General features: G+C 37.7%; 5 protein-coding genes across 10 annotated transcripts; 2 read left to right on the top strand and 3 right to left on the bottom strand.

Annotated features, from left to right (window-relative positions):
• Positions 1-11,916: 11,916 nt before the first annotated feature.
• Positions 11,917-17,683, bottom strand: LOC137959844 (lipase-like). 4 transcript variants are annotated; one of them, XM_068807232.1, is made up of 11 exons: positions 17,401-17,683; positions 17,222-17,303; positions 16,098-16,177; positions 15,585-15,650; positions 15,373-15,420; positions 14,963-15,030; positions 14,185-14,257; positions 13,933-14,094; positions 13,381-13,575; positions 12,457-12,545; positions 11,917-12,367 (listed from the first exon to the last, which is right to left on the bottom strand). In XM_068807232.1, exons 2-11 carry the CDS (start codon positions 17,286-17,288, stop codon positions 12,157-12,159), a joined length of 1,059 nt encoding a protein of 352 aa, XP_068663333.1. In that variant the 5' UTR covers positions 17,289-17,303; positions 17,401-17,683; the 3' UTR covers positions 11,917-12,156. The 4 variants fall into 4 exon arrangements, with proteins under 4 accessions (XP_068663333.1, XP_068663330.1, XP_068663331.1 ...); XM_068807229.1 differs by having other exon boundaries at positions 17,417-17,683; XM_068807230.1 differs by having other exon boundaries at positions 17,222-17,297; positions 17,417-17,683.
• Positions 17,684-23,359: 5,676 nt separating this feature from the next.
• Positions 23,360-32,505, top strand: LOC137958534 (ISWI chromatin-remodeling complex ATPase CHR11-like). Of its 3 annotated transcripts, XR_011113994.1 has the most exons (26): positions 23,360-23,697; positions 24,824-24,955; positions 25,062-25,168; positions 25,553-25,656; positions 26,011-26,108; positions 26,227-26,407; positions 26,511-26,731; positions 26,874-27,008; positions 27,096-27,378; positions 27,469-27,542; positions 27,655-27,875; positions 27,979-28,066; positions 28,311-28,404; positions 28,499-28,687; positions 28,839-28,873; positions 29,448-29,512; positions 29,589-29,678; positions 29,774-29,843; positions 30,002-30,059; positions 30,145-30,203; positions 30,278-30,443; positions 30,579-30,757; positions 30,871-31,086; positions 31,268-31,381; positions 31,705-31,774; positions 32,139-32,505. XR_011113994.1 is itself a non-coding variant. In XM_068805596.1 (25 exons), the coding sequence occupies exons 1-25, from the start codon at positions 23,461-23,463 to the stop codon at positions 32,148-32,150; spliced, it is 3,228 nt and encodes a 1,075-aa protein (XP_068661697.1). In that variant the 5' UTR covers positions 23,360-23,460; the 3' UTR covers positions 32,151-32,505. The 3 variants fall into 3 exon arrangements, 2 of the variants coding, with proteins under 2 accessions (XP_068661697.1, XP_068661696.1); XM_068805596.1 differs by lacking the exon at positions 31,705-31,774; XM_068805595.1 differs by having other exon boundaries at positions 31,705-32,505.
• Positions 32,457-33,605, bottom strand: LOC137958535 (uncharacterized). Its single transcript, XM_068805597.1, has 2 exons — positions 32,943-33,605; positions 32,457-32,872 (listed from the first exon to the last, which is right to left on the bottom strand). The coding sequence occupies exons 1-2, from the start codon at positions 33,535-33,537 to the stop codon at positions 32,688-32,690; spliced, it is 780 nt and encodes a 259-aa protein (XP_068661698.1). The 5' UTR covers positions 33,538-33,605; the 3' UTR covers positions 32,457-32,687.
• A 7,421-nt stretch (positions 33,606-41,026) lies between these two features.
• Positions 41,027-46,065, top strand: LOC137958746 (E3 ubiquitin-protein ligase MIEL1-like). The gene is made up of 12 exons (XM_068805848.1): positions 41,027-41,375; positions 41,506-41,593; positions 41,684-41,740; positions 41,828-41,860; positions 41,945-42,022; positions 42,123-42,166; positions 42,285-42,325; positions 43,338-43,420; positions 43,509-43,600; positions 43,706-43,775; positions 45,073-45,114; positions 45,543-46,065. Exons 1-12 carry the CDS (start codon positions 41,326-41,328, stop codon positions 45,657-45,659), a joined length of 795 nt encoding a protein of 264 aa, XP_068661949.1. The 5' UTR covers positions 41,027-41,325; the 3' UTR covers positions 45,660-46,065.
• A 13,187-nt stretch (positions 46,066-59,252) lies between these two features.
• LOC137959595 (uncharacterized) lies at positions 59,253-60,917 on the bottom strand. Its single transcript, XM_068806954.1, has one exon. The coding sequence runs from the start codon at positions 60,915-60,917 to the stop codon at positions 59,253-59,255; it is 1,665 nt and encodes a 554-aa protein (XP_068663055.1).
• Between the last annotated feature and the right edge of the window lie 10,262 nt (positions 60,918-71,179).

Here is a 71,179-nt window from a genome sequence, read left to right as displayed (position 1 = left end):
AAAAGTGGAAACTGAGAAGAGAAACACTCCTTAGCATTATCGAACCTAAAAATCTGAATTTTCTTGATAAATTGATTTTAAACCACAACAAAAAAGGATTCAAAGGTGGAAAAACTTCTGATCTATCCCTCATTAAATACAGCCAAGTCACTCTAAAATAGTCATCCACAAATATCACAAAATACATAGATAGAAAAATATTTGATACATTAACTGGTTCCCAAACATCATAATGAACTAAAGAAATGAACTAGATGTTACTCTGTCTTGTTTGGGAAGAAACACAGGCTTGTGATGCTTTCAAAGATCATAAAACTCACAACTTAACTAAGTAAGAGATTTAAGTGATGGAACTAATATCTATAAATTAGCCAACGACGGATGACCAAGCCTATTATGCACTATTTTGCAAATGGATTTGTTGTTACTACGACAGTCATAATTGAAGTCGAAGAAGCAAAGACCTCCTCTCTAAAAGGCTCCACCAATCACCTATTTCATCTTGATGTCCTAAAAAAATGGGAAGGAAAGAATGTAACAAAATAGTTAAATTTTTTGGTCAATTGACTAACTAACATGAGGCTCAATGGAAACTATGAAACAAATAAAACATTGTTTAGTGATAAAGAAGAGGGTGCATGAGAAATACTAATACCCTATATTCTGGTTTAGGACTCATCTATAATAGATACAAATCAATCTGTAGTACAAGGAGATAATGAATTTAAGTTGTCGAGTTTACAATTAAGTGTTCATCTCGAGAATCAATGATCCAAGGTGATGGACTAGAAGATTAAACAGAATACATACCATTGGTAGAAATAGTGGTTGTAGGTGCACCTGAAGGTGAAGCCATTAGTATCTTGTTTTTCTATTAGAAACCATAGTCCTCTGTGATGGTTACCTTTCTTTTAGGGGGGTCTCAAGTGACCTTTTTACTGGTTTTTGTGGCAAATATTGATATATGATTTGCCTTGTAACAATTTGGTTTTCCATGTAAATTCCTGCACTTCTCAATCACATGATTATTGAGGTTACAAGCACTTTCTATTCTGGCCAGAATTTTAGGTACAAGTGAAGTCACTACTTCCTCCTTGGCCTCTACCTCCTCTTCCTCTACTATATTTTCCACTCTCCCCTCGGGAGAATATGGTTAAGTTTTCCAATTACTCTAGCCGAGATTTGGTTTCTTTCTCTAGAATCCTGAGCACAAACATCATCAAAAGAATGTCCAACAGAAAAGCTAACTACTTGAGATTTTGAAACATCGAGATAGGGCTTTAAATTGGCAAGGCATATGGCAAAGACAGGTGGTTTTCTTTGTCTCTCTTGAGTTGCAATTTCAGTAGAATATGATTTTTCATTTTTCCACTCTTGTAGAAGACCTCGAAATTTGTAAAGTACTCATGTAGATTGTCACCTTACTTCGTCATATACTATTAAGTTGTGGAGCCTAATCAACACCCTACATTGAGCCGATAGGCAAATCTGGTCATGATATATTAATTGTTATTTCATTAAGGACAATTTGAGAATTTTACTCTTATATCACGATTGCCCTAATTTTCTCTTTATAATTGAGGGGCACCGTTATTAGGGTTTAATCATCATCATCGAGAAGGAGTTGGAGTTGTAGCCTGAGAGAGGTTTGAGAAAACACTTTTAAGTGTGTGCTATTTCTCTTGTAAATTATTTCATCTTCATAGTAGATTACTACAGCGACGAAAGACAGGACGTAGTCTCACCTTGAGGCGAACCTATATAAATCTTGTGGTGTTATTTTCGTTGTTTGCTTTTTCCTTCTTCTACGTTTATTATTATTGTTCTCATTAGTTTGGAATTAGGGCATCTAATTCCTAACAAGTCGTATTAGAGCTTTGGTACGTGATTAAGAGCAACGGCTGGTAGAGAAGGATTGGCACTTGGAATCAATAACTTTGATGGCATGGATTTTTTTGTTCTGGAGGATGCAGATCAAAGATTATTTGTACAGTAAAAAGTTGCACGCACCACTTCTGGATATAAAACCAAGAGGTATCAAAGATGATGAGTGAAATTTCCTCGATAGACAGGTGTTGGGAGTAGTCCGGTTAACACTATCGAAGGACGTTGCTCACAACGTGGCATCGGAGAAAACCACAGCGGGGATGATGAAGATTCTGTCTGATATGTATGAGAAACTTTTCGCAAATAATAAGGTACATCTCATAAAAAAACTCTTTAATTTAAAGATGACAGAAAATACATGAGTGACATCGCATTTGAATGAATTTAGCACGATTGTCAATCAATGGACCTCCGTTCAAATAAAATTTGATGATGAGGCTCATGCTTTAATTCTTTTAGCGTCTCCGCCACATTGTTGGGAGCCTATGAGAGTTGCAGTCACCAACTCTGTAGGCAATGGGAAGTTGATTTTTAATGATGTTCAGGATACCATTCTTGTGAGGAAGTTCGTAGAAAGGACTCTAGAGAATTGTTGATGTCTAATTCTTCCCTAAGTATCTATACTAGGGGTAGGAACTTTGAGAGGAATTCCAACAAGGGCAACGGTAGAGGGAAGTCAAGGAATGGAAGAAGCACTTCCAAATTCGGAAGGAATGTGGAGTGTTGGAGCTATGGCAAGTTTGGTCACATAAATAAGAACTGCAGAGCACCGAAGAAAGATGAAAATAAAAACGATGCTGCAAATGCGATGACTAAAGAAGTACAAGATGTTTTACTCTTGTCGGTTAATATCCCTATTAACCCATGGGTGTTAGATTCAGGAACTCCTTTTCACACCACTGCACATCATGAGATCATGGAGAATTATATTGTAGGAGATCACGGGAAGGTGTATAATGCTGATGGAGAACCTATGGATATTGTCGATATTGGTAATGTCAGTTTGAGGATGTCAAACAGATCAGTGTGGAAAATTCACAAGGTGAGACATGCACCAAAACTGATGCGTAATCTGATTTCAATAGAACAGCTTGATGATGAATGTTACAATTTGACTTTTAATGGTGTTGCCTGGAAAGTCACTAGGGAAGTCATGGTTGTTGCACGAGGAGTTAAAACTGAAACTCTTTACATCACTTCCAATTGCAGAGACACGGTTGCAATTGCTTATGCTGTTACTGATTATGACTTGTGACATTATAGGTTCGGTCAGATAAGTGAAAAGGGAATGAAAGTGCTTCAATCCAAAGGGAAGCTATCAGGGTTGAAAACTATAAACAACAGTTTGTGTATAAGTTTTATTTTCGTTAAGCATAAAAGGGTTAGCTTTTATAAGGCTGGAAAGGAGTAAAAGATAACAAAATTGGAGTTGGTTCACACAAATGTGTGGGGGCCTTCAACTATTACTTCCCTTGGTGGTTCTAACTACTATGTGGCATTTATTGATGATGTAAGTAGAAAGATGTGGGTTTATTTCCTGAAAAAGAAATTTGATGTCTTTGATACCTTCAAGAGATCAAGAGCAATGGTTGAGAATGAGACATATTTGAAGGTGAAGTGTCTATAGTTAAATAATTGAGGAGAATACATAAATGATGATTTCAAGTGGTACTGTGTTGATAATGGAATCGAGATGAAGAAGACCAATCCTAGAAAACCTCAACAAAATAGTGTGGCTGAGAGGATGAACAAAACTTTGAACGAGAGTGCTAGGAGCATGAGATTACATCCGGGATCACCAAAGATGTTCTATTCTGAGGCTATTAGCACCGTTGCCTATTTGATCAATATAGGTCCCTCAACACCATTGGATTGTAAAAAACTAGAAGAGGTCTAGAGTGGCAAAGAGGTAAATCTTTCTTTCTTGAAAGTTTTTGGTTATGTTTCTTATATTCATATTGATTCTGCTATTAGAAATAAACTTGATGCAAAATCTAAGATATGTTTCTTTACTAGTTATGGTGGTACCGAGTTTGGTTATTGCTTCTGGGATAACCAAAGTCGTAAGGTTATCGGGAGCAAGGACGTGATCTTCAATGAAGGTGTCATGTATAAAGATAGGTTGAGAACAGAGTCTGAGAGCACAAGTGTTGAAGTCAAGAAGTTCGAAGTGATTCAACTGAGAGATATTCCAATTATTGAAATGGAGAATATCGCTCAAGAAGACCAGGAAAACATACCCCCATAAGTAAATCAGGACATTCTTGTGATTGAACTCAAGAGATCTGCCAGAACTAGGAAACCACCATAGAGGTACTCCCCTGCACTGAATTATATTTTATTGACTGATAAAGGTGAACCAAAGAGTTATGAGGAAGTCGTGCATGTTGATGAATCAACCAAGTTGGAGTTGGCCATGAAGGACAAGATGGATTCACTGTTATCCAATCAAACATGGCAACTGACCGAGTTAACAAAAGGGAAGAAGGCCTTGCAGAATAAATGGGTGTACCAAATAAAAGACAAACATGATGGCAACAAGCATTACAAGGCAAGACTAGTGGTAAAAGGCTTTCAACAAAAAGAAGGCATTGACTACACTGAGACAACCTGTCTTCGTGGTGATTTGGAGGAAGAAATTTACATGATGCTGCCATAGGGTTTCAAAGCACAAGAAATGGAGAAAATGGTGTGCAAACTTCAAAAGAACTTGTATGGTCTTAAACAAACTCCAAGACAATGGTATAAGAATTTTGACACCTATATGAGTAGTAATGGTTTCTTGAGGTACCAGGCAGATCATTGATGTTATGTGAAGAAACTTGATGACTCCTATATCATTCTACTGCTATATGTTTATGACATGTTGATAGTAGGTGCTTGCAAACAGGAAATAAAGTTGAAAAGGGAGTTGTCCAAAAAGTTTACAATAAAGAATTTGGGTGCTACAAAACAAATCCTTGGGATAAGGATTACTAGGGACATTGATATCTTGAAACTGTCACAAGAAGAATATGTGAAGAAGGTGTTTAGCAGATTCAAAATGAATGATGCAAAACTACAAAGTACTCTTTTGGCTAGTCACTTTAGGCTATCTCAGAACCAGTCACGTTCTACAGAGCAGGAGCGAGCCAATGTGGCTTATGTTTCTGCTATTGGCATCATGTATGTCATGGTGTGCACTAGACCAAACATAGCTCATGCAGTGAGAGTTGTGAGCAGATCAATGAGTAATCCAGGTAAGCAACATTGGGAAGCAGTGAAGTAGATTCTTAGGTGTTTACGAGGCACTGTAGGCTCAGCCTTATGTTTCAGAAAGTCAGACTTGGGATTATAAGGTTATGTATATGCTGACATGGCTGGAAACATTGATGGTGGGAAGAGTACCACTGGATATGTATACATATCTGGTGGTGCAGCAATTAGTTTGGTTTCTAAGTTGTAGAAAAAAGTTGTTCTCTACACTACTGAGGCAAAATATGTTGTTGTGACCGAAGCTAGCAAAGATATGGTATGGTTGTAGGAAGAATTAGGTCTCAAGCATGAAAAAAATGTGTTGTATTATGACAGTCAAAGTGTTATTCATTTATCAAAGAATCTTGTTTATCATACTAGAACAAAGCACTTATAGGTGCGTTATCACTTCATCAGATCAACTCTGGAGGATGGAGTCTTAGCACTTGACAAGATTCAAGGAAGTCAGAATCCAGCTGATATGTTGACAAAGACTGTTATGATTGAGAAATTGAAGTTGTGTTCAACTTCAGTTGGACTTCTCTCTGAGGATTGAGAAGTTGTTGCCATTGCAGAGGAAATATTGATGAAGGATTAGTCTCCAAGTGGGAGATTGTTAAGTTGTGGAGCTTAATCAACGCCTTTCACTGAGTCGTTACGTAGATTGATCTTCACGATAAGGTTGTCGAGGGGGGCAGAAATCCCCCCTCCTGGGGGTGTGGGGACAGAGCCCCCACCCTGTCCACGATATATTAACTGTTATTTCATTAAGGGTAGTTTTGGAAATTTACTCTTGTATCGTGATTGCCCTAATTTTCTCTTTATAATTGAGGGGTACCGCTATTAGGGTTTAATCATCATCACCGAGAAGGAGCAGGAGTTGTAGCCCGAGAGAGGTTAAAGAAAACACCTGTAAGTGTGTGCAATCTTTCTTGTAAACTATTTCATCTTCATAGTGGATTACTGCAGCAGCAGAAGACAGGACGTAGTCTCACCTTGATGTGAACCCGTATAAATCTTATTGTGTTATTTTTGTTGTTTGTTTTTCTTTCTTCCGTGAGTATTATTATTTTTCTCGTTAGTTCGAAATTATGGCATTTAATTCCTAACATATACATCTCTTGGAAAATATAATAAATCTTCTAAAGGTTGTCAAGAGTGGAATATAATTTACCAGAAGTTTCCCAAAAATCTCTGTTTGCATCCCAGCGCACAAATTAGTTAGCAACCAATTCATGTATGTTATTTATCAACCAGCTTATAACCAAAGTGGCTTCCTCCGCTTACTTATGATAGGAAGTGTCATCTTTTCAACAGGTGGTTGTGTCAAGTGTCTAACAAGATCTCTTGTAAAAACAAATCGTTTGATAGATTGGGACCATAATGAATAATTACTTAGGCCCTTGAGTGGAATGGTAGTGATTTAAAAAAAAAAGCATGCTTGCTGAAGTCACCATAGGAAGAGGCAACTTTATATGAACTTTCAGCCATTTTAGACCAGCCACAAATAAAGAACATTTCAAGTGTTTAAGAGGAAGAAAAATAACCCAACTCGATATTAGTATTGTAGAAAAAAAAAAGTTCAACAAGAGAAACCACAAGTGCTAAAAGTAACTAAATGTATGGGATTCCAGCACTAAGACAAAAACTCATGTGCATGCCTTATGTGAATTATAAGATAAAAACACCAGGACTGAAGCAAACAAACCACTAGATTATCCCTTTAATGCCCACAAAAAGATTAAAGCATTTAATAGGGCTCAAACACTCAAAACAAATAATTTCTCATTCAGCCTTTAGATTCAAACCCTAAGTTAGTGTTTAATGATTTTGAGAAGACTTCAAAGCTAACAACTTTGAATCAGAAATCAAATAGGACTTCTTGAAATTTATAGAGTGATTTTATGGTGGCAATAAAACTGGTTTTTTACAGCAAATAGCCATCAAACAAAACAAACTCACTTCCAGCCCTCTTCTATGCATCAAAAACGAATTCTTATGAGGGATTTCAATACTTGACTTGATAAGCAGCAAAGGAGATGAGATTTGATGATTTAGGAAAACATAAGTACATAAAAATGACAACTTAAGAAACTGATTTGACAAAAAAAAAAACATGCTGGAAATTTTCAACACTCGTTTGCTTCAATATTTGATAGAAAACGCTCCCCCTTTCAATGGTCCTTTGCTTAACTTTAGAGCAGCTTAACAAAACCCAAGAATCCATACTCTAATACCATGTTAGATTCTAGGGTTTCATGCCTAAAGAGTTAAGAGTTGAGGTGAAGAAGAGAGTCGAAAGAGAAGAAGAGAGGAAGCAGAGAAGAGCTTAGAAGATAAGGGAGAAGAAGAGCAAGAGTTGTGAGAAGCTACAGTTTCTCAAAGAGACCTCGTCAACGAGCTCTCTCTCTCTATTAGATCTTATTTATAATGAAAGGTAGACATGATAAAGAGTAAAAAGAACTTCAAACATTTAGTAATTACAAGGTATGTCACTAAACCTCTGAATTACAAGATATGACATTAATGCTTCTTCAACGAGGATTAGTTAGATGCTAGGGCACCCATTCAATGTCATGGTTTCAAAAAAATAAAAATAAAAAATAGAAACCCCCACACAACAAAAACAAACGAATTTATTCAACTAGTATATAGGTAAATCTTCTAAACGATTAAATTTCAATCAAAACATTCAACGTGCACCATGCCTGCTCCATTTGGTCACAAGAAACAACAATAAACTTTGGCTGCCCATCAATTTGTTGTCACATGTCCCACAAGCCAAACATACAAGCGAGCTATATTGGTACCGGTTCAACCATTATTGTCAATAAAAAAAGATTCCAATTGTCTTAGCCTCTTTCTCCATTTCTAAATCAAAAGAAAATTCACAATGGTTTCTAGATACAGGTGCCACCGCTAACATGACCAGCAACCCAGGTATGTTCTCTCACTTTTCTTCTTATAAAGGAACAAAGAGATGAAAATATACTTTCTATTGCAGCCAAAGGACAAAAGTTACCCTCTCCTATAGGTATTTTCTATCTTAACAATGCTTTATTAGTTCCTCAAATCAAAAAGAACCTCCTTTTGGTCTCATGGTTCATAAAAGATAATAATTGTTTTATGGCAATTTAATAAAAAAAATCTTGTGAAGGAAACAAGGTTATCTAATGGTTTATATCTTTTCCCACAAGATGAAGAAGCATTTACTATCCCAAAACAGTCTTTTCACACCGACGGTTTGGTGACCCATCCTCTTCCGCACTCTCTACTCTATTTCATCATAGTTGACTTCAAATTTTAAGATTCCATGTCTAGACACTTGTATTAGTTGTCTTATGGCAAAACAATCTTAACTTCCTTTTGATCCGGTTGTTAATAAGGCATCTAGCCCAAAAGAAATTACACACACTGATTTATGGGGGAAAACTCCTTTAGTTTTTAAACTTAGATTTTGATATTATTTCATTTTGTGGATAGTTCTAGTATATTTATTTGGATCTATCTTTTAAAATCTGAAAATGAGTGTTTTGGTGTATTTGTCAAATTTTGGAGCATGGTTGAGCCTTAATTTTTCTTTAGGATAAAAATATTTCATTATGATGGCAAAGGTGAGTATAGTCTTTGTTGTTTCACGATTACTTAGAACAACATGATGTAGTTTGTCATATATCTTGACCACATACTATGGACCAAAATGGCATTGTCGAGAGAAAGCAGGAACATATCATCGGACCAGGCTTAGCAATTCTATATGAAAGTAGAGTCCCTGTAATTTTATGGATTGAAGTGTCTACAACAAATATTTATCTTATAAATCGTCTTCCTTCCAAATTACTACAAGGTAACTCACTTTTTAAAACCATAGAATTCACTGCCAAGTTATTCTCATATATGGGCTTTTATATCTCTTTGCTTTATATGTTTACATCCTTGTAACAAAAATAAGTTTTCTCCTAGAACAAAACTTTATTACCTAACTTGTGTATTTTGATGAATCTTCCCTTCCTTACACTACTACTAAAAAAATTAGTGTAGCTGCCTTAGCCACAATAAGTGAATTTCTCATAAAATGTGTTGAAAACATCCCTCCACCACCCACACACTCACCTACTCCATCCACTCAACATGATGTTGATATACCTAAAGTCCACCGTTTCCATCCTCTTCTCATTAAATCCCTCAACCAAACTACTTCCAATACCTCCTCTATAGCAATTATGTCTCCCCCTTCGAGACTAATAGAAATTGTTTTACCTATTCATTCTCTATCACCCACACTAGTTTTAAGTTTTATCTGCACCTACTTCATCTAACACCCATTCCATGATGATTAGAAAAAAGAGTAAGACTAGTGCCTCTACTCTTCAAGCTCACATGGTCACACATTTATCTGAACCCACTTCATATAAACAAGCTCTCACAACTCCTCGTTGGCATTCCACTATGCAATAAAATGATACTTGGGAACTCATTTTAAACGACCTCGTAGGCATATAGTCAGTTCTAGGTGGGTATTCAAAATCAAATACTATATGAATGACACAATTTAAAGATATAAAGCTTGCTTGGTAACTCAAGGACACCGTCAACTCCTAGGAATTGACTATGACGAAACTTTTAGTCCTCTAGTTAGGCCATAAACAATTCGAGTGGTTCTTACTCTAGCTATGTTTATAATTGGCCATTGCATGAAATTCAATGTTAACAATGCCTTCTTACATGGCTCCTTACAAGAAGAGGTCTATATCCATCAACCTGTGAGGTTCAAGCATCATGTACATCTAAATCATGTATGTCATCTTAAAAAAGAAAGTCGTTTGTGGCATCAAACAAGACACTCAGGCATGGTATTTTGATTTAGTATTTTTTTATTCATTTTAGTTTAATACCTAGCAAAATTGAATATTTGCATGACATTTGCATAGAGTTGACATGGAATCATGTACACCAATTTCCGCCCCTCTTACTCCTATCAACAAAATTGATTTTCAAAGTCACCTTACCTCGACCTTACTAAATATCGGAGTCTCACAGGTGCCCTTCAATATCTCATCCTAACACAACCCAATATTTCTTATTCCATTAACTTAGTTGCACAATATATGCATTCTCCCAATGACTTTCATTTCCCTCTTGTTAAAAGAGTTCTACTCTATTTAAAAGGCACTAATAATCGTGACTTATTTTTATTAAACCAGACTATCTCGATTTACTTGCTTATTCTAATACTGATAGGGAGGATGCCCTTAACAAGGTGATCAACAACATGATATGCAATTTTTCTGTGTATCAATCTTATATCATGGTCTTCAACAAAAAAAAAAAATCCATGGTCTCTCGGTCTACTTTGAAGCCAAATATAGGGTCATGGCTTCCACATGTGTTAAAGCTACTGGTTCAAGTATTACTTAAAGATCTCCATTTTTTTATCTTTTCCATCCTCCTACTTTACTATGTTATAATTTAAGTGCTCCATATTTATCTCACAATCTTGTTTTTCAATCTCACAATAAAACACATAGTAATTAATTATCACTTTATTCGTGAAAAATGTCACCACAGGATACCTACAAGTTTGCCATATGCCTACCACTGATCAGCTAACAGACGTATTTACTAAGCCACTTCCTCACAACCGGCTTCAACTCGTTAGCAACAAGCTAATATTTGTCCAATTCTTCGATTCACCTTGAGGGGGGATTTGAAGACACCTACTACCATATATGAAGAGAAGATCACTTCCATGCAAAAGACACATATCACTCCCATGCCATCTACATGCAAGGAGAATTCATGGAACAAAACCTAGAACCTCTCACTCATGGGATCCATGGGACTAACATCATGAAGGAATTATTCTACTTGTTACAACTCACCCAAGATTATCTCCTATAATCAATCACTTCAAGTCACACAATCAAGATCTTACAAATCAGACTAAAAAGAAGCAAGTACAATTCAAATTCAAATCCTTCCATAACTGCTCTAGAAACAAGAAGAAGGTCAATTTTGCCTATTTTATATATATAAATGTTATAAAGAACTGTGTATATTACACATAGTGTAATCAATCAGGACAACTTATCAAGTTTTATACAAAGAATGATTTCCTAAATTTTGATTTAATCTCATATATGGCACATACTATAATACAAAATATATTTTTTGTAAATAACATAAAATTATTATTTACAGAGAGAGAGAGAGAGAGAGAGAGAGAGACAGCTTTATTTGAGTAGGGTATCTGCATCTATCACCTAATACCTACCTAAACAACTCTCCTTAAAAAATACCTTGTATACGGAAGACATTTCCATATGAAAATCTCTTTCTAAGAAATACACATCAACAACACATGGAAAGTGAAAATAAATATTAATTAAATTAATTCTTAAAAGAGACGTTAAGGATTTGTTAGTGCCCTTTCGAGGAAAGGGCTAATAAAGTATTTCCCGTTAATCAATTTTCAGAAAGTATTAGAGCCCTCAAGAAATCCTTACCCAAAAAATTCCCTAAATTTTCACAGAGAGATTTCAATTAAAGAGGCTGAAAACCACTCTCCTAGAAATTTATTTCTTTTATCTTTCTTTCTCTTGTTCCTCTCTTTCTTTCTTCTCCGCAACCCCCATCCTCTTCTACCAGCAAGCTAGAAAAAGTCTTGATTGGTGACTTCTCTGTACTTGTCGGGGCAAAAACAAGGCAGATGAAGGCATGTGCGCCATGTCCCTTCTCTGTCCACTGTCTTCAATTGAAAGAAAGATCGAAGAAAGGAGGGAGGCACTAATAAAATATTATAAAATTTCCAGCAAAATATCCTATTAGAGCTTCTTCCGCTTGAGTTTGACAAAGCCAATGGTAAGGGTAAGGGTGATACATACAAATGACATCCAGCTGATTTGTCAATATATACAAAGATTTCTTCTTTTGATTTCAAGGTATCAGATTGAAGGGCTCTATCCCAAAAGGACTAGTGTGTTGATGAAATGAACAAGCTGAACAGCTAATTTTGCTCACCGATCCATAAGAGGTTTAAACAGAGCTATGACTAGTATGTATCTGGGGCTCTAATTTTATAACTGAAGTGGCAGGATTCCTTGAAAGGACGAAGTTACCATTGATGTCCAGGTTTTCCTTTATAAGGCTGTTATCCATTACAATTCTGCAGGAGCCCCATGTCTCTGCCTCTAGCAGCACACCAAAGTACTCTAGATGGTCTGAAATACTATTCCCAGACACGGACCTGCAAAAACAATAAAGGAACAACAAGGAGATTAGCATTATAAATAAACAGGTTTTTGGGGAGGGGAGTGGGATTGCAATAGTGCATACCTCGAACAAGTAGGGTCTTCTCCAGAACCATCGCACACTTTCTCTACTGTAAAAACTAAGCTTCCCAGCCCAAGGTTGTAAAGCCAGACCTGAAGTTTGGGAATGAAAACAAAACTATTGATGAATAAAATACTGACATGAGAATCAAGAAAGAGAAAAAAAGCAAAACAAAAGGAATCAGAAGACAATAAAATAAAACAAAAAGATATCTGGAATCTTCAGATAAAAGCAAAAGACAGTATGAACCACCCTAGTTGGACCTGAAGCACAACTGCTGAGTTAACAAAGGTATCATTCGTGTAGTCATTCGCCATGAGTAAGACACAAAGATAACCCTAACTCCTACACAGGTGACCAACCTCAAAATCACGAAAACAATGTTTACATTATACAAGAATAAACTGTGTTTTTTGCCTAGCTGTGCCTCCTTCCCTCAATTACAATGCTAAGTCATACAAAGCAAAATCTTCTGATCTTTCCCAAATACAACTTTCCAATCAAACCAAATAATCTTCATCAGTAAATAAGAGCACAATAAAGAAACCAATACGACGATAACTTTGATATCTCAGCCAGAGAAAAAAAATGTTTCTCGTAGGACTTGGTGACATACATTAGTTTCACACAAAACCAAACAAGAAATAACCAGATTCAAGAATACCAGCCATAGACCTATGTAAAGAACCTCACAACAGATTAAAACAGAACTCCAACAAAATTAATTATCAAAGGCGTGGTGCATGAATTCTTGTGAAGTACCCAGGTTCTACACATCTTTTGTTACTATTCAATCTATCTATCCATAATCATAGAAGATATGGAATGGGAAGAATGAAATTACTTGATAGGCAACACCAATCCAATAAAGAACATACCCTTTTATCAAATATTGTAGTTAATTAAATGTAGTAGACCAAATTTTACCTCTCTTGGAAAATGATGGTATGTTTTGTGAGGGAAATAACTATAGTACGGAGGCAAGTGAGGCACCATATCATGCTCATTTGTGATTCTGAAGGTATTTGGCACATGTTTTTTGAAGCCAGATGCAAAAGCAGCATTACCAACACGAGGTTGTCCAAATGTCATAAGCTGAACATTCTTGACTTCATGATTAACCTGCAACGGAGTCACTTTACATTCAAATATCCAATTTTTATTTCAATATCAAATGGAACAATATCTCATAGCTACAGAAATACAACTTGAAGACCAACAATAAAACACATAGCTAAAATTAAAAATGAACCAAATGGAACCAGATATAATAGGATCCAGGATTGAAATCAAGGTGACAATGGCAAGCTGACCTATCATAACATTGGTTTTTTTCCCCAAGTTATAAGCATATCAGACTCAGAAAAAGTAAAACTCTACTGAATTTCTTCAAGATTTATATGTTATATATTAAATCATCTTCCCAGAAGAAAAGAAAGATCCTTCAGAGAATGTTACTAAAAAATTCAAGATACTTACAGTAAGATCCAGGGCACAAAAAGAAGCCATTGCACCTCCCATTGAGTGTCCTGTAACCATGACATCCATATTCCCATATAACTCTTTGGCTCTTTTAACCGCATTTAGAACACAAGGACGTAATGTTGTGTTGTGGTAAGCAGAATAAAATCCATGGTGCACCTGAAAATAGAAATCAAATAACCAACTAATATCTAGTATTAGTACAGATTCTTATTTCTTCTATCACAATAACAGAGCACCTATAGTTACCATGGCATCAGGCATGCCTGGGTAGTTCAAGACTAGTTGCTTCCAGAAGAGATCCTCGATCCAATTTTGAATGCTGGTCAATCCAAAAAAAGTTGCTGAATTAACCACACAGTGAAAGAAGAATTAAAACTTAAATATTGTCAGAATTCAGAGTGCATAAAAACCCACGATTAAGAATCAAAATATAATACAATAGCAACACTCTAGAGACCTAAACATTTCGTTGTCTTTTACATGGCTACTCATAAAGAAGCCATATGAGGATAATTTGAAACGCGTCGAAGCTTTGCAGGGCTATTCAGACTTAACAGTTCAAAACTCATTTAAGTAGAGGGTAAATAGCAAGATAGTGATATTAGAAAACTTCCAATATTAACATCCCAATAGATGTCAAAGATGTTTGAAAACATTCTTATGGATTTCTGTCAATTCATTAACAAATACCCAATCCATGGTTATTTTATCTTCTTTTCCGGTTCATCCTTCTCTACCCAATGATATAACATGTCAGACAGCCCCCACGACTTCAACTTGACCAAGCTTGACTACAATAGCTTTTCTGCTGACAGTATGAATAGGGAAGGAGCAAGCCTGTAACTGCAGCTACATACTTGCAGGTTTTAGATTCACAGTCTACCACTGTAGTCATGCATAACATGATTTCTATAATTGCTTAACAATAAATGATTGAAAGCATCTGTGAAAAAAATAACAGCAAGTAGGCTACAGAAAAATTACATGCCTACCATAAAAATAAATCAATAAATAAATTACATGCCTGTGTTCCTGGGTTCCTCTAAATGCAATGACAATGGCATGAAGATCTTGAGCCACCCCCACAAAAGCCTGAACAATGCCAGAAGCAGAAAATATAAGCATACGAAATCGTCATCTGAGATGATTGACTCAATGCCTGTAAGTGGCTAATATACAATGACAACATCCATGTAACACTTCCACAAAAAGTTTTTGAAGAAAATAAAGTAGTACAGTTTTGGAAAATCAGCTCAAATTTCATGAAGTATCACCATTTGACACAAGTGCCCATCACACCACTTGGCATCCACTAAACTTTTCACAAGTGAAAATGGTGCCAATTTTGAAAAAATATAAAGACATGAAAAAGGTTTTTGCTTTTCTTTATGAAATTTCTGCTAATGTAAATGACACAATAAGATGAGAATTTACCTGTAAACAGTTCTGGACATCAACTATCAGCTCTATAACCTCAAAGTCCTGCCCAAACATTAAATAATATATCATATGCCAGGCACTAGATATAATCTTCCAGCTATAACTTGAGGACTAACAGGGTAAAATCCTACAGAAACATTTACGTGCAGCAAAATTTAAATAACAAACGCAGGATAACATGAAAATATTTTCTCTTCTGAGTTCACCTTAACCATGCCATCGCACCTTGAGCAGGTCCAAGTTATTAGTGCAGTCAAATCTGACATGTATACCTGCATAAAAAGACACGCATAAAATTCGCCTACCGAGTCCTTAAAACAAATATGAATATGTAGGAGAATAAAGGAAACAACACTAGATAGCTGAATCTAAGATATAATGGCATCTTACAAAAAGGTAATCATACAGACTTGGAAGTTACAACTAGGCATGCTAACAAAATGAAATGGTAAACCACTTCAATCAAAACTAAGATTAAGATCTTTATTTGCAATATTTTTTAGTTCAGGCCATCTCCGCGATGTAAATTAAAAAACAAACCGACTCAAAAAATTCAGATTTTTATTTATCAGCAACAAGTAATTTTTCACTTTATTTTGATTACTGTATTGAGAAACGAGTGGATGAACGGTGAAAATAGTAACAAAATAAAACAAATAAAAATCCAAAAGGTACAAAGGATGCATTAGATGTGTTCAAATAATGCATATGAGCCTCACCGCTGAAGCATACTGAATGAGGATTGTTGCAAGAGTATGATTAAAGATAGGGACATGCCTTTTGTGCTTGATATTAACTTCTGCGATCACCAAGAAATATGTTACCAAATTTACCTTTTTTTCTGACAAGCAGTTAGTGGACATGCCATAATACCCAATTCTAATGAGTAATTGACAATTAATGGTGCGAAAATCTCTGGCAACGCCTAATGTGCCTTCACTAAGAATTCTGAAATCCTTTCAAGAATAGAATGCCCATTGTGCGGGTGTAGAAACATACCGACTTATTGGATTTAAAAGAAAAATAGTTCATTTGACCACGAGCAAGGCTCCTAAGAAGCACCGCTTAAAGGATTCTAGCATTCTCTTTGCATATTGACCATCCATACTCTGGGTATAAAAGATCTTGGTTATCATTTTGAAGTATAAAGGAATCCTAGGTGCTTCACGAAATATCTTCCTAATTTTCTTCCATTGACAGACATGTGCACACACACACACATATATAAAAGATTGTTCACAGTAGTATCAACGAATATAAAGATCTATGATCATTGTTTTGATTAACATATACCTGCAGGGTAACAACAATGTACAACCTAAAGGCCACACTCGCGCACACACTCACACAAACACACACACAAAAAAAAAAACAAGAGAGATACAGGTAGCTAGAATATGCCTAAGACTTCGCCCCCAGCAGCAAGAGGTTGATCAACCATTTATTTCCCTTCAAATTTTTCATGAACATGTGCCACACTACCAGCATGCGAGTGCTAACCGACCAAAATACCACCCCTCATTCTACAAAGAAAAAGAGATGAACAATCTCATGCCGTCAAATTGCCCTCAGTGTGACCTACTTCAATACATACATCAATACAAACTAAAAACACAAAGCGTTGAGCGTCTGTAAAAGAGCATCATCGCCACTGCATTCAGAAAAAAAGAAAAAAGAAAGAAAAATAATTGCCACCCTCTGATCACTTATTTTGATAAAAATAGGCTAGAAAGCAATCATATTAATATGTCAACTTAGCAGAAAATCATACAAAAACAAATTTAACTGCCGATGACTGTACGTAGTCCATAAATCAATAACAAAGGTAAAAACCGTATACTACCTCTCGCACCGCAAGATGTGAAAAAGCAGATAAAAGTCAACAACTTTAGCACCCGCAAACGTTCCATTACCAGCAACTGCACCTGCACCAGACGAATTTAGTACACAATCTAAACGAGTACGTGACATTATATTTCCAATTTGAACATAAAAGCAAAGAGAAAATGAAATAATGATTACACAAGCAGAAACATACGCCTCCACGGGAATGACAATAGTGTGGCCAAAATCGGATTCTGTACAGAGGATAGAAAACGTGCGTGGAATCTCTTATGCCGGAAGATTATAATTGGGCAAAGAAGTAGAAACTACGCCATAATGCGCGGTCGACGTTCACCAACTGCCTGGAAAATATGATCGGAAGTAGCATTACGTCGCCTCCACGGAAAGCTGTTTCCCGGTCTCTGGTACCCTTTTGACTAAGGAGAGTCGGATAGCGAAGAAGAGCGATGTGTAGTGAAGGTGTAGAATTCTCGTGCGAAAAATTGGGTTACTAATTGTCGAAATTACAAACCGGTCCTTTATATTCGGATGAGCCAATTTCACTTGTCGGTCACATGAACGATCAAATCAAAGAATGACACGTAGAAAAATAAATAACCTGTAATTGCTCCATTGGCCAGATATCAACAAATGGCACTACAGAGCGTAAACTCGTTAGTAAAGCTAGCCTCTCGTTAAAGGGTGACTTCCTATGCAGATTTAAGCTTGGGTTGACCTTAAGACTTAAAACTTTAATTTCGAGTTCTTTGTTAATCCAGGTGGTTTTTCAAGAGGGATAATGAATTGAGTTATTCAGATTAAAAATAATTTATATGTGTAATCAAAATATCATGTATAAAAGCAATTGAATGTAAGCAAAGCAGTATTACGATCTAGTAGCTGAAAAATACAAAGAGATTTTGGCTCTCTTTGGTCATAAGTAGCTCAATACAATCTCCCCAAGAGATTGGTGCTAGTAACTAGCTCTAGTTAAGTTTTTATACTAGATTAACATGTTTTAGATGAACCTTTCCTAAATACATAAAATAAAATAAAAAATTATACCCGTACTTGAAAAAGATGTTTCTCCTTGAGAGATTCAAGTTATCTCCTTATTTGTAGCACATTATGGAATGATCAAAAGGAGTTTATACTATGATGTATGTAAGGATGATTGAAAGAGAAAGAAGATTTTCAAATATATGGTTTTCTCTCTTTCTCTCTAAAACACTTTTGGTGGGATTTTGCAAAGTAAAAGCTTTGTGGCTTGAGAATATGCCAATTAATGCTCACTTACCTCTTTACTCATAGTTTGGTGGGGTATTTATAACTTTCTCAACTCAAACTAGCCATTATTTGCTTGTTGGAAAAAATTGGACAGTTGATTGATTTATCACTGGTAAATGACTAATCGATCACAACAACAACTTTTCTGGCTGACAATGACTTATTGATCGATGGACTAATCGATCAATATGATACCGTTGCTCCAAAAAAATTAAGTTGATCGATCAATGTGTTTTTCTTTTATCGATTATGCTTAAAGTCCCTTACTAGCAAGGTTCTGACTAATCGATCAATCTAGAGGGATGATTGATCATGTTAATTCAGCTTGCCTAGACAGCTATGATCAATCAATCATTGAGGGATGATCGAACATGCATTGTAGCATGAAATGGTCATGTATTGGATGATCGTAGTCGATTGATCATGCTTTATATTTATAGCCTGCACAGTTTTGGATGCTTGATCATAGTTAGTGATTGATCGATCATTCCAGTGTCAAATAAAAACATATGTCTTTCTAAAACATGGGAATTTCTCTCTAAGGACTTTAACATGTTTCTAACTTATGTGTATGATGATTTTAAACATGTCTATATGCAAATTAAATCCTAAAGTTTCGATATCACAAATACTTAAGGACTAGGAGTTGGAATACTCTCTTACATATATTGACTGAGTTTAAACTTATGTCTTTGATATTTGAACTCGAGTCTTCTCACTGTTTTCTTCCTTGTGGGTGTTTCTTCAAAAGATGTTCTTCAATTTTGCTTGAAGTTTTGATTTTGGCTTTGAAGTTGGAGACCTTAAGGTGCTCTTGAAGGTTAACTATCTGAAATACTAGATTTGCAAGTTATTAACTCAATTAAGTTTTGTTATCATCTAAATCAATGTGGGAGTCAACCTACGATCAACATTCTTCCTTCAACTCAAGCTTGAGTTCTTCTTAGAGCTGAAGCACGAGCTCAGTGTCCAACTTAAATTAAGCTTGAGCTCAAGCTCGAGCCAAGTTTAAACTCAACATACATTTAAAATTATAAAAGTAAAAACTTTAAAAAAATAAATAGAGAAAATTGGGCAATGAGTTTATTACCATTGAATTGTATACTATTGTAGAAAAGCAATAGGACTTCAAGACTGGAAAGAAGCATACTAATGTACAATAACCAACGTAATAAATCTAATAGAAAGAGTAAACTTCTCGATCAATAACGTTTATTCCATTGGCAATTAGCAACGTTAAATGTTAAGGGACCAGAAAGGACTGAACAATCGATCGTCTTTAAGGTTTGAGGTAAATAAAAGTAACCATCAACCAACTCAAGAGGAAAATAATGATAGCAATAAGGATAAAGGGTCATTTTATAAATTAATAAATATATATGCTACGGAACCGGCTCACAAGCTGAAAAATTAAGCTTACATAATCTTGAACTCGATTTGTTATACTTAACGAACTTTATTCCAAGTTTGAGTTCGAGCCAAACTCCAGTAAAAACTAAATTGAGTATAATTTTTTTTAGCCAAACTCGAGTGGCTTACTAGTGCGTTTGGCTCAGTCCCACACCATGGCAATGCCATTGCATGTACCGCTAGTCTCCAGGGTATGCAATTTTGTAGTTAAAAAAACAAAAGAGTGCATGATGAGCCATCAACCAATTTTATAAAACTCAACTCACTCACTTGGCTCAATGGATAGCTAATTCAATTCAACCAGGACTTAAACATTGATTAGAGGGGTAACTTCCACATGGTAGAAGGGAGAGAGGGACCCTTCCCCTATCGGCCGAATGAGGGGGGCTACCCTCTCTCTCTCATCTATATAACTTCATGTCTATCTATAGTAAATCAACAAAGTTTGAGAGGGTTTGGAGATTGATGAGATGGTTGTCTCCCCTTGTCCTTTGGCCCATCACCCCCTCATCATCTAAGCAAATAGGAGATGAGAGAAAACCAAGAAAGGTTCATTGAGATGGTAACACCCTTTTTTAGTCTAAGACACCCCTTATGTATAAAAGGAAAGCAAGAAAAAACAAAGAGAAAATGGTGGCACAAAAAGTACATTTTATTACCTATCTCGATTTGGAGTACTCAACAACAACAATGGATTGAATCTCACTATAATCAACAACAACAACAAATCTCATCACCTAATTGATGGCAGCTTGTCATTTTTGTGCTTGGGTGGCTTGGTATGGGGGCTTTGGGGGAAGACAAAAGATAAGAAACTCCTCGATGAAAGGCTACCTATAATTTTCTTTGGAAGTGAAGGTGCGGGAGTAAGGAGATCGTACCATTAGAGAGAAAATTTCTCTATGGGATGAGAATGGACCCAGAAAATCAAAAAGATAGAAAATAGAATCCCTAAGCAAAAGAGGAGTTTCTCATGTCATGCTTCAATTGCTCAGTGAGCCTATTCCCGATCGTCCATATCAATGCTCTCAAGGTGAGTTTGTGTGAATTGTATGACTAATTCACATCCATAAGAAATTGTGAATTGCATGACTTTCTATTTGTTGATTAACTCGAGAAAGTAAAACCCCCGGTCTTCAACTCTCCTTTCCCCTTCTACTTGAAAATTTCTTATTTAAGTAATTTGTTCTCAGTCAATAATCCATTATTTATATCATTTTATGTTGCGTAGTACACTATTTATTCTTCAATAATGGAAACTAAGGTAAAGGGAGAAGAAAGGCAATACCATTTTTATGGATCATTAATGCTTATCTTTTTCTTAGTAGATTCTCAAGCAGTAGCTTTAAGTGATCGTTAGTAATTCTTGTGACAATAGATAATTATCACATGCTCCCTCTTTAACTTCTCCACTAAGATTAATGCTCTTCCACTAGATTTCAAGTAGCCTCACTATCATCGTTCTACAAAATTTCTATCTGCATTGTAGTTTCTTTCACTATATATGTGTTTCTGATGTATGCTCCTAATTACTCTATCATATATCCCATGACACCTTGATAATCTAGTAAGTGAAAATGAAGGTACAAAAAAACTATATATGAATATGATTAAGTCATTTTTGGATAGTGTAATCCTTGCATTCATGCACAAAAGGGACAAAGTGCCTACATAATCTTGTATGTAAACCTCAACTTATGTGTTAAGATGGACTCATGAATCATGATAAACAATATCATCTCTCCATTTTTGGGTTGCCATCTTTAGTTTTTACTTATTGTAAGGAGTAGAACTTTATGCTTTATGACACATTTACATTTCTAACACTTGCATCAAATGTATATTAATAACTTTTCATTTCTAGTCTCCTAACGGAGAGGTTGGTGATGCGTATGCATATTAATACTTTTAATTTCTACTCACCTAAGGAGGAGGTTGGAGATGCACACATATAAATTGCCTACATAATATATCCATAGTATAATAGAATATTGTTCTAGGTTTTATACCATGCACTTTTTTTTAATATTTTCATAGTACCAAAGATAATCATTGTACAACTAATGGAGCATATTCTAGTCTTTAATTTTTACTACACTTTCTTGTAACTGTTTGATGGCTTCTTCCGTTGTTGGCATTGCCCGTCCCTTCCTCAAGTTACATTTATCAACTTTACATCTATTTCTCTTGGGACCATTCTCTTCTTCATGGGCTAACAACTCTACTTTTGTTTTGCTATCGTTAATTCATCCTTCACATAGTAGATTTTCATCACCCTTTCTTTGAGCTACGTGTTTTATAAGATGCATACAACTACACGAACAGAAAGTAGAGTAGAGAGTAGAGTTCTAACTACTAGCATGAAATGTATAGTAATAACTTTTCATTTATACTTACCTAAGGCAAATGGTGAAGATGTGTACCTTTAATCATTTGTAGCCTATGTAACATATCCATAGAGTAAAATATCACTATTAATTATCATAGATTTCATACCATGCACATTTCCATCGTTCCGATAGTATTAAAGATCATTATCATAATTTTCATACCATGCACTTTTATATTTATTTACTCGTATCAACACACAAAATTTGCAATCATTGGAAGATGGCATAGAACAACAATGAACAACATACCGAAGAAAAAATATTCCAATAACCTATGTGAACTTATTTCATGTTTACAACTCTGCTCGAATGCTTATACCTATTTCTTTTGCATGAATTGAAGGTACTTTCTTGTATAGCTTATCCACCGTTATACTAGTTGGCTTCTTTAACTATTCCATATTTCTTGTTGCTTTTATCATGTATGTGCTCTTAACAACATCGACATCCTTGGTCTCCTTGCCATGGTTAATGCTCTTGGCCACACTGATGCTCCCCTTGGCTCTCACACTAAAGCCGAGTTTCTCTAACACTCTTAACAACATCACAACCAAGTAAGCAAGAATTTTCAACTAGATTCCTCCCATGCATTTAAGACAATCAAATATAGGCTTCGTTTTTGGATTTACGTGACTAATCAAGCAAAAACTATACTTGAAAAAAGCTTTTGTGTTATAGATACCCATATTAATTTAATTAAAAAACTAACACTAATTGAAAGTTAACAGAGTTAGTACTTTGTCTTAGTTAAAAAATAATTTTCCTTGTTCATCATAGATCATACACTCTTGTCTAAGTGGAGCCAAATATAAATAAATTTAAGTGATTTTAATTTTAACCTTATATAAATTGAGAGAGAAGGGGACAAGGAGGGTTACATTTATTTGAAATATTAAGTTGTTCTATGCATGCCAATGGCACTACATGATCGGCGGGAAGCAATACCCTAACCGAATAATTGGCGGGAACTCATCGCTCCGGCTTCCAAAATGGTCGGGTCCTTTTTCTGAGTATAAATGCCGCCCGGATATATTCACTGCCCTTATTTCGAAACACACTCGCACGAGAAAAAGCAAAGTGGCACTTTTATAATCTTCTGCTACTCCTCGTGTTTATTCCTCTCCCTTATTTTTCCCCGTTCAAAACCCTCGTTCTCGCGATCTCGGCACCCATGGCGAGAGTTTCGACGTCGGAGGCTTCATCTGACGAAGCTCGATCTAGCGGTTCGACTGATTCAGAAGAGGAACCAAGGAGCGAAGAGATTGATCAGGAAGAAGATGATGAGGAACTTGAAGCGGTTGCGAGGCCAGCGGGAGACGATGATGAAGAAGCTGGCGAAGAGAATTTGCCTAACTCGGATGAAGATGGCACTGGCGATTACTCCAAGAGCGATGATGAAGACGAGGAGGTAGACCTGCCAAATTGACCTTTGTACTTTTCTATACATTGCCATTGTGTAAGAAATGGAGTAACATATAGTAAATGTTTTATATTTCGTCTTTTTTCATTAACTTGCTCCTCGAATGTTCTTCTACTTGCTTATTTTTAATGTAATCACAGGTGGTCTTTTCCGTTGGTCGCAGGTCTCATTTTACGCAATTGTAAACTTTTTTTTTTTTTTTTTTTGTCGACCATAATATGTCCTAGTATCTTTTCTCGTTTTAGCTTTGTTTTTGGTTTTGGACGTAGGTGTTTCTCTGAGTTGTTGTTTTGCTTTGGGCTATTTTACGCGCTATATTTTTAATTATTTGTAGACATTTATTTTTATCTGCTGCCTTAGTGTTTTCTTATTGGGGTTGTTGTTCTTCTCTTCTATTGCGTGTATTCGATTTTTGTGTGTCTGGAGTTTCTTTGAAGAGGAGAGTGGCAAGTACTTGGATCTCTTTTGTTTTCTACGTTAACAATTTGAAAGCCTCAAGGTGTTCGCAATGCGAAGAGACATGGGGAGGTTGTAGGTTAATCTCTCTTGTGCATCTGAAGAGAGGAATAGCTTTAGAACTGCGTATAATATTTCAGTTCAAATGCTGAGTTAATTGAGCTGTAAGCTGTGATCCTTCTATTATCTAATAGTCAACCATGTCCGTGGAGGGCGCATTTAAGGGAAATTTTGTGTTTTTCTTAATCTGTGTTTTTACTAATAGCAATAACTAGGTAGTCTTGCAGTGACAATTTTGTTGCTGATTACTGCTCACATTCAGTTCTATATGCTATTGTCTGTCATTCGAAAGAACATGCTGATTAACTGTTGCTTGAGTTTTCTTGCTCCTGAGATCCAGGAGAGTAAGGCTTCACCAAGATTCATGGACTGGGACTTAGCTCTCTTGACGTTTTGTGTGATTGATGTTGTCATAGTCATGAACCAACCTAGATACTGAGTGCCAATCTTACAATTGAAATTTTTGGTGTTAAGAGTCCACAAAGTGAGGCTCCAAATGTGTTACTACAAGCTTCATTCTTCATAATGGCCGAAAGATCAGCTGTACCTGAATGAGGATATTTTGTGTACTTACTTGGTATGCTTAATTCCTTTACAGACTGATAACACAGCTGCAAATTCTGAAATTGGAAAACATGAAAGAGCCAGGCTGAAAGAGATGCAAAGACTGAAGAAGCAAAAGATTCAAGAAATCTTGGATGCACAAAATGCTGCTATTGATGCTGACATGGTGTGTTTTTTTATTTTATTTTGGAAGATTTATACCATGTGAATTTTCCATAGTAGTGTAGTATTTTGCATGTGATAACTAAACTTGCTTGTTGTTGGCTCACCAGAACAACAGAGGGAAGGGACGCTTGAAGTATCTGCTCCACCAGACGGAGATTTTTGCCCATTTTGCTAAAGGTTCTCAAGCTGCATCAGAGAAGAAGCCTAGAGGGAGGTAATATTATTGGTAGTGCAAATTTTTTATATCTTGATGGCTCCAGCCATTGAAATTAATAGTCTGTTAAACAAACTCTTGAGTTGTGATTGAGCCTCTCCATCTTTCTCATAGTCGTGCTACTTGAAATGTGTTCATTCTGTAAGCTTTTCATGTTTGCTTTGGCTGGGGTAGTCCCTAAAATGGTTATCCTTATCCATTGCTACAATATTTAAGCTATTTGAGGAGATGCTACTAATATACTGCTGTCATAATATCACACTAAATTTAAAGGAAGATTAATGGTCTGTTTACAGTTTCTTTTGGTAAGATTTGTTTCTGGATTATAGTCCAATATATGAGATGAATGCTTGCTTTCTTAACTTTTAAATCTGATCCGTGTAGGGGTCGACATGCCTCAAAGATGACTGAGGAGGAGGAAGATGAAGAATACCTTAAGGAGGAAGAAGGTGGTGCAGCAAGCACACGCTTGATGACACAACCATCGTGTAAGATTTTCATCTGGGCACTGTTTGTATCTATTCCTGTGTTTTGCTTCTTACTGGCAGCACAACATTTTATCTTTGAGTTAATTAATTACAGGATAAAACTTATTGATTAGAATAGTTAAAGTTATTAACTAATCTCTATATTGTACACAATGCTGTTGATCTGCATGTTGTGCTACTACCTGTTCCGTTCTCATCTAGGCATCTGGATTTATTTATTTATTTTTTGGTGAATCTTAAGTCCCACTGGGATATGGGGTTTGGTATTCAAAAAAGGAAAAAAAAGATCTGCATGTTTTGCTGTGCTTAGTGTTGAAAGGGCTAATTTTTATGTCTATTCTGCTCCATGTACAGGTATACAAGGGAAAATGAGGGATTATCAACTGGCTGGATTGAATTGGCTGATTCGTTTGTATGAAAATGGTATCAATGGCATCCTTGCTGATGAAATGGTATGCTCTGACTTGGGACCTCTTTGAGCGGAATGCCTGACTAATATCAAGTCAAACCTTTTAATGCTGTTTACCTTTCTGTAAGCTATGCTGATGTAACTTGGTTTAATTGTGTCAGGGTCTTGGGAAAACATTGCAAACCATCTCCTTACTGGGCTACCTGCATGAGTTTAGGGGAATCACAGGGCCACACATGGTGGTTGCGCCAAAATCAACTCTTGGTAACTGGATGAAGGAAATTCGTCGTTTTTGCCCGGTTCTACGTGCAGTGAAGTTTCTGGGGAACCCTGATGAAAGGATCTGTCTGTATGTCTTAGTCTTTCTCATTTAATTACTTTGTGACTCTGTTATGCTCTATATATGTGGGAAACTAGTTGCATCTATATTGCTTTGTTGTGCAGAGGCATATAAGAGAGAGTCTTCTGGGTGCTGGGAAGTTTGACGTATGTGTGACTAGCTTTGAAATGGCTATCAAAGAAAAGACGGCCTTACGAAGGTTTAGCTGGCGCTATGTTATTATCGATGAAGCTCATCGAATCAAGAATGAAAACTCCCTTCTGTCAAAAACAATGAGGCTCTACAACACCAATTACCGCCTTCTAATTACTGGAACACCTCTTCAGGTAAATTTATACAAATTTTGTTGATGCATCCATGATATATCTACTTGGCCCTTGATAAACATTCTACTAGGCATTTCTATCTGCTTAAAAGCTTGTTTGTATTTTGATGTTTATAAATTGATGGAAGCTTTTCTGTATGCAGAACAATCTCCATGAGCTCTGGTCTCTTCTTAATTTCCTACTGCCGGAGATATTTAGTTCTGCTGAAACTTTTGATGAATGGTTTCAAATATCTGGTGAAAATGATCAGCAAGAAGTAGTTCAACAGCTTCACAAGGTGATCTGAATGTGTAATTTATGCTAGATCTTATTTATTCAACAGCACAATGGGCATGCGATAATTGCTTCTGTCTGTAAACCTAAGGTGTTGCGGCCATTTCTTCTCCGGAGGTTGAAATCTGATGTAGAGAAAGGTTTACCTCCCAAGAAGGAAACTATCCTCAAAGTTGGCATGTCCCAGATGCAGAAGCAGTACTATCGGGCTTTGCTTCAGAAAGACCTGGAGGTTGTTAATGCTGGAGGAGAGCGTAAGCGACTACTAAATATAGCAATGCAGTTGCGTAAATGCAGTAACCATCCATACCTCTTCCAAGGTGCTGAACCCGGTCCACCTTACACTACAGGAGATCATCTTATCACCAATGCAGGTACAATTTTTATGTGCTATTGCATCCACATCATTTTCAGGTTTATTGGAGTGATTTATATTTTTTATTATGTTTCTCATCCTTTTGCAGGTAAAATGGTTCTTTTAGACAAGCTGCTTCCCAAGTTAAAAGAGCGTGATTCCAGGGTTTTAATATTTTCACAGGTTACTATGACATTTTTTTTCCTAATTTGCAGTTTACTTGAGTTTTTTTTTTTTTTTTTTTTCCTTGTTGTTTTTTGTTGTTGTAGACTTCAACTGCTACATATGTGTGCAGATGACTAGATTACTTGACATTCTTGAAGATTATTTGATGTTCCGTGGGTATCAATATTGTCGTATTGATGGTAACACTGGTGGAGATGATCGTGATGCATCAATTGAAGTTTTTAATCAGCCAGGAAGTGAGAAGTTCATCTTTCTGCTCTCAACTAGAGCAGGCGGCCTTGGTATCAACCTGGCCACTGCTGATGTTGTCATTCTGTATGATAGTGATTGGTAATTTCAACTTTATCTGTTATTGTCTGTTTCTAATATTTTCCTGTCCCTTTATGCATGTTTTCCTCTTAACCTCCAAGTTTCATCACTGCTGCTATCTCAGGAACCCACAGGTGGACTTGCAAGCACAAGACCGTGCCCACAGGATTGGTCAAAAGAAAGAAGTTCAAGTGTTCCGTTTCTGCACAGAGGTAAGCCTTAATGTGAGCGTTTTTTTTTTCTTTCAAGAAATAACCTTCCGGCCTTTTGGATTCAAATTAATACAGGTAGTGCACAAATTTGAACAATGCTTTTGATTGCTATGCTGACACTCTGGTTAACATACTGTTATTTGTTAGTTATTAGATCTTATGTAAAAAAGTGCATGCTGTATGGCCTTTGACATATCAGCTAAACTGCTGCGCTTTTCTATTTTGCTTTTTATGGGAAATGAAGTACACAATTGAGGAAAAAGTCATTGAGAGGGCCTATAAGAAGCTTGCGCTAGATGCTCTGGTGATTCAACAAGGTCGATTAGCAGAGCAGAAAAGTGAGTAGTTGTGACAAAAAATTTGCAGAATAGCTTTAAGTAGAATGCGGTCATTGCTCATTGCTTGTGCCTGTGATGGTGTGTGTTGACTCAGCTGTTAACAAAGATGAGCTGTTGCAAATGGTCCGCTTTGGTGCTGAAATGGTCTTCAGTTCTAAAGACAGCACCATAACAGATGAAGATATTGACAGAATTATTGCTAAAGGAGAAGAGGCAACGGCAGAGCTAGATGCAAAGATGAAGAAATTTACAGAAGATGCCATAAAATTCAAAATGGATGATAGTAAGTGGTCCAGATGTTTACTGGTCTGTCTTGTTGCTGTGTATACATATTTTGTTGAAACTAGTTCCATTTTTAACTGGCTTCTATTTTCCTTAAAATGATGGCATTTTTATTATTTTATTAATAAGGTTTGCTTTGGTGTTGTTTGTAGCTGCTGAGTTGTATGACTTCGATGACGACGACAAGGTATGTGGCACATCATCACTTATCTGACTTGAATCAGCAAGATAGTTGTGGATCCCATACTGATTTGCATGGGTTGAACTGGTTGGGCCTGCCCAATGTGGGTGGATCTAAAACCTGAAACTTGAAAAACCCAGCATGTCTACTGGGTTCAATTTGTAAAATGGTTGATATTTTTGGTCCTTTTTTTTCAAACCTAAAATATCAGAAAACCATATAAATAGATACTTGATAGTTTTTTTAATAGTTTTTTACTCTATTACTCCTCCAGTTTGTCCATTTGTGAAGCCTAGTTTGACATGAATCCATTTTGCCACTGTTTAATGTGTCTCTTGTGTTTTATAACTTTTGATCAGCAAGAATCTTTATTATGTTCCTTCTGTAAAACATTATAGCCAATGTAATGTGTTGGATTTTTGGGTTTAGCCTGGATCCATCCCCAATTGATTAGCCACTTAGGAGGTCTATTATTCAACCTTAGAACCCATTAATTTTTTCTTCTTATTTTTCAATGTGGGACATTTTTCACTTGACATAATGCTTTCTGTACATGATTTGTTTTCCCTCTGACAACTAGGTTGACTTCAAGAAAATTGTGACTGAACATTGGAATGAACCACCAAAAAGAGAAAGAAAGCGCAAGTAAGACTTACTCCCACTGCTTCCTTCTTCTCTTCTTCAATTTTCTTAACAAGCTGATTAATTTATACCTTTCTAGCTACTCTGAGTCTGAGTACTTCAAACAAGCAATGCGACAAGGTGGTCCTGCAAAACCAAGAGAGCCTCGAATTCCTCGTATGCCTCAGCTGTAAGGATCTTTCAACATGTGTAATGGAATTTTACAGTTTGGTAGGTTTTATTGACATGTAATCCTGAGGCTGTGTTATATATTCTTTCTTGTAGGCATGATTTTCAGTTTTTCAACACTCAGAGGTTGAATGAGCTATATGAAAAAGAAGTGCGGTATCTGATGGTACTTGGTTATTGCTTCTTTCTATTTTAAAGCAATTTTACTCTGAACCTTTTTAGCATGAATGGCACACAGCGTGACCACAGAAACAGGGAACAATAATCTTAACTGCCCTGTTGTCAATAGTTATTGATTTATCTTCCATTTCCCTATTCATTCAGCAAACACACCAAAAGAATCAGTTGAAAGACACAATTGGGGAAGCAGATGAAATTGAAGGTATTTTGGACAGAAGTTTTCTTCTGATTATAGAAATTTTGTTTTAGTTTTCAGTGGACTTGACTTTGAAGTGAATGATTGTTAGATGTGGGGGAACCACTGACTTCTGAGGAACAAGAAGAAAAGGAGCAGTTATTGGAAGAGGTATCATCCATTCAATTGCTAAGTGTATTCAACTTTAAGCATTTGCTTAAAGCTTGACCTCTATTGTATTTTAGGGTTTCTCATCATGGACTAGGAGGGATTTCAATACTTTTATCCGAGCGTGTGAGAAATATGGTCGAAATGACATTAAAGGCATCAGTTCCGAAATGGAAGGTAAAACTGAAGAAGAAGTTGAACGATATGCTAAGGTTTTCAAGGAGCGATACAAAGAACTTAATGGTATGTCCTGCTTTCGTTTCCAAATTAAACAGTTAGGGCTCATTATTTTATTTATGGTTCACTGAGATTTCAAGTTTAGGTGTCAGTTGTCATCCAAAATTTTAATAAATCAATGATGTATTTTTTTGCTCTTAGATTATGATAGGATTATCAAGAACATAGAGAGAGGAGAGGCAAGGATTTCTCGGAAAGATGAGATAATGAAAGCTATTGGGAAGAAGTTGGATCGCTACAAGAATCCTTGGCTAGAGCTTAAGATTCAGTATGGACAGAACAAAGGGAAATTGTACAATGAAGAATGTGATCGGTTCATGGTGCGAGTTCTCTGCATATTTTACGTACCTAGTGTGCTAGTGCCAATTCAAATTTCCTGTAATTTGTAGCCTAGACTTGTCCATGTGATATTGCTATTTTTTTCAATGTTTAGTTATGCATGATCCACAAACTTGGTTATGGCAACTGGGATGAGTTGAAGGCAGCTTTTCGGACATCGCCGTTGTTTCGCTTTGACTGGTTTGTGAAATCTCGCACAACTCAGGAACTTGCAAGACGCTGTGATACTCTCATTCGGCTGGTGGAGAGAGAGAATCAAGAGTTTGATGAAAGGGAGAGACAAGCACGGAAGGATAAGAAGTTGGCCAAGGTTTTTATTTTTTATTTTTATATTTTAACTATAGTTTTGTAGTTAGTTTTTCCTTTGTCCACGATTCCCATGTGCTGGAGGGTTGTTTTATTTATTTTGGAATTTCAGTCTGAATAACTGTTGGCATGTATATTTAATTGAGAATATCACCTCACAAGTTCATCATATGGTGTTTTTGTAGAATATGACTCCATCTAAGAGGGGCATGACAAGGCCACCTGTTGTGGATAATACTCCGGGATTGTCATCTATGAAGAAACGTAGGCAATCTATCATGGATGATTACATAACCTCGGTGAGCTTCAGGCTTTGTGTCTTTGTATTCAAAAGATTTTTGTGCTTATGTTCTGCATACCCAAAATGTTCTGTAGTTTTAGGATCGACCTGACGAAAGCCCCTTCTTAAGTGCTTAGGTTTTGACATGTTATCATCTTTATGTCAGAAGATTTGCTTACATTGAAATTGCAGAAATTGGTTGCAAAAATTATCTCTTTTCACTTAAAACCTTAGACCATAGTCAGTTGGTGTTCCCTTATTCTTTTCTTATTGAGCTTAGGTGAAATGTTTGTCTATTAGCTTTAGAAGAACTGATAAATGCTTGCTCCTCTTTCCTTGCAGGGGAGGAAGAGAAGATAAACTATTGTGAGCCTTTGAAGATAGGTTACCTTAACTATCGGTACACTGGAAGGTAGAGATTGGGTTGTATTGGCCCCAATTTTGTGAGTGGGAATCAGAGAAATTGAATCTGTTCAAGCTTGATCCTTACTGGTTTTAGCAAAATCATCTCTAGAGCAGTCTGTAACTCTTTACTTAAAAAGTGTACCATCTTGAACCCGGAAGGCATCTTTGTCTAGTTGTACAGCCAATATGAGTAAACTTTATAGGTTATCAGCAGTGCCCAAAGCTCTCAAGCGGAGAACTTTTTGGGACTTCTCTGCATACCTACTTGGAAGAGTTCCCAGACTCTTAAAAATGGATTTTTTTTCATGTTGGTACCTTACCTGCTTGAAGTTAATTCTACTTTGGCTGATCCAGTCCTCTTGCCATTGCAGCCTGCCTTTTGAGGAACTGCCCCTTTTGTCCACCAAATGTATCTCATATGATTTTTTTAAGCCGAAGCTAGCGCATTCTTCATCATGGAACAAAGTGAGGCTTCCCGTTGTGTTCATTTAATATCGCAGCTGTTGCCGTGTAGACTAATTAGAATTCTGTGAAGTAGCGATTATGATGCTTATTTGTCTATGTTACTGAATACGGGATACTGTAGTGTGTAGCATTAGCATGTCATTATTGTATTTACATGCATTGGTTTTGCGAGAACAATTGTCATTTTAAAGTGATGCAACTTTAAAGCTGAATGGATCGGTAAACCAGTGGGTAGGAAGGCTATCCAGCTAGTTTATCATTCTTCATTGTTTACACAGGTTTTAATGGAGGGGCAAGTATTCCTTGTGGTGTAAGTAAATCCTTTATGCCATATAATTCACTTTTAGTAAGAAACATTTGATGACAGTGGTATCTGAGACACATTTGTCCAGAGAACCAATGTCATGAGAGAAACTCCTTCAACTGCAGTATGATACCTTCCATTCTGTAGATGGTTACTTAGTTTGGTCTTCAGCAGCTCGCGTCTCCTCAGCAGTATCTTCAACAGCTTGTGTCACCTCCTCGGTATCCTCAACAGCTCGTGACACCTCCGAGGTAACTTCAACAGCTCGTGACACCTCTGCAGTATCTTCAATGAAAATGTGTTCTTTGACACCAATCTCTGCCTTGTTACTTTCACCTGTGTGCAGCAAATATCAGCAAATATCCTGCAGTTTACCAGCATGTCATGACTCATGAATCATACGTACCCGCGTTACCGTGTTCCTCAGAAGCTGCGTTTTCCTTTTCTTGCTTACACGGTTGAATGTTTTCCTTCTGACCCTCTTCCACAGCTCTCGGAACTTGAGCATCTTCTTCTTTCTTTCCTCCGTGACCGGCCTCATAGCGCGGCGAATAATACGCACCTCCTTCGGCAGCAATTGAATTAATTCGCTCCTCTTCTTTCCTCGACGAGAAATACCGGTCTGGAGACTCTCCAGAAATCAACGCGCCGACTTGTCTCTCTTCCACCGGAGCTTTCTCACTGGCCTCCGTATTCGTTGTTATGTCCTTTACCTCCTTCACGCTGTCGCTTGCGGCCGCAGCGACTTCGATTACTGGAATGACTTCATTGTCCTTCACGCTGTCGCTTCCGGCCGCAGCGACTTCCATTACTGGAATGACTTCGTTGTCCTTCACGCTGTCGCTTCCGGCCGCAGCGACTTCCATTACTGGAAAGACTTCGTGGTCGGGGGCGGGGGCGGGGGCGGGTGCGGGTGTGTCCGTCAACAACTCCGACTTCTTCCGGGGACTAACAGCTATATCGCCGGCGGGAGATTTGTGTTTGGACCCTTTGCAGCCCATCTCAGAAATGCAAAAAATACAAAGGAAAAGAATCTGTGATTGATCGATAGACGAATCAACAGCGTAAATCGTAAACCACTTCGTCTCCTTTGAATTTTCTCAAATTTATCATTTTATATATTTTTTTTCCGGCTTGTTTCTGAAGTTAGATATTTTTAGAGGTAGTGAGAGCAGGAGGGAGAAGGAGGCGCTATTTTGAGGAAGGGACGGTTTCAAAGAGAGAAACTGAGCGAAACCATTTTGATGTTTGACTTCTTCTCTGCCGTTGCTCTGTGACTCGTTTGCGCGTTGGCATCAACTGAATCCCAGTAACTGAACCACATACGTAGCTCCTCTTGATCCATGCATCGAGTTGTTCTTACACTCCACTAGATGGACGGTTTAGAACATGCTAGGTCATTGTTGATACTGGAAGACGCGAAAAAAACTCTCGTTGGTCTCTTGTGGTCATAGATTCTCGCCGCGCTTCTCTTTCTGTTGAAGCCGTGCATGCCTTATTACGCTGTGGCTTATCGTCAATGCTTCTTGTTTCCAATTATGGTACGATTAAATCACATCAGTTTGGCTGATACCTGTATGCGATATCGTTGCTTATTTTAGATAAAAATGTTAGATCCAGTGGGTATAAGGTAACATTTAGCCTCCCTTAATGGCTTTTTTCCCGGAAAAATTAGAAAAACAGTTCTAGATAATTTTTTTTTTCTGGGTTCATTATGGCCCCATATTTCCAAGGAAACACATATCTGTTAAAAAATTCTTATCTGAAAAATGAGTGATTTTTTTGGCAAGATTTTCTAACTTGGATAGGCCTAAAAATCACTAGTTGGAAAAACGTCGGGCTTGACCTAATTCTTCTTGCTAAGGTTTTCTCCTATTGATGATTATCTTCCTCCTCCCATGTTGAAGATAAAAATAAATCTTGTAGATAAGGTAGATTTGTAAATTTGAATTTATATGGGATACATCCCTTTATAAACATGTAATTTGATTATGTATTTCACATCGGAAAATAGGAATTTATTATGGTATCAGAGCATACTTGGTTTTCGCCGACCCTAAAATTGCGGCTTCCAACGAGATTTTTTGTCGTTCGTCTCGTTGCCGCTTCTGACTCTGGCAATAATACTGTCGAGGTTTAAAACCTCTCGTTAAATAGAAACTCAGCCATTTTGCCACAATTCTTTAGTCTCGAACGTGGACAAAATCTTCAACACTCGGTAGACACATACATCTTTGCAACATTGGCCGAGAGATGCAAGGCTCTAGGGACCGAAGCTCCATTTTTTCTCCGACAAAGGTGTCCGCATGAACGAGAGTCACACATTAGAGACTGTTACTCATCAGAGGACGAGTTACAGTGCATTGTCCAATTCGCTGTAGCTTCCGGCTCTTGCAATGATACCATCGATGTTTAAAATGTCAGAGAAGTATGGGCCGAAGGGACCCAGAGGACTTGTTTTTGTTTTGGCGTGTGTTGCACTCAAGCAGAAATTATGTGTCTCTCTCGATTTCATTTTTCTCTCTTGGGACTTGACTTTGCTGTGAGATACAGAGAAGGTTCAGGACTTATTGTGACAATGAAGGAGAAAAATAAAACCTTTCTCCTGACCATCGCGTGAGGCTGCTTCAACGCTGTTGTTTCTGTGTGAGTCCGACTTCAGTAAGATCGGCTTCTGAATCTGGTGGAGCATCGCCTCTAGGGGTTGGTGCCGGCTGTAGGACAAGATGATTAGGAAGCTTCCTTTCCAGCGTTTTTTGGGTCCAAGAAATAGCACAAGATTTCAAGACAGATTTGCATTTTTAGAGCTTGGCAATTGTAGAGATCTGCTGCTTCTTCGGTTGGCTGCGTCTGTTTGAGCTTTCCGAATAGGATTCAGATAGCAGTAGAAGAAAGACAACACCGGAAGGAGGTTAGGATCATTCTCAGCAATTCACTTTTCGAGTCTTGCCCATCAAGTAGCCATTGGGACGACAATTGGAGAGGGAGGAGGAAGAACATCAGCTCACAGGACTGAGTACCATCGCTGACAACAGCAGTGACAACCCTACAACAGTAAGATGAAATTGTTCTTCTCTGTTATTGGATGAAGTTATGGGTTGTGATTTGAGAGTGTTGTAAACACTCTCTATAATTTTTTCTCTCTATGATGAAATATCTGTAGTAGCTTATGGACGTAGCTAGATTTGGGCAAATCATGTTAAAATTGGTGTTTTGTTATTTTTGCTTCCTAGTTAATCTAGAAGTTATTTCTTAACAACTGGTATCAGAGCAAGGTTGTACAGAAAGTCAGATTTGAGTGGGAGCAATGGCCGCAGATGAAGGGAAGGTGAAAATTGAAAAGTTCGATGGGGCGGATTTTGGTTTTTGGAAAATGCAGATAGAGGATTATCTGTATCAGAAAAATTGATACCTACCACTTTAAGGAGTGAAGCCAGATAGTATAAAGGATAAAGAGTGGAAACTCCTCGATAGAAAAGCCCTTGGAGTTATCCGATTATCGTTATCCTGTAGTGTTGCTTTCAACATAGCAAAGGAGAAGACCACAATAGGTCTCATGAAGGCTCTCACCAGTATGTACGAGAAGCCGTTAGCCTAAAATAAAGTGCATCTGATGAGGCGATTGTTTAATTTGCGGATGACAGAAGGAGCATCAGTAGCTCAACATATCAACGAACTCAATACAATTACAACCCAATCGAGTTCAGTTGAAATTGAATTCGATGAAGAAGTATATGCATTGATACTTTTGTTTTCCCTACCAAAAAGCTGAACTGCCACTGTCACAGCAGTGAGTAGCTCGTCAAGAAGCAATAAGTTAAAATTCAATGTTGTTCATGATCTAGTTCTCAACGAAGAAATCAGAAGAAAATCGTCGGGTGAAGGGTCAACTTCTTCAACATTGTCTGCAGAGGTAAGAGGAAGAACTAGAGAAAATAGACCTAGCAGGTCAATCCATCGAGGCAGATATTAGAATAGAAGGTCTCAATCCAGAAATCCAAACAATTCTCAGAACTCAAAGACTGTCAAGTGCTGGAACTACGGGAAGACCAGGCACTACAAAAATCAGTGCAAAAGTGCACCGAAGGATCAGAAGGTGAAAGAAGAAACTCATATTGCTTCCAACTCAGGGAATGATGATGCATTGATTTGTTCTTTGGAGAACAAGGAGGAGTCTTGGGTGTTAGACTCTGGTGCATCGTTCCAACATTTTCATGCATGTACAAATTAAGGAGTAGTAATCTAAAACATGAATGATTGATACTTTGAGGACGTTTTTCAATTCCAAAAGCTAGAATTAGTCATCATTGAAAAGGGAATATTATTGACTTAGGTTGAGTCATGTCCCAAATATTGATGATAACGAAACTTAGGCTAAGTGAGCTAATGATTTGCACGTAAAAGCATTTCAGACGCATTTCCTTCAAGTTACATAACTACAAGGTTTATGAGGAAGAACAAACAAATCTAACACAAAACCCTCAAGCCAAATGAAGTGAAAAGTCACCTTAAAGAAGCACCTATGAGCAAGAATGAAGAATTGAAGACCTAGTGTCTAAGTCAATTAAAAATCTCTATTACTCTTTGTAAGAGGATAGATAACAAGATTTCAATTCTTAGATAAAAGTATGTTTGGAGCATATTACATGTAATATTTTCTAAAACTATATTTTTCAAGCTTATGAAACTGTTTTTGAACCTTTCATTCACTTGGAATTAGCCTATGTTATACTTAGAGACTAATGGTATATAGCTCCAAAAAGCATGATCGATTATCCACTTAGTTGTATGATTGATCATATAGGATGTAGCAAACCTTTATCATAAAACATGATCAATCAATGTGTCAGGCATGATCAATCATCATGTATGTTGAAAGGCAGGGCTTCTAATGGACGATCAATCAAACTCTTATGGGCATAGGTGATCATATAGAATGCAGCTTGGCATGAATGATCATCTAGATTTTTAGCGGACAAGTTTATGAAATATGATGGATCATGGCTATAAAGCATGAAAGATCATCTTGTTTCTAAAAAAAATATGCAATTTTTTTTATCAATGGTAGAATCAATTATAAGGCTATAGGAAATCAAAGTATAGTCGTTGGGGGCAATTAATCGACTAATGACATGGTATGATCAATCGACCTCCTTTCGCATGTTTTTGTACAACGTTCTAAAACATTTAGTTTCACTAAGAAACTTATAGAAAAGGACCCAAAACACATCCCTAAGCATTGATTGATCATTTATTGACATACCTAAGCTTTCAACAAATATTTTTTCTCATAATCTTCGAGTTTTACCTTTTACAAGAGAAAAATCCTTATTTTACCCATATTCTTCAAATTTTTCTTGTATTTTGTGCCATTCCTAATCCCTCCAAAGCTTCACATATTTCATTGCATGTGCCTAAAGGATTGAAAACTTGTAATGACACTAGAAGTGGCTATCTCTTCAAAAGAAAGGTGTAAGATGACTATGTCTTCCACTCACTAGGTGTTTGAATTTATAGCCAAGAAAGAGTCAAAGAGAAAGCTCATCTCCAAGAGTAGTTGGCCTCTCTTGAAAGATCTCAACGATTTTTTTTTTAAACTAATCAATATGTTATTAAATAAGGAGTCATGTATCTAACCATATTACATATATTAAATTAGTAGTTAATAGTTAAGTATGAATGCTTGAAAGATAATTAGTTAGATATTATTTAAAAATCCTAAATAGTTATAAAAACTAATTATTCACAACATATGAAATAATAAGTAATACTAAAAAGTAAATAAATTAAATTACAACTACTAAAAATTTTACTTAGATTAATATAAAATAATATGAATATTAAGTACTTAAAACATTAACTTAATAAAAATGACAAAAATATATATATTTATTAATAGTTAGATAGGAAAGTATATACAACAATGTGCATGCACATCAAGGATAGAAGGTTCTACTTTCAACCACATAAGAATTTTTTTTTACTTAACTTTTAATTTTCATTTAAATATTTTTTTTAAGGAAATGGTAGCACATTTTGATGTTTTTCGTATTTTTATAGTGATCAAGTATATATTTAAATTTAAAATGAGGGCGTTGCGAAAGTGTAAGCAATAATTAACAACTTTTTTAGTTATTTTTTTTTTGTATCATTTAAAATTTCCTCAATGGATAACGAATGCTCAAAATGACATGTTTACAAGCCTGAACCACGAGTTTCTAAGATCTTTTCCAAATCTAAAGAGACAATCATCTCTTATTAAAAATGTATGAATTATTTTAAAAGTCATATATTTTATAATTTTAATAAAAATTCAAAATTGAGTATCAAATTATTTTTAATAAGTGATTTACCCTTATGATTTTATAATTTTATAATTTTATAATTTTTAAGAACAATATGCCCTATAAGTTTATGTTCATTGCGATTTGAGTGTAGATGTAACAACCTGCCCTTGCAATGCTTTGAATGAGTTTCACAAGGAAGAATATATATTGCACCCATAAGTGGCGGAGCCAAAAACTTTTGGAAGTGTGCAATCAAGAAATGAATTATTTGATTAATATTATTCTTTATATTAAGAAGAACTTCTTAAGCTCTCTATAATAAACTTTATGTTTCACTAAAATTACCGCCTTCTCTTTGATTTTTCTTTAAGGTTTGAAATTTGTTTCAAAAAATATATATATAAATAAATAAATATAGTAAAATATTTATGTGCCAAATTATATATTTTTTATTTTTTATAAAAGAAGTGCTAAAGTAAAACTTTAATATGATTTTATTACAATAATACGAAAACTATTGTGACCCCTTTGATTTGGAATAACTGTAAATATGTTATTCATTAGGAATATGATTTTAATGTATATAACGTCATGCGGTATAGTTTAAATTGAAACATTCACATATTACATAAAGAAAAATAAAGAAAATATCTCAAAAAATTGCCCAAAAAGGCGGAAACAGCCCTTTAGCTTTCTCTTTCAAACCATATATTGTTTTCCTCGTCTTCGCCTTGTTTAAATTGAAACATTCATATATTAAATAAATAAAAATAAAAAAATATCTCAAAAAATTGCCCAAAAAGGCGGAAGCAGCCCCTCAACTTTCTCTTTCAAACCATATATTGTTTTCCTCGTCTTCGCCTTCCATTTATTTATCTTGAAGATATGTCTTGATTTCTCTTATTAAATGAAGAATATAATCTTCTTATAACTTTTTTTTAAAGATGAATTTTTAAAGACTTTGTAGTTATGTGTTTTCTGTTATTTGATGTTTCATAATATAAGAATTTTATAGATTTTATTATTTTTTAGTTTCCATTTATTTACCAATTTATCCAATTGATATATTTTAATAGGATGGACCAAAAATAAATTAAAATTTTTATAATAAAAATAATATCTAAATTTGCACCCCTATTGAAAAGGGGCGGCCAGATACCTACTTGAGTAAGGATAATTTTCGTCCATTACCTTTAGTACAAACTATTAGACGAAAAAAAAATAAAAAAAAATATAATAATTATTATTAATAGTAGTAGTACAATGTTAGTATACAAGCATTACTATAAGATATTTGTACTATATTTTAAAGGTTTATGTACTATATTTTGAAGGTTTATGAAACGGCTTATACTCGAATATGGCTATCCTCACAGCTATTTTAATACCAAAAACTATTTGGTGCGAAACATATGAAACAGTTATCTTAGTTATCCGATCATAATCAAACAACTGAGATAGTCGTTAATAGAATGGTTGAGATAACTGCTTTAGTTCACTTTCTCTTCTCCACTCACCGGCTAACTGTAATCAGTTTCCGGTTTATTCGGTGAAAGATATCCTGTAAACCAGATGACAATTCCCCAAACGCTGATTTTTCTTTTCTTTCACGCAAAATTCCCACCTTTATCTGCTCCGATCTCAACAATCTCCAGCATTTTCTCAAGCCATATTATACTACACGAAAGCCAGGATAGCCGCTGATTTGATCATGACATCAACCAAACAGGAATATTTCTACTCTCATGGAGGTTCCACCTAGTTCTGGAAGCATTCTTTTCCTGGAAGATGTACTCGCTCTAGCCAATTTTCTTTGGTAAATATGGCATGATTTTAACTTCTCATTCACAGACGCCGACAAGCAACGTCTAAATCTGGAGTCACTGTGTAACTATGTTTAGGGAAAGGTTAAAAATTGAGTTCTCAATCTGAGAATTTGTTGAAACCGAGGAAACTTATGAAAATCTAAGTGGTCAAGCTCGAGTTTACATGAAATATGGTGACAATTTGGAGTTTTCTTACTGAAATTTCCATTGAAGTGTAGACAGTTTCTACTTCTGCTATGAATTCCAAATACGAACTGACTTCAATCTGATATATGCAAGACTGCACCGGAGATGATACGTACCATATTGTAATTTCAACAGAGCATAGAACCTCAAAGGATCACGGACATTGTAGTTGAATAAAAGGCCACAAGAAGGCATCGAAAAGCAGCCGTTGGTAAATGCAATTGAGCAATTCCATCTTTCAACTGTCGTCGCCCAGACAGCTATGCCCATCCCCTACAAGCTACAACTTACAATTTTTTATATTTTCCCTCTTAAATTCTATTCGATGACAACACGGCGGCTTACAGATAACCATCCAAGGAAGTTTTCTTTCCCTCCACTCTCTTACGCATAAATAGTCTCTTCTTCGGTGTGTTCCTCCCTCGTTATTTTGGGAACGGCCTCTTGTCTATTTTCCCCCTGGGTTGGGAAAAACCCTCTTTCCGAAACCATGGAAGATTCTGTCAATCAGCGTCTTGATTTCGGGAAGATGGGATATGGGTATGCCGTATAACTTCTTTAACTAGTTAAATAAGTCTCGGTCTAGTTTTTTATCTTTTTCGACGCGAAGGAATTTTCATATCTGTCATGGGTTCAGCTGATAGATCTGTGTAATCTTGTTTTCTGTTAGTTGCAAGCATTACAGTAGGAGATGCAAGATTCGTGCTCCCTGCTGCAACGAGATCTTCCCCTGCCGCCACTGTCACAACGAAACAACAGTAAGCGATTCTTTTCCATTGTGCCAATTTGAACTTTGGAAACTGTATCTTGTAGGGTTTCTGATAATTTTGTTCGTGTGCTTAATTTAGAGTATGCTAAAAAACATTCGGGATCGTCATGAGCTCGTCCGACATGATGTTCGACAAGTGAGTGGAATCTGATCATCTTGATATTATCGTTTCTTATGTATTTCTACTTATTGATGGTGGTATTTGTTCTTCCTTCATTTTCAGGTTGTTTGCTCTGTCTGCGACACGGAGCAGCAGGTTGCTATTGCTTTTTGGTCTGCTTCAAATTTGCTTTCTCTTGTTCTCTCTTGCATTATTACTTGTCTGTCTGTTCACTTACAGGTTCAACAGGTTTGTGAAAACTGTGGGGTAAAGATGGGAGAATATTTCTGTGATGTATGCAAATTCTATGACGATGATGTATGTTGTTAAGTGGTTTTTGGTGCTAGACAATATTTATACTGGTAGTGTTATGTAATGGCAGAGAGATAAATTATTACTTGTCTTTTTGTTGTTGTAGACAGAAAAAGGGCAATTTCACTGCAATGAATGTGGTATTTGCAGGTCGGCTATTACTGCTTCATTAACTATTGATGACTCGTTTTAGAGTATTCTACAATTGCCTTTATTCCTTGTTTAGTAAGGTAAATTTGCACGCTGATGAAATTTCTTAAACTCTCAGGGTTGGTGGCCGAGAAAACTTCTTTCACTGCCGGAAGTGTGGTAAGTACCTTATCGTGTGCTCTGATTTTCATTAGTAAATTCCTGTTGTCATTTTCTTTTCTATTATCAGAAATTTGAAGATGCCATTTATTGGACAATAGCTACTTTTAACCGATCTATCTCTATTGCAAAACTAATTTGACTTGTTAAATTATACTTGCTTATTCTATACTTTGTTTATATTTAGTTATTTAAAATGACCAGTGGATCACCAATGGACGAATGATGTTGGAATCTAACATCCCATCCACTTGTGTTGTTGCTATTTGGTCCGCCAACATACATGATGGACACATTTCAAAAAAAAAAAAACATACATGATGGACATGTTGTCATGCCTTTGGACCATGTACCAAAAGTCTTTTCTGTAAGGTTGATGATTTAGGATTGCATGAGATTTGAGTAGTCATGCTTAATTTTTCATCTCTGTTTCCTGGTTCATGCCACTCTAGTTCTTCTGGTTGTTCATTTAAGGGTTGTCTGTGTTTATCTTAAAAGTTCACGCTATTCACTGCTTATCAAATAGTTTTAGGCACCATTTCTTGATTCTTTTTTGCTTTCTCCTGTTCGTCATCAGTTATTTTAATTTCCAATAGCAGTTCACAAAATCTCAGTTTTACTCTATTTATATATTGCATATTGAGATAATCCTTTTTATATTTGTTTCTCTGTTCACATTATATTTGTCTTTTTCCTTTTCTGAAGCCATATTCTTCTGATGTAATTATGATTACTTATTGATCCTGAAACTGTCCTTCTTTTCTTTGCTAGATCTTAGTGTAAAAGTTATTGCTAAGCTTTAAAGGGATCAAGCTACCCATTCTACTGTGGCAAATAACTGCCATGCTCTTACAATATGATGCTCATCTTAGTCTGCTACAACAAGTCTATAAGATGCATGTAGATTCCATATTACTCAGTTTTGCTGTGTATTTTTTCTAGTATTTGATCTTGTCCAATTTGTTTGTTCAAGTGGGTTCCCATCCATTGACATATTAAGAGAAATATGCAGGATCATGCTACTCAGTTAGCTTGCGGGATAATCACCTATGTGTTGAGAACTCAATGCATCACCATTGTCCTATCTGTTATGAGGTTTGTGTCCACTTAAATAACTTTTTAATTTGTCTATTGTTTGTGATTCCACATTTTCTCATGGTAACCTCTCATTGTTATTCTGCAGTATCTTTTCGACTCATTGAAAGACACAGTGGTCATGAAATGTGGGCATACTATGCATTTTGAATGTTTTCGTGAGATGACATTACATGATAAGTAATGTTCTGAGTCAAAATTGATCTTTTCTGGCCTTGTTCAATCTTGTGCCACTTGTTTCTGAAATCTGTCGGTCTCTAAATTGCCTCTGATTTGTTTTTGCAGATTCACATGTCCAATTTGTTCCAAGTCAGTAATGGACATGACTGAAGCCTGGAAGAAATTGGAGCAACAGGTTAGTATGTTATTCTGCCAAAGCAAGCACTCCTAGTCAATATAACATTTGTATGTGATGTTGGGTTATGTTGCACGCACAATGATAATTTCTTCTCAAATTGATGTGGATCTCTGAAACTTTCAAGTGAGAAATTTACTTTAATTGCTTCTTTGCATTATGAAATATCATCATCATCATTATTTTGTCATGGGTTATATGAGTGCTCCCCCTCCATTTAGTTCTATTAATTGCTGCCTCCATTACTAGGTCAACCTTGTTCAAATATTTCAACAACATCCAGCTAGGTCATGTTTGGCCACCACCTATTTCTTGCCATTCCACCCTTACTGGGGATTTATTAGGTTTTCCTTAAACATGTCCTTACCTTACCGTCTCTAGTGCTTTATGTTCTCTTTCAGTTGCTACTTTTAAGTGTCTCGAACATGTACCTTTTAAATTTTATATTTCCTAGTTTTACTAATCCATCTAATATCTTCATCATTGCATCTTCTTCTTCTTGTTCTTCACTACATAACCATTTAGCTGACTTGTTCTATATAACTAGCAAGGTTGTCATTTTTTAAAAAAATTGTATTGAAATTGGAAACTAATAGTTTTCAAGTTGAAAATTTGACTACAAAATTGATGTTTGACGTTGATGATCAGCAGCACTTGTCATTTTAATCAACTTTGTGGTTGTTGTTGTAGTTATTATCATCATCATCATCATCATTATTTGTCGAAGTGTAAATACCAGCATGTTGAGGCTGCAATATTTACCTCATTTTGCTGTTTTGATTGCACTTGTGGATTTTCTTTTTTCTAGAAAGTTTAATGAGGAATCTGTTGTGAATTTGGGTGCATGCATGTGTCCCTCTGGACATGCATGTTTAATATTAGTGGGTGGGTGGGGTTAAGAATGATGAACACAAGGACCAGCCACCTGCCCTTAGTTCCTTCTAATACAGAAGAGGTAAAAAATACAATCTAAGAGAAGATCTTTAAAAAGAAGCTGGAGAGAGCAAACTAATTCAAAATGTGTGGTGGTCGTTCCCCACATTCAAACGAGGAAGGACAATGAGGGAGATGATCAACTGTGCAGATGAGTATTTGATCTCTCTTGCTGCCCTTTATGTAGTTTGTCTTCTTTCTTGTTTGTTCCAAAAAAAACAAAAAATGGAATAGGTTGTCCCTATGATCTGTGTATTTTTTTGGTTAATACTTTCTCACCATTAGTAATGATTACTGACTTGGTCATTCATTATTATAAGCCTGGCCCTGCTACATATAAACTATTTGAGTGTGTTTTTCTAAGGTACAAGAAACGATCATGCCTGAGGATTACCGATTCCAGAAGGTATGTACTTTCACTGTCAGTTTTCTCTTTTTTAAACGCTAGTTATGAAGTTGCTTGAAGTTTCGTTGACAAAGACATTTCTTGCAGTAAACAATAATTAAGGTGTTGATGGAAAGTTTTGCTAGTTAACTAAGTTTTCTGATGTTGGAAGCTCTATGATAATTGCGTAAAAATCATAGCCAAATGACGTTGGGCTTATCATAAAAATGATAATAAAATATGTAGAAAATGTCTTCTTAATAAAATTTAGCTCTTTCTAGCTTGTGTAAGTTTATTGGAATATTTATGGAGAAGTATCCTCTATATCCTTACCTGTTAATGGTATTGACAAACTAAGCTTTAAGAGAAGATGCTTGAGTAGGTGTTTTTCTTATTCAGTGATCTTTGTCTTCTGGCATTTATCTCAACAAACAAAAGCTGTTTTGCAGGTGTGGATCCTCTGCAATGACTGCAACGACACTACAGAAGTCTATTACCATATAATTGGGCAAAAATGCGGGCACTGCAACTCTTTTAACACCCGTACAATTCGTTCACCAGAATGACCATTGATTCCTTTCTCTGCAAAAACCCAACTGAGGCTAACGCCTGAGAATGCAGCAAATACAGGGATTTTCATAAGCTTACCCAAGCATCATCTGAACGGTATGCAGATGGTGCCGCTGGTGTCACTACCGTATTCAATTGTGGTCTTACATGCCACCATATTCTATATTGACCTAAAGCCCAGGGCGTCCGGGTTTTGATGGCCTCCCTTAGTTCTAAAAAATTATGGCTTAGCATTCAATAAGAAGGTTATATTGCTTTTGAATATGAAATGAATTCAAAGTCGGACTAGGCTCATGTCTTTGTATATGTGCACACACTTAGCCATAGCCATCATGTACTGCATTGATCAGTGTAGGAATAGAATAAAATAGAAAAGGAGCAGAATGAAAAAAAGTTGAAAGAGAAAACTCACATGAGAGAAATCTCTCTTTGGATTCTTATTTGTAATCAAACCTATTGCACCTATTTATAGGTAACTTACATGTTAAAGAAGAATAAAAAGAACTCTACTATAACTAAAATTCCCATTGCAATTTCTATTTCAGCTGGTTGATGACTCTACTTCATCCACAATTTCAATTCCTGCTTAGCACGATTCCTAAAAGCCTTTTTTGAGCCAAGTCCATTACACTAAGCTGATAATGTCAGGCTATTTTTTGATTTTTTGAAAGAGTAGTGCAATATTTTCTTTAGTTAACTAGGTCCTCCCCTCCTCTTCTAGTAACTCTCTTTGTGTAGTGATATTCGATATTTATGTGCTTACTCCCATGTAACATTGGGTGTTTGGACAATAGAATGACTAATTTATTGTTGCATTGATTAGTGTGGGTTCATCTTGCTTGTGGTGCAACTCCATAAGAAACTAATAGAGCCATAGTACCTGTGTAGCACAATATGCTATTGCAATGTACTTTGTTTTCATGGATGAATGTGCAACGGTTTGCTACTTCTTTGATGACCAAAAAGAGAATGCTGATTTGAGACTAAATGTACTCTTCCGTTCTCCACTATTGCTAGCCTACTATCCAATCTGAGGACTTGTTAGAAATACCTCACTAATTGTTCCTATGAAGTGCCTCTAGATAAGATTAACTGCTTGCAAGTGCGATTGTCGAGGTTACTCCATAAAATGACTAACCACCTCAACATTGTACACAATGTTTGTTAGGTCCTGTGTTAAACAAACCTAGGAGGAGAGGGAGGGTCTACATTTTTTAACATATTTTTGACTTTTTGTTACTAGGAGTATATATGTTATCATGATAAGAGTTAAGGCTCTATACACTTGCAAACAAAAGTAGGACACAACAATTTATAATGGTTCTAGTTATCAATTCACTCCCAAGGTGTTTGCACTTTAGAGTTAACTCACTATGTATATTGGCCTAACCACATCTATATCAAACACTTGATGCATCTTATTACAAATTGACCACTTCTACCGATGTATACAACTCATTCGTTCTTCATCACAGTTCCCCAACTCACCAGCCTAGACCTTCGTTTCAACAGACCAAACTACGCTTATCAGCCAAGACTCACTGAGGATTTTTATGAACATACCAAACACTTTAGTTTAAACCCTCTTGGGATTTCATTAGCAACAAACTAAAGTGAATAACACTTAGACCAAACTCCTGGGATTTCAAACTAGGCACTCAAGCCTAGACCTCCCAAGGAAAAATTTCACCATATCTGCTCACTCTTGGTAGTTATGGTCAATAATAACTAGAATAAACAATTTAGACCCTCTTTTAGAATTTTCATCAATATTGGAACATAAGGTCAGCAGCTCACTAGACTTGACAGTGTAGACCCACCGCTGGGAATCTTATCAATACTTATCCACACTTCGGATTTATAATCACTAGAAATACTCTCCCATTTTAGGGACTTATAGTTAGTAACAACAAGATATACTTTGATCCAAAAAGGGATTTTCCTTCATCTCAATCTCCGCCTCAACAACTTCTTTAGTAGGTACTATAGGGTGGTCTTACCCACACGAGGCTTGGACCAAATATACTACAATGATTACTCGCTTATATTAGCTCTCATACAATGCTTCTTAATAGGTTAATTTCAAAGTAAAAAAACAAATAAACATTACATCTTTCCTACGTGTTGATTTCTAGGGACAACACATAAACACAAAAGATCTCAAAGGAAGAGAGAAAAGAGGAACTCTAGCTCTTGGGAGAGAGGAAAAGAAGAAACCAAGGGAGGGAAGGAAGAGGAAAAGAGAGAAAGGTGTATGGACAAATTTGAGCAAAGAGAAAGATGCTTGAATGCTCTAACCCATGCCTTGAGGCTGTATTTATAGTTGTGTGAAGGTATTTACAATGACTATAATACCTTTAGGACTACATGCTTTAAAAGAAAAAAGACATAAGAGGACATACACCGACTTGCATAATTAAACTCTATGCCATCTCTATGAAGATTCTCCCTTTTTACTTGCCATGCCACCCCTACACACGTGTGTGTCTTTTAACACTCCCCCTCAAGCTAGTGTTTGTAGCATCACTTTGCAAATAATCTTAGTCAAGAAATTTTTTCTTGTTCTCATCTTGCTTGTAGTCTTCATCTTGTTCTCTCCCAAATTAGATATTTTAGTCACATACAATTTGATTATTAAAATATGTGGAATTCTTCATCTCAAATGATAGCAACAACCATATTTTAATTTGGAAGGAGGCACAACCACTGTAACACTCAAATTTTAATCTCATCCTTGACACTTCTCCTTGTATTCTCCCCCTCAACCTGGGAGGTAATGGCAATGATACTGGTTTGAAACAAAAAAATAGATGTAATAATTGTCCCCTCCATCAAGGTGTCTCAATGACAAGTACTCAATTGGACACAGTCTCTCAAAAATTAAAACATGGGTGATAAAACATAAGTCAAAATCAGCCTTAAAGGATTTGGAACAAAATAGTGACAATAATCACTGAAGAGGGTAATGCCAGTTACTCAGATGACGACGATAAAAACCCAAAGGTTACCGATAAAAAAATCTCAATAGACTTAAAAACACCTATATATAAAAAAAGAGGACCAACCAAAGTAATGCACCAAAGGGTTTGCCTAAGAGGGTAAATAAGAGTAAAAAAAGGATGATAGGAGAAAGGCAACCAAGTAAAAGGGTTATGGGAGATTAAAGGAAGAGAAAATAACCATCACCGTAATAAGAAGGATATTGTAATAGTAGTATTGAAACAACTTAACAAATTTGACCAAGTATAACCCAAAAGGGAGATAAAAAACTCATCAACGAACATGATGATTGAGGAAACTTAAAAACATCCAATAAGAAACTTATGAGATGGAACATAATAATGGAAACTTTCCAAACATAGGCTCATATAAGGTAATTACTTTTTTACACAACACGACCAATTTGTAAACAAAATATTCAAGAGATAAATTCTTAAATAAGGGAGATTTAGCTCACTTATTTGGAATTTAGAATTAGGAAACAAAACTTTCTAATTCAAAAATATCAGACTTTGTCAAAAAAAGAAACTAAACTCATAATGGGAAAGATTTCTCTTAAGAAAACTAATGTAATATGAGATCAAACAAAAGAAACTTTTAAGGAAGGAAGGATACTCAAATTGGTAAAATCTTGACATGATTTTGAAAACAAATAGAAAATTTAACCAACATTAGTAACTCAAAAAGAGAAGCAAAAAATTCGGCTTAGATTTGGATTTTCACATGCAACAGGATACCAACATGACCTTTGATTCTTCTAATGTAGAAAGATCAGATTGAGAAATGGTTTATTGGGATAAAAAGTAGATTCATATGTCAAACGCATAGCCAATACAACTCAACAGACCGGTCTGTTAAGTGCAGAAAGCCAAGTACCTAACCCAGGTAGACCGGAACCACCTAGCTCTGACGCCCACCATTCCCGTCCCCTACCATTTCTGTCGGGATTCGAATGCGGAACATGGTGCCTAGCTCTGATACCATGTGAAACGCCTAGCCAATAGTACCCAAAAGACCGATCTCTTAGGAGCGAAAAGCTACCGCTGACACCCACCGTTCCCATTCCTTACCGCTGCACTTCGGGATTCGAACGTAGAACGTGGTGAAAGGTGTGGAAACCATGTCACACGCCTAGCCAATACTACCCAAAAGATCGGTTTTTTAAGTGTGGAAAGCCAAGTACCTAACCCATCACTGGTGGACGAAACCACCCAGCTCTGACACCCACCGTTCCCATTCCCTAGCGTTTCACCCGGGATTCGAACATGGAATGTGGTGCCAAGTTTGATACCATGTCAATTGCCTAGCTAATACTACTGTTCATGTTCCTCCAACACCTACAAGTTCACCCCCATTCACTCCTGAAATGGTACAACAGATGATCATATCTGTTTTTTCTACTTTTGGTCTCTCAGGTAAGTAGAAAATCTCTCCTCAGCCATGGTATTTTGATTTTGGTGCTTCTAACCATATGACCAATAATGTTGTGTCTCTCTATAACATCAGAAAGTATGATGGAAACCTGCACATTAACACTGCTGATGATAACTCTCTGCGTATCAGTGTTGTTGGTGATTTCTCACCCTCAGTATCTGATGTTTTCGTGTCTCCTAACCTATCAACAAACCTTATGTCTATTGGTCAATTGGTTGATAAAAAGTATAATGTTCAGTTCTCTCGCTTTGGTTGTGTTGTGCAGGATCAAGCGCCGGGGAAGGTGATCGCGAAGGGGCCTAAAGTGGGAAGACTATTTTCTCTTAAAGTATTTCTCTCCACCATCATTCCACGTACTCCTGTACTTTTTTTTGCATGTAATATTGTTGGCTCTGGCCATAAGATGTGGCATAGACGTCTAGGCCACCCAAACTCGGATGTTCTTCGTATTTTGCTTAAATCTGGTTTATTAGGCAGTAAAAAATGCACCTCTCTTGATACTATTTTTGAATGTTCATCATGCAAACTTGGCAAAAGTAAAGTTTTACTGTTTCCTCATCATGCCTCGCATGCCTCACACTATTTTGATATTATTCATAGTGATGTCTGGGGAATTGCTCCTGTTGTCTCCCATGCACAATATAGGTACTTTGTTACATTTATTGATGATTTTAGTCGGTTTACCTGGGTCTACTTCTTACGGGATAAGTCTGACTTTGTTACTTCTTGAATCTGGTGTCTTCATATTCACCCCCATTATCAGTCACAAGCTTTTTGATCTTAAGACTTGTCTCATTTTCAACCATGACTTTCCATCTTCTGAAATTATCAAACACTTCACATTTGTGACTTAGAAAGTAAACCCATACCTTCTTAGAGTGATCATTGATGAATGTCACGAAGTAGTATTTTCCACCAATGGATGGAACAACTGTTGGCCCCCAAACATCAGAATGAAGGAAATCCAACCTTTCCTTCTTCAGCGTTTTGCCACTTGTCTGAAAGCTAACTCTCTTTTGCTTTCCAAGTATGCATTCCTCGCACATGTCAATTTCTACTAAGTGTAAGCCTAATAGTTTCCCCATGGAATGCATAATCTTCATTCCTTTCTCACTCATGTGGCCAAGTCTTTGGTGCCACAGGTTGGAACTTTGGTTGCTTGCTACAACTGCAATTGTACAACATGCCTTTGTTGTCATGTAAAGAGTACCACTCTTCTCTCCTCATGCAACCACCAATACACCCTTTGAAATCTTCCAATCATCACCATGGAAAGTCTTGGTGTAGCCTTCACTGGCTAACTGCCCTATTGAGATTAAGTTCTTTCTCAGGTCGGTAATATGCTTGACATTTTTCAGCTCCCATACAGACCCATTCAACTTAATCTTCACTACACCTTTGACAACAATATCACAAGGTTGATCATCACCGCGATATACCTTACCAAGGTTTTTGGACACATATTTCTCGAAGAGTTCTTTATGTGAGGTAGCGTGTAATGATGCTCTAGAGTCTAACACCCAAGACTCCTCTTTGCTCTCCAAAGAACATATCAATGCATCATCATTCCCTGAGGTGGGAGCAACATTTGCTTCTACCTTTGTCTCCTGATCGTTCGGTGCATTGTTGCACTGATTTTTGTAGTGCCCGATCTTCCCAAAGTTCCAACACTTGACGATCTTAGAGTTCTAAGAATTGTTGGGATTTCTTGATTGAGACCTATTCTGAGATCTACCTCGATGGATTAACCTACCATGTCTATTTCCTCTAATTTTTCTTCTTACCTCTGTAGACAATGCTGAAGAAGTCGATACTTTACTCGACGCTTTTCTTCTTATTTCTTCACTGAGAACTAGATCACGAACATCATTAAATTTTAACTTATTTCTTCCTGAAGAGCTACTCACTGCTGTAACGGTGGCATTCCAATTTTTGGTAGGGGAGACAAAAGTTTCAATGCATGTACTTCTTTGTCGAATTCAATTTCAACTGAAATCAACTGGGTTGTGATTATATTGAGTTCATTGTTATGTTGAGCTACTGATGCTCCTTTCGTCATCTGCAAATAGAACAATCGCCTCATCAGATGCACTTTATTTGAGATCGACGACTTCTCGTACATACTGGCGAGAGCCTTCATAAGACATTTTGTGGTCTTCTTCTTTGCTATGTTGCAGGCAACATTGCGGGATAATGTTAATCGAATAACTCCAAGGGTTTTTCTGTCGAGAAGTTTCCACTCTTCATCCTTCATAGTTTCTGGCTTCACTCCTTCAAGTAGTAGATATAAGTTTTTATGATACAGATAATCCTCTATCTGTATTTTCCAGAAACCAAAGTCTATACCATCAAACTTTGTAATTTTTACTTTCCCTTCATTTGCGGCCATTGCTCTCACTCGAATCTGGTTATCTTTGGATTGTTACTGACTTTCTCTACAACCTTGCTCTGATACCAGTTGTTATGAAATAACGACCAGATTTAACTAGGATGCAAATATAACAAGATGCCAATTTAACGTGGTTCATCCAACTCTGGCTACGTCCACAGGCTGCTACATATATTTAAATATAGGGAGAAAAAATACATAGGGTGTTTACAACACTCTCAAATCACAACCCATAACTCAATCCAATAACAAAGATGGTCAAAGAACAACTTCACCTTGCTGCTGTAGTACTGTCACTACTACTGTTGGTGACGGTATTGAGCCCATGCTGCTGTAATACTGCCACTGTTGTTACCGACGACGTTATTGAGCCATGTGAGCTGCTATTCTTCCTCCTCCCTCATCACTTTTAGCCCCAATGGCTACTTGAAGCGCAAGACTTCGAAGACTTGAAGGTGAACTGTAGAGAACGATCCTGACCCCCTTTTTAGCCGCTTTCCTTCTTCTGCTGCTATGCAAGAAAATTCACCGAAGAAGAACACCCACACTTGAGTACAGTGCACACCTTCTTTAAAAAAATGTCGCTCGTGTCCCGTTGCCCATGCCTTCTTTGACACAATATAGCTGATGGCGTGTTACGATCCCGGATCTAACACAACAATTCGAAAGGAAGAAGACGGGAAAAACGAAATTTAAGTCGAAGGGAAGCTTGAAAACCCTAGGTTCGTTAAGGAAAACGCACTCCCCTAAGCTCGTTGAGGAGAACTCAAAACCTTTTTTACTCTAAATCAATACTTGCTTTTTCTCATTACTCTTACCCCTTAAATAGGGTTCACCCTTACAAGGTTCAAGATAAAATATTATAAAAATACCCCTGTGGCTGAAATAAGATAAAGTAAAGTAAAGAAAAATAATTAATTAGACTTTAAATAACTTAGCAATGTTATTGCGTGTATAACATTTGTTACGATCTCAGATCTAACACATCGATTCGTAGGGAAGAAGAAGAGAAAAATGAAAATCAAGCCGAAGGGAAGCTTGAAAACCCTAAGTTCATTAAGGAGCTCGTTGAAGAGAACTCAAAACCCTTGTTTACTCTAAATCTATTCTTGCTTTTTCTCATTACTCTTACCCCATAAATAGGGTTCACCCTTACAAGGTTCAAGATAAAATGTTACAAAAATGCCCCTGTGACCTATTAATTCTTTAACTGAAATAAAATAAAGTAAAGTAAAGAAAAATAATTAATTAGACTTTAAATAACTTAGCAATGTTATTGTGTGCATAACATTACACCCTCTTGGAGAAAGAGCTTGTCCTCAAGCTCAAAGGTAGGGTCTGCTTACTGAATGTCTCCACCTGTTCCCAAGTAGCATCCATGGTATTTGTGTCAGCCCTCTGGATGAAAAAACTGGAGCATTCCACCCGAGAAGCGAATTTTTTTTTTTTGATAATCCAACACTGTTATCATCACTTGCTGTAGCACATCCCAATATAGTTAAACAACCAAACAACAAGTTGCACTATCACCAACTCCATTCTGGCAACTTATGCTTCTACATTAGTATCCCTTGTGTGATTTGCCCCAACTGCTGCCTCATTAGCAAATTGCAGCATGTCCTCAGTAACCTCAGTAACCTGATTGAGCTGATTCCTAATTACTACTGGCTGCCCAAGTTCATCCAGTGGTTCTTCACTTGTTTGTGCATACATTACTGCTATAGCTCTACAAAAAATAAAAAATTATGCATAGGGCACAAGTCTTGTTGGCCAATTGGCATTGTGGATGATCTTTTATCATATCAACCAAAATATGGTGGATGTCTGACTTGGCAGCAGCAATGTTGTTGGAATGGGGCTGAGAAGTAAGTGCAAAGACCACCTAGTGATGTAGAGAAATTTGTGTTCTATTTTTAGGCAAAGCATTCATCATACTACCCATTAACATGTTGACCACAAGCTTCATTTTAGCTCCATTACCAACTTCTCCCAAATTGAAAGATTTCTTCCCCGTGCCAACGAAAGTAGGAACTGCTTCCTCATTGTGGATAGGGCTGTAAGCATTGCTAGTGTAATACCGATTCCATGAAAGTTCATAGTCAAAGAGTAGCCTATCGTCAACTGTGTGAATTGCACACTCCTCTAGATCTTATTTAGAAAATCACTAATCAATGATGACCAGGTGACAACCTTAGGACCAACACCATTTGAGACAGTGTCTTCTTGTATTTCCCATGCTAATGGCCACATTGTGGCCTCGGCAGAAACTATTAGTGCAATAGGGTCTGCAAGCTCCAAGTAACCCTATGTCCTCAGAATTGTCTTGTGTCCTCACTATACTCCCAGCCATACAATAGGGAATTTGGAGGATGGTAGATGTCGCCAGATCAGCAGGGACATGTAATATTGGCATTTGATTGTAGATATGCATAGTAGAGGGCAAATGACGTCCATTCACATTCATGAGGCTTAACTTAATAAAATCCTTCAGAAAGCTTCCATACTTAATGATGTTCTCACAAACAACAACATACTTATGCTATTGAAGTCTTTTCTCCAACCGCAAACCAATATGGTTTAAGCCTGTGTTGGTAGCAGAAACGTTGCTGTAATTTTGCTGAGAGGACTCACAAAGAGCAATTAGTGCTCTCTGGTGAATTTTTGTAGCATCAACAGGAAAGTTGGCATTCATTGCCTCGGCAAGTTGATGCCTTCCCATTGAAATAGATTGCAAAATTTTTGCTGCACCTCCCATCTCAATTTGCAGCACTACCATTATTTTCAGCACATTTTTTTGCACTGCCACAACATCACTGTTTTCTTGGCTGTATGGCAGCACTGTTTTCTGCATTGGTACATCAGATATCATTTTGTTGAAGAACCCATGAGCCTCTTCAGGTGGCCTGTTATGTGCATACCCTGCTGTACCGAGAATAACCAGACTGCAGTCATAGTTTTCACTCATTGGAGCCAGTCTAAGTTCCTCACATTGGCCAACATGTTGTTCTAACATACCATGAGCGTAAGCACAAACTAAAATAACATTAACCAAAGTGACAACATTTGTTAAGGTAGAAGATGATATCAAGCGGTGAAACCATGACATTGCTTCAATCACATACCCATTTAGAGCAAATCCACCGATCATTGAGTTCCATGGAACCACATCCTCAAATAGATTAGACGAGAAAATAAAGTTGGCATATCCAACCATACCACATTTTTCATGCATATCCACAAGATCATTCCTTACTATAGCATCTTCCACTAATCCAAATTGAATGGCAAGCAAATGGACAACTCGATCCATTTTCACCTTCCTTAATGACGAACATGCAGAAAGAAGGCCAATTATAGTTACAGAATTGGGAACCATAGTTTCCCACTTCTTTTCTGGAAATAGCTCTATGGCCTCGCTAGGATGGCCTCTTTGTGTATAGCTGTCACGCGGTTAGATTTTGGCTAAGTCCATCTAGCCAAGCGAAATATCTACCTCGTGCGGCCTAACTCTTCCCAAGAACTAGTCAGCCTCCTTGTGCCTCGAATCTTCTTCCCAACCTCCCACACTCGATGTTGCAAGACAAAGGGACAATGGAAAGACCAAAGAGATGGAAGAGAAAAGCTCAACTCTATTGAAGGCTAAAACTCTTTATACACTTGGAGAGCAATGAATGCAAAGAATGCTCAAGAATGCTTTACAATGGGAGAGGCCCTCCTATTTATAGGCCTCCTCCCTTGCCTTTAGAAGGCTCTAGATATTCCTAGAAACCTGGTTGCTGTCCCTGACCTCTAGAAATTTCTAGAGGTGCCCAGAAAACTCCTTAGTTCCAGAGATTTCCACTTCTGGAGTCTCCTGGCGCCTGGCCGCACACGCCCCGCTTGGAGTCCTGCACGCGGCCCACCTGGAGTCCTGTGGGTGCCCCGCCTGTAGTCCTGCGTGCGTGCGCCCCTCTGGAGTCTTGCGGGTGCGTGCCCCACCTGGAGTCCTGCGGGTGCCCCACCTGGATTCTTGCCGCGCCCCCCGCCTGGAGTCCTATGGGCGCCCCGCCTGGAGTCTTGTCGTGCGCCCTGCCTGGAGTCCTTGCTGCGCGTGTGCGCTTGGAGTCCTGGCCGCACGTAACCCCATTTTGACCCGCCTCTGCGCCTTTGTTGGTGCGCTGCCTTGCATGCCACTGGCTTGGCCTTGTGTGCTAGGCTTGCTGGAGTTGCTTTCCAAACTTGAATGGCTGCCATACGCGCTTCCTCTGCCGTATGTGCATTGCCTTCTCTTGTGCTGGAGCTGTGTGGTCGGCGTGCCGTCTGGACTCGGCTGGTTGCCCCTCGTCTCATACTCCCACCGCCATATTGCAGACGTCCTCGTTTGCGTGCCATCACGGTATACAATCACCGCTGGTTTGAATTGCCATAGCTCGACTGCCTCATGCCATGTTGCTTCGCTTTCTGGAAGGCCCCTCCACTTGACGAGGTACTTTGTCAGCCGCGGTCTCCCCCTTTGGCTTAACTGTCGGTCGGCTATGATGTAATCTACGTGCCGCTCAAAGGTTGTAGTTACATCAATGGTCAGGGAGGACTAACACGTCCCAGGTCAGGGTCTTTGTTGTAAGGCTTGAGGTTGCTCACATGAAAGACGTTGTGTATCCTAAGCCTGGTTGGTAGTTGGACTTGGTATGCAAGCTTCCCAATGCGTTTGGTGATAGGAAAATGTCCTTCATACCTTTTAATGAGACCCTTGTTCTTGGTGCGTAGAGATCGGAATTGCTCTGTCCGTATCTTGATCAAGACAAGGTCGCCTACTTTGAATTCTACTGCTCGCCTTTTCAAGTCCGCATACTTCTTCATCTTCCGTGCTGCACGGTGAAGAAAGACCCTGGCCATCTCTTGCTTCTCCTTCCAGTGTTTGGAAAATTGGTGTGCCGCTGGGCTCTTTCCGGATACGTTTGGAATGATGCTCATTGGCACAAACGGTTGGCGCCAGGTTGCGAGTTCAAATGGACTATGTCCGGTTGACTCGTTTTGTTGCAGGTTGTAGGAAAACTGGGCCACATCTAGCAGCTCTGGCCAGTTTTTCTGATTTGCATCAACAAAATGACGCAAATATTGCTCCAGCAAAGCATTCACACGCTCAGTCTGTCCGTCGGTCTGAGGGTGGAAGCTAGTAGAAAAATTCAAAGTTGTGCCCAGCAACTTAAATAACTCAGTCCAGAATTTACCTGTGAACCGTGGATCTCGGTCACTGATAATCGTGGTCGGCACTCCCCAATGCTTGACCACATGGGCCATGAAGGCCCGAGCAGCTTCTTCAGCGGTGCAATTGTTGGAGACTGGAATGAACGTCCCGTATTTGTTGAACCGGTCTACCATGACGAGAATCGAGCCTAAGCCATTTCTCTTGCGAAGGCCAAAAATGAAGTCCGTGGAGAAGGATTCCCATGGTCTTTCGGGTATCGACAACGGGTCTAGAAGTCCTCCGGGTCTTCTCTCCTCCACCTTGTCTTGTTGCCACACCAAGCAGGTGCGAACGAACTCTTCCACGTCCTGCTCCATGTCTGGCCAGAAGTACTGTCTAGACACCAGTGTTAAGGTTCATTTTTGACCCGGGTGGCCAGCCCAAAGGGTATCGTGGCACTCCCGTAATAGGTCCCTTCGCAGGTTGTCGTGCTTTGGAACCTATAGTCTGCCTCCTTTGGTTTTGAGTAGACCATCCTCCAACCAAAATCGCTGAGTTTCGTCAAGTGCTGCTGACTGCACAAGATTGTAGGCCTGCGTGTCCGTCCGTAGGCTAGCTCGAATTCAATCAAGGATAAGAATACTTACTTGGCTGATAGCTGCAACACCTTGCAAACGAGCAGTAGTGTTGGAGTCATTACCAAGTATTATGCCTGCCTCCATAGGGGTTGTATGATCTGCCCTCCGGCTCAAGGCGTCCACCACCGCGTTCATCTTTCCCGACTTATACAACATCTCGAAATCGAATTCCGCCAAGAAATCTTGCCATCTTGCTTGCTTAGGGGATAACTTCTTCTACGTGAGGAAGTAGCTTGACGCCACATTGTCCGTTCGAACGACGAACTTTGACCCGAGCAAATAGTGGCGCCATGTACGCAAGCAGTGCACTACAGCGTCATCTCCCTCTCTTGGACTGTATACCGCTGCTCTGTCTCGTTCAGCTTCCGACTCTCGTAGGCAATGGGATGGCCATCCTGCTCCAAGACACCTCCAATCGCGAAGTCGGATGCGTCCGTATGCACCTCGAACGCTTTGCTGAAATCCGCAAGCTGCAAGACGGGTCCCTCCATCATGGCTTGCTTGAGTGACTCGAAAGCACGTTGGCACTTGTCCGTCCAGTGCCACTTTTGCGCTTTCTTCAGGAGGTCCGTTAAGGGAGTTGCTAAGGCTGAGAACCCCTTGATGAACCTGCGATAGTAGTTAGCCAAACCAAGAAAACTACGGAGTTCTCTTACCTTGGTTGGCTCAGTCCATTCTCTGATGGCTTGCAGTTTCGCCTCGTCCATCCAAATGCGACCTCCTCCAATCCAATGGCCAAGGAATGACACCTCCTTTAGGCCAAAGGAGTACTTCTCCTTCTTCACGAACAAGGAGTTCTCCCATAGGACTCGAAACACTTCACGCAAGTGTTCCTCCATTGTGCGGCTATAGATGACAATGTCATCCAAGTACACCACCACGAACTTGTCCAAGAACTCTTTGAAGACCTCATTCATAAGCGTACAGAATGTGGCTGGTGCGTTAGTTAAACCGAATGGCATCATAAGGAACTCGTATGATCCGTTCCTGGTGATGCATGCTGTCTTCGGTTCATCTCCTTCCGAAACACTTCACGCAAGTGTTCCTCCATTGTGCGGCTATAGATGACAATGTCATCCAAGTACACCACCACGAACTTGTCCAAGAACTCTTTGAAGACCTCATTCATAAGCGTACAGAATGTGGCTGGTGCGTTAGTTAAACCGAATGGCATCATAAGGAACTCGTATGATCCGTTCCTGGTGATGCATGCTGTCTTCGGTTCATCTCCTTCCGCAATCCTGACTTGATAGTAGCCGCTCCTCAAGTCGAGTTTTGTGAAGACTCGGGCATCTCTGAGCTGGTCAAACGGATATGAAATCAATGGTATGGGGTACTTGTTCTTGATGGTGATCTTGTTCAAAGCTCTGTAGTCGATGCACAGGCGCATAGAACCATCCTTCTTGTGCTGGAATAAGACCGGTGCCCCGTAAGGAGCCTTGGATGGCTGAATGAACCCTGCTTCAAGCAGCTCGCCTAGTTGCTTCCTCAACTTCTCCAATTCCTTTGGCGCCATGCGGTAAGGGGCTTTTGAGGGCAGTTTCACTCCAGGTTCCAGCTCGATCTTATGATCCACTCCCCTTCTTGGTGGCAGACAAGGGGGTAGCTCTCTTGGCATGACATCCCTGAACTCGTTCAGGACTCCTGTCATCTCCTTGGGAATCACTTGGGCCACATCTTCTTTCACCTCACAGAAGGCCGCTAAGTAGGTGGAATAGCCCTGCTTAAGACCCCGCTTAATCTGGAAGGCGCCAATTGATTCAATATTTTTGGTTACATTGGTTTTGAAACCATTGATCATACAAGCCCCTCCCTCGTCGAGAATTCCTACTACGCCTAATGATGGTAAAATGAAAGCCTTACAAGTTGTGAGGAAGTCCATGCTGAGAATGACCTTGAAGTCATCCATGGGTACGATGGTGAAGTCCAACTTCCCACCCCATTCTCCAACGTTGGCAGACACGGCCTTGGCTACCCCTGAGACTTCCCTGGCTGCAGAATTCACGGCTTTCATTCTGCTGCTATCTCTTGTAGCCTTGAGCTTCAGACGCCTCGCTTCCTCTTCCGAGACAAAATTGTGAGTAGCCCCTGTGTCTACCATGGCCTTGACTTGGAATCCATTGATGATGACATCCAAGTAGAGAAGGTTGCGGTTCGGCCTTGCCTCTTTGACACTTGCTTTTGGCTCCTTCGAACGAACAACATTGAGCAAGGATAGCGCCCCCATCCGCGGTTTCTCTTTTTCGCTCTCGAATTGGGCAGCATTTAACAACTTCTTCTTGGGGCAATCTCTTGCCATGTGCTCCCCTTCGCAAATGAAACATTTAAGAGGGCGTTTGAAGGACTTACCTTTGTCATCCTTCTTCTTGCTGTTGGTATGGCGGGTGTCACTGGGTTCAGTCCTTTCCCTTTCTTTCTCTGGCTTCTTCTTCTTTTTCTGGCCATTGTAGCTGTTGTCCTTGCTTGGCCGAGTAGCATTGTCCTCCGACTTTCGCTCGTACTCAGTCAACTTTTCAGCCGTGGCTATGGCTACAGCCAAGGACTTTACCTCCCTTCTACGAAGTTCGGTCTCAGCCCAAGGCTTTAGCCCGGCCAGAAAGGAAAAGAGTCTATCCTTGTCGGACATACGAGGAATGCAGAGCATAAGAGAAGTGAAAGCTTGAACGTATTCTTGGATCGTACCTTTTTGTCTGAGGTCACGCAACTCCTTCCGACCTTGGTAGTCTACGTCCTCCGGAAAGAAATGGCGTCAGAGTTCTCTCTTGAAGTCCTCCCATGTTTCCACCGGCGCTTCATCTCCTTGCTCGCCCGAAGTCCTTCTCCTCCACCAAAGTATAGCATCTTCCGCAAGGAACATAGATGCAGTGCTGACTTTGGCTTCTTCACTGGTTAACTTCGAAGCATTGAAATATTGTTCCACTTGCCAAAGGAAATTGTCTATTACCTTTGGGTGGTGTTTTCTTGTGAAGGCTTTCGGCTCCGATATCTTGATCTTTGCACTCCCTTGCGAACCTCCTCCATTCGCAAGGGTTCTTTCGCATAGGGTGAGCCTCGCCCGAACTTCTCCCACAATGGTCTTGGCCTCTTCGTCGACCCTCCTGATTTCGGCTCGCATCACGGCCATAGCACTGTGCACGTCGTCCTCATATTCTTGGAACCATTCCGGGACAGGTAACCGCGCATGTGCAATGTTGTTCACGTACTCCTCCATGCTTGCAAGTCTGGTCTCGAAATCACAAAAACGTTCATTATTTTTAGAGGGTGACTCCATACCTCTTGCTGCTACATCGCCACTTGTGGATGCCATGGTTGGAAATGCTGCTCTGATACTAGGTTTCACGCGGTTAGATTTTGGTTAAGTTCGTCTAGCCAAGCGGAATATCTACTCGTGCAGCCTAGCTCTTCCCAAGAACTAGTCAGCCTCCTTGTGCCTCAGATCTTCTTCCCAACCTCCCACACTCGATGTTGCAAGACAAAGGGACAATGGAAAGACCAAAGAGATGGAAGAGAAAAACTCAACTCTATTGAAGGCTAAAACTCTCTATACACTTGGAGAGCAGTGAATGCAAAGAATGCTCAAGAATGCTTTACAATGGGAGAGACCCCTCCTATTTATAGGCTTCCTCCCTTGCCTTTAAAAGGCTCTAGAAATTCCTAGAAACCTGGTTGCTGTCCTTGACCTCTAGAAATTTCTAGAGGTGCCTAGAAAACTCCTTAGTTCTAGAGATTTCCACTTCTGGCTCGTTCTGGCCCCTTCCGGTGCCTTCAGGAGTCTTCTGGAGTCTCCTGGCGCCCCGCTTGGAGTCCTGCGGGCTCCCCGCCTGGATTCTTGCCACGCGCCCCGCCTGGAGTCCTGTGGGCGCCCCGCCTGGAGTCTTGTCGCGCGCCCCACCTGGAGTCTTGCCGCGCGCCCTGCCTGGAGTCCTTGCTGCGCGCGTGCGCTTGGAGTCCTGGCCGCACGTAACCCCATTTTGACCTGCCTCTGCGCGTCTGTTGGTGAGCTGCCTTGCGTGCGACTGGCTTGGCCTTGTGTGCTAGGCTTGCTGGCGTTGCTTTCCAAACTTGAATGGCTGCCATACGCGCTTCCTCTGCCGTATGCGCATTGCCTTCTCTTGTGCTGGAGCTGTGTGGTGGGCGTGTGGGCATGCTGTCTGGACTCGGCTGGTTGCCCCTCGTCTCAATAGCCCAAAATCAATGTTGTCCATGAGACTAAATCAATGACAGGTAATTCATTAAATACCCAACGAACACCAGCAATGTTCCCACATTGCACATACATATCCAACAAAGAAATTCCTCTTAAAGACTTCCAGGAAACTTCATTCTTAATAATATAACTATGAACCCATTTCCCCTGATCAACAATTCTTGGTTCTGCACTATGTTTAACACATCCCCCTTTACCTCACTCTCCCCATTCTCTCTCAGCTCAGCCACAATATCAAACAACTCTTTATGAGTATGAATTAGGAAATTGAACATACCTATCCATTTGGATAAGTCCAAACGTTCCTCATCACCGTCCTTTAGATGGTTGTGAACACGTTCGGTCTGTCTGTGCTCTACCACTAAGCTATGGACCATATATGATTTAGAACTGCAATTGCAGCAAGTCGCTTTCTAGGAGATACTTGCAACATTTTTTTGTTTTCTAGTTCTTTTGCACCATTGGAAATTGATGGACATGGATCAGACGCAAAGTCAATATGCCCACTTAAAACTGCAACACTTATGCTTTATCCAGTCTCCACCTAGAATTTGATTCTTTTCCCATCAACAGTGATAAAAATCATCCCTCACAACCCTTTCTCTACCATTCCCAGAATCATCAAACTCCTTAGCATAGGGTTAAAATTAGGAATTATCATTGGAAAATTTCCATCTCAAATTTCTGACAAAAAAGCCTTAAATCCGCCAAAATACGAGGAATCGCTCTATTGCTCTGCTTCACGGAACAATCTCAACGCAATTCGAGAGTTTTTTTGGAAAAAATGGAGGGACTGGAGAAAGAAGAAGACAAATTTTTGAGAAAATCGATTAAAAACGTACCCCAAAATTCGTTGAAGTTGGTTTCCCGTTGGGTTGCCGAGAGCGAGATAGTGTCTGCTCGAGATTTGTGTTATGTGAATTTTTCTTGCTCAGAGATTTGAGGTTGTACGACCTTCCTCTCTGCGGCCTTAGCAAGTTGCCTCTCAAATGCAGAAATTTTAATGTGAGATTCACGCATTCCATCACGCCATGCTGCTTCTAATACTAAAGCCCTTGCATGTATTTCTTCCAATTGATTGCGCAAGGCAAACCGTTTTTCTCGGGACGAAGAATCGCTCATTGTGTTCCCGCTCTGCTACCAGTTGTTACGATCCTGAATCTAACATAGCGATTCATAGGGAAGAAGAAGAGAAAGACGAAAATCAAGCCAAAGGGAAGCTTGAAAACCCTATGTTCGTTAAGGAGAATGCACACCCCTGAGTTCGTTGAGGAGAACTCAAAACCCTTGTTTACTTTAAATCAATACTTGCTTTTTCTCATTACTTTTACCCCTTAAATAGGGTTCACCCTTACAAAGTTCAAGATAAAATATTACAAAAATACCCCTATGGCCTATTAATTCTTTAACTGAAATAAAGTAAAGTAAAATAAAGAAAATTAATTAATTAGACTTTAAATAACTTAGCAATGTTATTGCGTGCATAACATGGTGGCCAGAATAGAGAGTTTTATGCCCATGAACCTGATAAGTAGTACTAATCTTCTCTTCCTCCATGGGTAAATAGTCTCTAATCTAGACATGCGGTTTTCCGAGCTTAGTCATCTTGTCCTAAATTGATTTTTTCTTAATGTGAAAAAAGGGGCAACCTATCTCAACGAAGAGCCAAAACTCTCTTACTGATCAAAGCAGAATCAGAACTCAAAGAGCTAGCTGTTCATAAACTAGTTATTTTTAAAGAACAAAAAAGAAAAAAATAGTCGAGGAGAAAAGCTACATATAAGATTCGGACGAAGAAGTGGAAAGAGCCTGAAAGATAAAAAAGGATGGTTTCAGTGAAAGAAAGGCATCGCTTGATTGTGTCGCTGCACAATACCTTTATCGTATACAAATGAGGGTTGAACTCCAGGGTCCAGGCCATGGCATTCTGAGGAAGTTTGGGGTGCTCGACGTCGACTCTGGGTTTGCCTCCCAGTCTTATCTTCTCAGAAAATGATCAATCCTGTGTCAGCTTCGTCTCAGTAGCTGTTAAAAGGTAACTCTTGAGCACTATTGGTCAATGGACCCATAAATCCTAAAGCACAGTTGGTGGTGGCAAAAACACAAAATTATGTACAAAAATATACACAATATACAAAAAATACAAATGTAATAAGAAAACTATACAAAAATGTATATGTAAAAAATATAAAAAATACAAGAAGTACATCACTCACAGGGACCAAAAAGGTTTTGCTCATATAGAATTGGGAGGGGGAATAAAAGGTCACAAGCACATGCACTACACCAAATTTTTTATAGTGTTTTATAATTAATATTTTAAATTTATACTCTATTCCTAGGGAGCCTTTACCATAGAATTAAAGCTTTCACTATGAATTACCAAATGACATCTACAGTTTACAACCACAAATAATTCAACTACAACACTTGCTCAACATCTTGGGACTTATAGTCAACAACTCTAAGAACATACACTTGGATCCTAAAGGGATTTAGAAAACAACTGGTCAATCTAATCTGATTGACTTAAGAGCAAGGAAATTCTTGCTTTTATAATGATGCTTACAAATGCCACTTCGTAGGTAGATATCAATTTTTTTTAAAAAAATCTAGTTACACCAAGTTCCTAGGTGAAACTACCAAGTGATTTAGTAGCACTATAATATATATTAAAGTAAAGTCAAACAATGCTAACTGAATAGAAGTTTTAACTTTGAAAAATAAAGTTCAAATAGAAAATTCAATTAAAACTTTTGTTACTTTGAAAACTATTCAACATATATGAAAATGTAGAAATACTTATCTCTTTGGACTAAATCTTGAGTAGGAGACACCGAATCTCAAATTTCAAAATCAACACTAAGAAGTTATTGAAGATGACAAGAGAGATTTTAAAATTTCATGTTTGGAGTTATTTTTCAGGCTAGAAAAGATTTGAGTATTTATAGGACAAAATCTTAGTTCCAAAAACTAGTCATTGCATAAAATCAAGCATGCTCCTAATCAGTGAAAAATATTTGAAAATTATGAAAAACTTCTTATAAAGTTCTACTTCTATTGCTTATCATTTCGGTGGGTCACTTACATAAATTGAAGACCTACAACTATAGTTATGGCCTTTGGAAAGTCTTGGATTTTCATATGGTTCTTTTGGAGGTCAAATAATTTGTCTGGCTCAAATCCTATGTCTTCTGCTTTCTACAGGGGTTGATTCCTTCGTCAAATATTTCTTGTTCTTTATCTTCAATTGCGATCAAATCCTCTTGATATAGTTGACGCCTATACATTGCTCTTTCTTATAGGGTCAAATCATTAAATAATTCTAAACTTACAATTTCTTGGGTTTGACTCCTTGTTCCTTATTGCTAGCTATATGAGATCAACTCCTTTTTGTGTTTCAACATGGATTTGATTTAAAATTCTTCTTCTTTTGGGTCTACTCCTTTTTGTAAAGGTCAAATTCTTCATCTTTTGGGTCTACTCCTTTTTGTTAAGGTCAAATTCTTCTTCTTTTGGGTCTACTCCTTTTTGTAAATGTCAAATTCTTCTTCGTTTGGGTCTACTCCTTTTTGTAAAGGTCAAATTCTTCTTGTTCTTTATTTTCAACTGTAATTGAATCCTCTTGATATAGTTGACTTCTATACACTACTCTTTCCTATAGGGGTTGACCCCTTGAATAATTTTAAACTTACTATTTCTTGGGTTTAACTCTTTGTTCCTTGTAGGTAGCTAATGAGCTTGACTCATTTTTGTCTTTTGACATAGATTTGATTTGAAATTCTTCTTCTTTGGCTTGAATTTTTGCTTATGTGCTCGACTCGATCTGCATGTATTCGACTCCAATAGTGTGTGCTCGACTCCTTTTTATTTTTTGAAGTGGCAAATATTGAATTATTGAATTTGTTTAGCTTCTTCTTGTAGAAGTGCTTTATTCCTATGATATGGAGTCAACTCCTTTTTACACTTTTAGTTTAGAACTAATTTGTTCATACTAAATAGGAAAGTAGTCGAATTCCTCTATTTGTTCTCATCAAAATCTTTGTACTTGGAGGAATTTTTGAGCTTCTTCCACATTTTCTCCCTTATTATGATTATCTCCTACTCAATGATCAATCAACTTAACTTTTCTGGACTAACATATTGATCAATCAGTCCATCGATCAATAAATCACTGTGTGACAGAAAAATAGCCATTATGATCGATTGATTGATCAATCACTTTATGGTGATTGATCAATGGAAGTACAATGTTTTTGCAAATGGGTAAAAAACTATCTTCAGCCTTTACACTCAATCTTGCAAATCTCTCCAAAAATGCTCTAGAGTGAAAGAGTGAGCTTTACCCTTTCAAATACCACATCTCTTTCCATCCTATCCTTGCATTCATATTAGTCAAGCTCCTTCAATCACTCCACATTGTGCTGTTAAAGAAGAGGAAACTTGAATCTCTCAAGGAGAAGGATCTCTCCAAGGGTGTACATTTTTCCTTTCTTTTTTCTTAAATTTGTGAAATGTTCAACTAGAGCCTATAGAATCTAGATAGAAAAGGCCAACTAGAGCTAGAATCTAGCAACAATCTCTTGGGGAGATTGGCATTGTAAGAAGTATGTATTGAGCTACATGTGACTTAAAGAGAGCAAAAATATTTTTGTGTAATTCCAACTATTAGAGCTTTAAATATTGGAATTTTCGAAGCAAGGATTATTGGGCGGTGAATACCAATAGGGGAACATTGATAATAAGTTTTTTTTTTATCTCCTATGGTGTGTGTAGGTTTTGATTTACATAGAAATTGTTTTTATGCATAAATTTTTATTATATACACTACTTAATTTTAATTTGATATTCTCAATTCACCCCTCTCTTGAGAAGCCACTGGGCCAGTAAAGATATTATACTTGAATGAAAGATATCAAAGTCTAGTTTTAGAAGGAGAAAATTTCATGTTAATCTGATCTATATGTAAGGAGATATTCACATTGGAGTCAACAACTGTCAAGCTACAAAATTAAGAAAATAAAGTGGTCATAACAGATTTAAGAACAAAATTTTTTTTAATGTTAATTTTGGTATCAATTTAAATCTCTTTGAGTCTAGGCTCTTGAACAACAAAGAGACTACCCACTTGTTATTGATCTAGTCTCTTTGTCCTTACCCACATGGAAAAATCTCATTGGAACAAAATAGGTATTTAAAAACAAATTAAATGAGCAAGGGAAAGTAATAAGGAATAGCCTAAATTAGTGGCCCATGACAACTCTCAAGAAGAAGTTATAGATTATGATGAAATATTTGCTCTAGTTGCAAGATTAGAAGCTATCAAGATTTGCATTTGCATGTTTTCAAAAATTCAAACTCTATCAAATGTGTTGATTTTATGGAAAAGAGAAATATTTCATTGACTTGTTGTAATCAGAGTACATAAACCTCTATTTATAATAGAGGAAGGTAGTAGAGTCCAATTAAAATTAAACTACCTTTATCCCAATTACACCCAAACTCTAACACTTAAAGATAAGTCCTAGCATAATTAAATAACCCAATATAAATAAAAGACTAACATGACTAAAACACCTTTAAACTGAAACTCTTCTGTGAGACCTCCTTCCATAATAATTGTGGCTTTGTAAGACTTCTTCTTGTGTAAGACTCATAATACCTCCTCACGTGATCATGGTGGGTCCATATCTTATGGGTTTGGGCCCATATTCCAACATTCTTCGATATGTAGGCCTTCCTTGGTCGTGTGGGCTTGGACCCATTTCCAACACTTCCCCTAAAGCTGGGGGTGATAGAACATCATGAACTCTCATCTTGCTGTAAATGATGTATAGGATCTTCTTGTGTAAAATGGTAGTCCTCCATATCTTCCAACAATCCCTAGGATCTTCTCGTGTAAAATGGTAGTCCTTCATATCTTCCCACACTCCCCTTCACACTGATTCTCTCTTCCATGAGGCCCAACTGGTATAAGATAAGTGAGAGTAAAATCAATTCAAGCCGTATGACATTGCTCCATACTCTAGTTATAACCCCTGTTGGATGTAGGGCACACTTCTATTATTCTTAGGTAGTGGCACTCCTATCTTTCGCAGGTAGTGGGTTTATACGTAGTGCTTAGAAGTGTAGTAAAAACTCCTCCATCATCGTGTCTTTCCACAAGACAACGACTCTTAAGTGGTAGGAGTAATAAATGCCAATTAAGGGGGTAACATATATGTAGTTATAAGCTCCTCCATCACTGTGTCCCAACCCGGGCATCGACTCTCATAGGTAGAAATGGGTGATAAATGCCTATCATTAACAAGACGACGATAAAAGACGTGATAAGTGGGTAATGCCTGTCATTCACAAGATGGTGATAAAAGACCCACATGTATATATATATATATATATATATATAAAAGTTTTAGTGGACTTAAAACACCCATATACGCGATGGACTTAAACACCCAACCGAAGCAATACTCAAAAGGTTGGCCCGAAGATGTATTTGAGAGTCAAATAAAGGATGATAGGAGTAAGGTGTTCAAATAACCAAGAAGATAGAATGCTGAGGCCACCACTTCTTCAATAATAATGTCTCATCCAAAGAGACACACTAGCTACAGCTGAAATGGGCGTCAAAATAATAATCCAATCGGAGAAATAGAATCGAGTCGAGCTGAGTCAGGTATCACCAATAATTACCACAATTATTACTGCGTGTCATGATTCTTGATCTTCAATTTTCTTTGCTGAAAAAAATTTCTTCTTAGATGCAAAAGCTTCATCTTTTGTGCTCCCCCTTTTCTTGAATATTTTGGTCACATAAAACTTACCACAACATATGGAATAAAATACCTCTTTCTTGTACTTCTTGTACTTCTCCCCCTCATGCTGGGAGGTAAGGGCAATGTTCCTAGCGTGAACCAAATAATATAGATATAGTAAATGAAAAATAGGTAAGTGAGATGCTTTCCTAATATAGTTGATCAATAACAATAACTGAAAAAAATAGAATACTAGTATGACCTTTGATTCTTCCAATACAAATATATCCTTAAAAATAGATCAGATTGACATGAAATTTATCCTTATGAAATTAGACTTAAATACCTTACATCCAAGTATAAATTATCTTCATAAAATATACTTATATTGAGATATATAATCTAATAGATTTATGTCTCTGCCGAACTAAGTAATCTTTCCCCTTTTTCCAGCATGACCATTGACTCTTCCAAGATAAATATCTCCATATAAAAAACTCAGATCAAGAATTAGTTGAATAGGCAAGAAAATAGACTTACAAATCATTTTTTTTTATATATAATTCTCCATATACAGTCTCATTCTTGATAGTATAAAATAACTCGAATGTTGAAGTTTTTTGCTAATGTACGAACCTCTTTTGCAATCTTACATTTGCTACTTCAAATACGATTTCGCTTTGTGGATAACTCCGATTGAAAAAAAATCATTTTTCTTTGGAAAGTAGACTCGAATATTTTTCTGTCAATATATAATATGCAATATGAAAAGATTATTATAGAGGTGAAAACATAAATCAAAGAACGGGTATAGGGACTTAAAAAAAAAGAGAAATACGAACCTAAACTGCTAGAGATAATAAATCAGAAAAGGATCACATTACCTTTGTGGGTTGACCGAGTCAATTCATAGAACCTGTTCTGATACCATGTTGAATTTATGGAAAAGAATAATACTTCATTGAATTTTTTAAATAAGAGTACATGAACCTCTATTTATAATAGAGGAATGTAGTAGAGTCCAATTACAATTAAAATACCTTTGTCCCAATTACACCCAAACTCTAACACTTAAAGATAAGTCCTAGAATAATTAAATAATCCAATATAAATAGAAGACTATTAAAACACCTTTAAACTGAAAATCTTCTGTGAGACCTCCTTCCATAATAATTGTGGCTCTATAAGACTTCTTATTGTGTAAGACTCATAATACCACCTCACGTGATCATGGTGGGCCGACTAGTTCGTGTGATTATGGTGGGTCCATATCTTATGAGTTTGGGCTCATCTTCTAACACTCTTGGATATGTGGGTCTTCTTTGGTGGTGTGGGCTTGGGCCCATCTTCCAACTAAATGGATGTAAAATTAGCTTTCTTGAATGGACTCATAAAGGAAGAAGTATATGTAGCCCAACCTCTAGGTTTGTAGGACTCATCTAAATTGAACCATGTCTATAAACTCAAAAAGGCCATGGATTAAAACAAGCCCCTAGAGCATGGTATGATAGATTAGTCTTTTTCTAATAAAAACTTATTTTACGAGAGCAAACATAGATGCCACCTTGTTCATTAAGAAAAAAAGACTCATATCTTGGTGGCTCAAATATATGTGGATGACTTAGTATCCGGACCTTCAAATGAAAGTCTTTGCAAAGAATTTTCATATTTGATGCAAAGTGAGTTTAAAGTGAGCATGATAGGTGACTTGACCTTTTTCCTTGGATTGCAAATAAAATAAGTGAAAGAAGGGATTTATATATATCAAACTATGTATGTTTGAGAACTCCTTAAAAAATTACAACATAGAACACAAAAGTAATGTAGCAACCCCACTAAGTTCAACAACAAAACTCAACATAGATGAGGCTAGTAAACGTGTGGATCAAACAAACCTAGTAGAGAGGAATGATAAGAAGTCTCATC

Source organism: Aristolochia californica, unplaced genomic scaffold, assembly GCF_029961685.1.
Source record: "Aristolochia californica isolate CCGP_79_NKW_82.1479 unplaced genomic scaffold, dmAriCali1.0.hap1 SCAF_3, whole genome shotgun sequence".
NCBI lineage: Eukaryota > Viridiplantae > Streptophyta > Magnoliopsida > Piperales > Aristolochiaceae > Aristolochia > Aristolochia californica.
Note: the sequence above shows the minus strand (reverse complement) of the source record. Positions and strands in the feature narration are given on the sequence as shown.

Bases quoted from the DNA above. Each gene is read 5' to 3' on its own strand.
- LOC137959844 (XM_068807232.1), bottom strand. From the start codon at position 17,288: ATGGAACGTTTGCGGGTGCTAAAGTTGTTGACTTTTATCTGCTTTTTC. The intron at 15,651-16,097 runs GTGAGGCTCATA...CTTTTTATGCAG, and splicing joins TCATTCAGTATGCTTCAGCG to GTATACATGTCAGATTTGAC. The intron at 13,576-13,932 runs GTAAGTATCTTG...ACTCCGTTGCAG, and splicing joins TTTGTGCCCTGGATCTTACT to GTTAATCATGAAGTCAAGAA.
- LOC137958534 (XM_068805595.1), top strand. From the start codon at position 23,461: ATGGCGAGAGTTTCGACGTCGGAGGCTTCATCTGACGAAGCTCGATCT. The intron at 27,543-27,654 runs GTTACTATGACA...ATATGTGTGCAG, and splicing joins GGGTTTTAATATTTTCACAG to ATGACTAGATTACTTGACAT. The intron at 28,688-28,838 runs GTAAGTGGTCCA...TGTTGTTTGTAG, and splicing joins AAAATTCAAAATGGATGATA to CTGCTGAGTTGTATGACTTC.
- LOC137958535 (XM_068805597.1), bottom strand. From the start codon at position 33,537: ATGGGCTGCAAAGGGTCCAAACACAAATCTCCCGCCGGCGATATAGCT. The intron at 32,873-32,942 runs GTACGTATGATT...TGCTGCACACAG, and splicing joins TGAGGAACACGGTAACGCGG to GTGAAAGTAACAAGGCAGAG.
- LOC137958746 (XM_068805848.1), top strand. From the start codon at position 41,326: ATGGAAGATTCTGTCAATCAGCGTCTTGATTTCGGGAAGATGGGATAT. The intron at 43,601-43,705 runs GTAATGTTCTGA...TTGTTTTTGCAG, and splicing joins GAGATGACATTACATGATAA to ATTCACATGTCCAATTTGTT. The intron at 43,776-45,072 runs GTTAGTATGTTA...TGTTTTTCTAAG, and splicing joins GGAAGAAATTGGAGCAACAG to GTACAAGAAACGATCATGCC.
- LOC137959595 (XM_068806954.1), bottom strand. From the start codon at position 60,917: ATGTCCGACAAGGATAGACTCTTTTCCTTTCTGGCCGGGCTAAAGCCT.